At 40.1% G+C, this 69,964-nt stretch overlaps 1 protein-coding gene across 1 annotated transcript; it reads left to right on the forward strand.

Annotated features, from left to right (window-relative positions):
* Positions 1 to 29,268: 29,268 nt before the first annotated feature.
* On the forward strand, positions 29,269 to 60,452 carry ERCC4 (ERCC excision repair 4, endonuclease catalytic subunit). Its single transcript, XM_075132764.1, has 11 exons — positions 29,269 to 29,494; positions 32,572 to 32,752; positions 37,473 to 37,668; positions 39,007 to 39,214; positions 44,606 to 44,786; positions 45,159 to 45,287; positions 46,326 to 46,442; positions 49,252 to 49,840; positions 53,305 to 53,397; positions 54,326 to 54,438; positions 57,544 to 60,452. Exons 1-11 carry the CDS (start codon positions 29,321 to 29,323, stop codon positions 58,275 to 58,277), a joined length of 2,715 nt encoding a protein of 904 aa, XP_074988865.1. The 5' UTR covers positions 29,269 to 29,320; the 3' UTR covers positions 58,278 to 60,452.
* The last annotated feature ends 9,512 nt before the right edge of the window (positions 60,453 to 69,964 follow it).

Below are 69,964 nucleotides of genomic sequence, written 5' to 3' on the forward strand. Positions count from 1 at the left end.
CCTGTTCTTACTGAGACCAGAAAAACTGAATAGGCACGGGAATACTCACTCCCAGAAGTGACTGCTGTCGGTTAGGGCACAGGCAAACTGCTGTAACAGTGTAAGAAAGCTACTACTGTTGCTGTCTACACTATATGTATTATGTAGCTAAACCAGCAAGGCTCCTGAAGTTCCCTGTCTAGCTGGCATGTTTCATGAATATTAGCTTTGCATTTTTCTTGGGGGGGGGGGTAATGGAAGGTGAAATTAGTGACGTATCAATTCTCTTAGCCGCAAAATTCAGAACATTATTCAACCAAGAAACTGCAATTACCTTCAGCTATTAAGGTGTTAAGTAACCTATTATCGAAGTGATCCTACACTGCCAACGATATTCCTTTTCACTAATAGGTTACAACAAGCACTCTAATTAGAAAAGTCAATCATACAATACAATAATTTCACATTCAAAGCTTACAAATTAATATGAAAAGGTTTTTAATTGTCCTGTTAGTGCCTTTTCTTATAAAATTACTCTCTCATTGGAGAAAATTAAATTTGATAATATGCTTCAGGAAAAAAATACAATACGAAAAAAGCTTGTGTAAGACTGGTATGTTATACTAAACAGTAAGGGAGTAATGACTTTTAACAGTGAAGTTAAACACATCGGTTTTGTCACTTCTGGTTTTACTGCATTGTCCACAAAACCTAGAAACTTACTACTCCAATTAATTGTCACTGGTCTGTACTTCAAGTAAAGGTGTGTTTTTTTGGTGGTTAGTTGTTTGTTGTTTTGTTCAAGTACCAAATGTTTGCTCCTTGGAGCATGTTTTTGAGAGCAATAAGTAAGCTGGTCTACTCCAAAGAGAGTTGCATAAGCAAAATCACACCAATTCTTTTTCAATATAATATTTTAATGGATATTTGATAATCACAATATGAAGTATAACAATTCCTTACATCTCTACCTGATTCTCCTACCTGCTAAAATGCAAGCTCTTAAGATTTACATATCAACCTCATTTTTTTTCCCTCTGCAGGACGTTTTGAAAGCCAATGTATATTTTGTATGAAGTTGTTAGACTCTACTAGAGACTTGCCAAGCTCAGTCTGTGAGTATGAGTATTCATAAGTTCATAAATCTACAACTATTACTTTTAAATTTTACAACTGTTCTGCTGCTCAGGAAAACATGAAAGGACAGCTGTAAATAAGCATTTCATTCCATGTTCTATAACTTTATGAGCATAAATTTGAGCTGGAGTCTGCAGTCCAACTGCAATAAAAAATTATATAAGTAACATAATTGCAAGGTTACTTGTTTCTATTAAACCCTTAGAAAACTAATGTTAGTACGGTAAATAATTTATTTCTGTATTTGCAGTGCCATCTGGAAGATTTTAAGGTTTGTAACATTCTTCACCAATGGTCAGAAGATATTAAATCTTCCACTAAAATTTCAAAACACCATTTCTACATTATCTGCATGGTGTCTAAAACCTATATTGGTCCTCATTCTGCAAACTCTGACTGATGTACATAACAGCTTTTGTATATTTTTGTGCTGACACCCTTCCTATTGTATCAGCAAGCTTCAATTCTGTTAATTCTTAAGTTGTGAGCTCTCCTACTAAGCTCTCCTACTAAGTGAGCAGTTGGATAATTCTGAGAAGACATGGTCATTCCCCTTAGGAAATGTTTGTAGATTTGAACTGGTCAGCAGTTAGCATTTCTGTCTATTGATGTTATGAATAGTACTTCAGAAAGTATACATGTTTTTGACATTCTATTTTCAATGGTTTGATATGTTTCTAAAACAAAGAAAAACCTGGTTAAACTTCCACAGTTGTTATAGGTCAGAAAATAACTGTGATACTAAGATCCTTTACACAGGCACCAATAATATTTTTTATAGAATATTCACACAGTGGAGGAAAAATGAGTCAGAGTTAAGGTTGTTCAGGGTACTTTAACTATGAATGTTCATATTTTAAATGGCTAGACTTCAACATTATTAATTTTCTAGCATTCTAACTGTGGGTAGGAAATTAAAACTACAACTACTCCATTAACTTCTTCACAATTCCTGTCTAATGAATGCTTTTTGTCTGGGAATTTCCTTATTATTTAAAAAAGTGCTCAAGAGCTAGTAAATAACAGGAACCATGTGGGGATTCCAAGCCCTGCAATGGTCTGGAGGAAGTCTGTAGAGGCACCAAGAGAGCCTAATGATCAGAGGGAGCAGAAGTTTCATCTTCTTATAATAGAACTGAAGCCTAAAGTTAATTTGTGATGTCAAATAGGAGTAGTGCTTTATTAGACTGCTAGAATATCAGCAAGTGCTTCTGAGTACATTCACTTATTTCTATTGAAGTAGTCCCTGGTTGGGAAACAAAGGCACAAAAGGGCTAGATGCAGATAGGAGACTTAGGGTATATCTTCATTACCTGCCGGATCAGCAGGCAGTGATCGATTCAGCGGGGATCGATTTATCGTGTCTAGTCTAGATGCACTAACTTGACCGCCAAGCGCTCTCCCGTCAACTCCTGTACTCCAGCGCCACGAGAGGCACACGCAGAGTCGACGGGGGAGCGGAAGCAGTCGACTCACTGTGGGGGGGACACCACGGTAAGTCAATCTAAGTATGTCGACTTCAGCTACATTATTCACTTAGATTGTAACTTAGATCGATCCCCTTCCCCTGCCCAGTGTAGACCAGGGTTTAGACTCAGGATTGCAATGCCTAATGTTTAGGTGCCCTGCCGCCTAGTTGAATCCACATCCCTGAGTTAGGCATACAGGCTCCCTATACAATGCATGGAGCAAGTTAGGTGCCTAAGAATGGGATCCACAAAAGCCAGCGCACACAGAGGGGAGCCGTCTGAGCTAGCCAATAGCAAATGTTGAAGAGGGGGATGGGTTCTAAGCCCTGCCCCTCAAGAGGTCTTAGGCACCTAAATCCAGGACAGAAGGAGAAATGTATCTCCACTGTTCAGATTCACAGCCGTGATCCCATGAAGTTAGATACATAAACCCTTTTCTCACCAAAAAAACAAGGATGAAGAGGTGGTAGTGTGCTGCTGCTGTTGTTGGTACCCCATGGGTGCTGGAAAATTTTTATAGCGGGGGTGCTGATGATGGAAACCACGTATTTGGTGTTTGTTGTTACTACTTCAAGCCAGGGCGTGGAGTAGCACCCCCAGGATCCCTAGTTTCAGCACCACTGTGGTACCCTCCTTATAATCCTTAATCCAGTGATTATAGCACTCACCCAGGATGTGGGAGATGATGTACACTTGTTCCATGTTATGTAAAATGCCTATATAGTCATAAGAACAGGCAATTGAACGTGGGTCTCCCACATCCCAGTGAGTGCTGTAATCACCAGGCTTATAAAGTCATTCTCACTTTTTCTCTGTCCCTATATTTAATTACTCATACAAAATGGAACAGCTTCAACAGGAGAGATTGAAACATACCCCATAGCCAGCAGTTAGGGCACTCACCTGCAATGTGGGAGACCAAGTTCAAGTCCCTGCTCTGTATCAGGTAGAGAGGGAATGCCTAAATCCCTTTGTGGCTCTAGCCTAAAGTGATTTACCCAGGGTCACACAGCATATCCATGTCAGAGCTAAGATTAAATCCAGGTCTCCTGACACCCAGTTCAAGGACCCTATCCACACTGCTTCCCCGACTACTTAACTGATTTTTTTATCATAATGTTTTTTAACCAAGCAAAGGTCCTTGTCCCCACTTTACTATTTCCATGCCAAGTTTTGTGTTTGAGACTTCAGCTATTTTTTCTGTAGTCTTACCTAAAAAGCAAATTTCGATTTTTATTTATTGGAAAAGTAACTTTTTACTCTCCTTATTGAAAAATCATGTGAATGGTCTTTACTCAAACTTGGGAGGGAAAAATCACTTTTTGGGAAGATATCAACTATGGAAAGTGTCAGTCCCCAAGTTAAATGTTCTGGAAAGAGAGGAGGATATGAAAAAGGTTTGGCGGTGGAGGATCTATAATAAATCTCAAGACAAATGGCATATAGCTTTTGAATTTACAGATATATTTCCTTTATTTTACATTTGTATGTATAGTAAACCCTTCTAATTTTGTTGATCTTAAAATAAATGTCAATATTTAATAAAAAGCTTACTTTTATGGGGAACTTTCATAATTAAATTTTTAAAATTAATTGTAAACTATGCTGCTACTGTAGTCTTAACCTAATCACTGATGATCTTTATCCTCCTCTGTAATGATTTGTCATCTGAATAAATACTAACTCCCTAAGCAAAAACAGCTCATTATTTCTAGTGGAGGGAGCATACTTACTAGAGAGAGATTTAGCCATTGCTGTAATGATATGAAATGATTTTGATAGTATTAACTGCAGGACTTCAGAGTTGCTAGTTTGTTAAGATTCTTTCGCTAATGAGTTTAGGGGCTAATATGATGATGGTCAAAAGATAAATCTACTTAGAGATAGCTCACCAAAATAAGTGATTAAGATCTGAAGTAGACTAATGTAGTAAATACAGCCGGCCTTGTGGGCATTAATATTCAGAAATCGGGTTAGGAAAGATGAAAAGCCTGAAGAATGTACAGATGATATTCACTAACTGAGTACTGTATAAACCAACTTTCTCCAATTAAACTTTAAAGTGTGTGTGTATCTGCAGTGAAAATCCATGTTAGTGTAGTGTAATTGTTTTATCAGCATGAATTCAGAATGACTGTATTACTCATAAATAAGGCTGAAATTTTGTCATGGAGGTTGCGGAAGTCATGGATTCCGTGACTTTCCGCAACCTCCGTGACTTTCATAGCTGCAGTGGCCAGTGTGGCTGTCTGCAGGGTGCCCGAGCTGGCTGCTGCTCGGCCGTCTGGCCCTGGGGGAAGCACCCGAGCAGCAGTCCCCGGGGCCTCGGAGCGGGGTGGCTGGGGGAAGTCAGCCCCTGTGGCCAGTGCAGGGGCTAGCCATCAGCCCTGGGGCCCCCACACCAGCGGTGTCCTGGGCCCCCCAGAGTAGCAGCGCCTGGGCCCCAGTAGCTGCTAAGTTTTAGTCAGTGGTATTTATACAGTAAAAGTCATGGACAGGTCACGGGTCATCAATTTTTATTTATTGCCTGTGACCTGTTCATGACTTTTACTAAAAATACCCATGACTAAATCTTAGCCTTACTCATAAATGGCAAAACCACAAGTCATGTAGGTCATCCAAAACCAGTGTCAATAAAACCTTGATGCCACATCACACTATCATATACTTTCCATATGTCACCAGAAATACTATTTTACAAATGTTTTGGAAATGGAGCCATGTGATAATGTATCATGCATTTGACCTTCTCACTGTCTCTGCCTGTAAATCATCTACACCAGGACTACTTCTAAGCCTCTACCACTGATTAAATATCAGTCAGTAGGAGAATAAGCTGTCCTATATTAGGAAGTTACGGAACTCAATAAGCTCAATTTCAATATATATCCATATATATAACAGATAGCATTCATGGTGCCTTAACTGGAATTACATAGTGGCTAGCCTTTAAAATTGGAGGCAACATCTGCAGCTACATGAAACAGGAGGACAGCAAAGCTACCATGAACCACCAGCAGTAAAGGCTGCTTTGTCCTGCACAACTAAAGCTGTGTGATGGTTTTAATTTCAAATGGCTTTCTAAGAATGCTCAATTACTCGTAGTACAAAATTTGACACTTTTCTGCTTCTTAAATCCTAGTCGTCACACAAACATTTGATTAAATATTGTTTTTAATGGACATGCAAATAAAATTTAGATGAGATGTGGAAAATTATTTTGAATGTCATATTCAATGTAGCATGAGCTGTGCTGTACAAAAATAATATAATCTAAGGACCAATATGAGGTTTGTACATCTAATTTATTTAAAGGGACACTGAAGATCAGTGGACCGACAAGCTAGTAGCCTATTCCCTTCAATCTACAAGGGCATTTGTAAAGTCCTTCTAACGGTTTTGATTAAATCCTGTGTAGCAAAGGGGGACAAGAGGGCACAATATCCCCTTCTTGATCTAATTTGCAAACTGAGGACTCCCCTGGTATGAGGTAATCTCATACCTCCATCTGCCAATTTAAAGAGCAAGCTAGGTTGGGTTTAGTGTGTCCCAGTGATGCCCAGCAGGCATAAGGGTCTCATGGATGCCATTGCAGATGGTGCTACATAGCACAGCCATGAACCAAATCAACCCTCCAGTTGGCCACAAGATCAAGAAACTGCAAAGATGGTTTTGAACTACATTTGTCCCTATTCACCAGCTGAGTTGAGCAGAGCTGCACTTTTTCTTTCTACTGGCAATACTAAACCTAGCTTCAAACCATGCCATGGGCAGAGAGGGTTATTACTGGATCAAGAAGCTTACTTGAAAAAGTTAATAAGATCTTGGATTCTTAATCAGAATTACATTTCATTTGACTTAATACAAAATTGACTCATGAACATACAGATAATCAGAATAGGCAACAGGGAGACAAACTGCAATCAGTACAAGAGCAAATAAATTATCTCAGAGGAAGGATGAAGTCGAGGTCAAAGTACAGGCAAAGTTACATCAACCAGCAGAAAAAGAACAAAAAAGATCTTATACCGTACCTATTGGACCTGAAAGCAGAAAATTGTACTACAGCCATGAAGGAGAACTCATCACTTCAAGTACTCAATTCTGCTGGGAACAGTCCCGTTGTTATCAGTGAAACTACTCCCCTGAATAAAGGCTTACAGGATTGTAACCTTCAATTGCTAACCAACAGGAGCCACTTAAGTTTATGAGAAACAGGTGGAAGTGATTGGGAGAATTATGCTAAAGTGCTGAGTCCACTCACCTTTTTATGATTCATGGAAGTCAATGGGATTACTTGTGTCATAAATATAAAGGGAAGGGTAAACCCCTTTAAAATCCCTCCTGGCCAGAGAAAAAAATCCTCTCACCTGTAAAGGGTTAAGAAGCTAAAGGTAACCTCACTGGCACCTGACCAAAATGACCAATGAGGAGACAAGAAACTTTCAAAAGCTGGGAGGAGGGAGAGAAACAAAGGGTCTGTGTGTCTGTCTATATATGCTGCTTTGCCGGGGATAGACCAGGAATGGAGTCTTAGAACTTTTAGTAAGTAATCTAGCTAGGTATGCGTTAGATTATGATTTATTTAAATGGCTGAGAAAAGAATTGTGCTGAATAGAATAACTATTTCTGTCTGTGTATCTTTTTATAACTTAAGGTTTTGCCTAGAGGGGTTCTCTATGTTTTTGAATCTAATTATCCTGTAAGGTATCTACCATCCTGATGTTACAGGGGGGATTTCTTTACTTCTATTTACTTCTATCTCTATTAAAAGTCTTCTTGTAAGAAAACTGAATGCTTTTTCATTGTTCTCAGATCCAAGGGTTTGGGTCTGTGGTCACCTATGCAAATTGGTGAGGCTTTTTATCCAACATTCCCCAGGAAAGGGGGGGTGCAAGTGTTGGGAGGATTGTTCATTGTTCTTAAGATCCAAGGGTCTGGGTCTGTAGTCACCTAGGCAAATTGGTGAGGCTTTTTACCAAACCTTGTCCAGGAAGTGGGGTGCAAGGTTTTGGGAAGTATTTTGGGAGGAAAGACGTTTCCAAACAGCTCTTCCCCAGTAAGCAGTATTTGTTTGGTGGTGGTAGCGGCCAATCCAAGGACAAAGGGTGGAATATTTTGTACCTTGGGAAGTTTTGACCTAAGCTGGTAAAGATAAGCTTAGGAGGTTTTTCATGCAGGTCCCCACATCTGTACCCTAGCGTTCAGAGTGGGGAAGGAACCTTGACAACTTGCCTGACTGAAGACTACTTGTGTAAGGGAATGCAGGATTGGATATCTAAATAATGGTACCAAAGACTTGCTTACAGTGCATTCATAGAAGAAACATCTGTGTCATATTTGGCTGATTCGCCTGCATTTTACAAAGCACATTTTTATTCTTTGAATGTGTCCTATATTTTTAAGTCTTAAAATACTCAGTTTGCAAAACCCTATCAGATTATTCTGGCTCTTCCTGAGAATTTGGTTGTATCAGTTGTCAGGCACATTCAGGGCGAGATTTAGGGGCAGATGACCCAGGTGACTGCCTGGGATGCTGGGCTTTGGGGCCCTGGGTTCAAAGTGCTGTTTTTGTTGTTAGTGACAAAATGGAAAATAGAATGTTTGAAAGAACATGTTTCAGGTATTCTGTATGTGGATTCATTTTTCACTAACCTCCTAGAACATGCTGGACTTTCTAGCATCTCGTGGAACCTTCCAGACTTTCTGAGAACAACATTTTCCTCAAACATCCGAGAATGTTATCAGTCATCCCTTCATGGGTAGATAAGGGGCGGGACGTCACCAGTAACGTAGTGAGATATAAGAACGAACTGAAGTGAAGTGAGAGCCCAGCTGTGATACTGTCAGCCTTGTTTTACTGTGTAATTGCGAAAGTGTACTTGTGTTTTAGGACCTGAAGAGTGTAAGTAGTAATTAATAAAGGACATATGTAATGAGATGCCAAAGATACCTATCAAACCCTTATCTACATGAAAAGGAGAGAAACGATAAAGAAGAATCAGCCTTACATGATGAGAGAAACACAGTGAGAAAAACTGCATACCAGAAATCGATAAATCAGATCCTGGTTTATGGCTGGTGATCCTAAACTCTGCTGATATCTATTGATTTTGAACAGGCCAGGCAAAATCAAGGATATGACATTTCCAGTAAATGATCAGAAGCAACATGTCTTGTAGTCACACTGCAAAAGAGTGCTCAAAAATGGTGAGAAACTGAATTGGCGGTGGCTATTTTACTCAGATCAACTAATGAAATGTTCTGGTTTTGTTGCAAAATATTTGACAAGAATGCCAAATTGTTGCTTGCACTTTCCAGGTACAATTACTGACACAACTTAGCTGATGCTCTGAAGCAACATGAAAAGTCACCCAGCCATTTTACAGCCTATTCCAAATGGATGAAGCTCAAGTCCAGGCTCAAGCTGAACAAATGCATACATACAGAAAACCAGCTCATTTATTAATGTAAAAACCCAGCACTGGAGGAATTGAGCATCTGATCTCAATTACCCTCTTCCTTGAAAAGAATAATTTGTCTCTCCAGAGCTCATTGGATAAGTTATTCACTGAACACAACAGTAATTTCATTGGTTTGGTAGAGCTCCTTGGGAAACACGATGATATCATGTGTGAGCAGCTACGTCAAGTAGTTCATAAAGAAGCTATGGACTATTACTGCAGCAAAACAATTCAAAATAAATTGACTGACCTTATGGCAAGGAAGGTGTTTGATAACATATTGACACGATTTGTCAAAGAGGAGTATTATGCCGTAATAATAGACTGCACTCCCAACATTAGTCACAGTAAAAACATGTCATTTACAGTACTATTTGTTGATAATGATGGCTGTATCCAAGTAAAGGATCACTTTATCTGTTTCAACTTTATTGGTGGACAACTCTACTGGAAAAGCCTAACAGAACTGTTTATAAATATTTTGAATGAGAATAAAATAAAGCTTTAAGACTGCCATGGCCGAGGCTATGACAACGGTGCAAACATGAAGGGAAGAAACAGTGGCATCCAGGTAAGGATCCTTGTGCTGAATCCAACAGCTTTCTTCGTGCTTTGTGGCTGCCATTCCCTCAACCTGGTTGCGTCAGATGCAACATCATCTTCTTTAGATTCAGAATCTCTCTTGGGAGTACTGCAAAGGATATATGTCCTATTTTCAGCATCAACTATCAGGTAGAAGATCCTCTTGAATAATGTTACAAATCTGATCATGTAGCCACTAAGTGACTTGCTGGGAGAGCCGCACAGAAAGCATAAGGCCAGTGAAGTTCCAAGTGACGGAGGTTTACACCGCCCTGATGGAAATGGAGCAGTCGAGTAAAGTCGAGGCTAGAATCCGACAGGAGGTGCAAAGCGTAACAAACCAGATCACTAACTTCAAATTTCTGGTCTCAATTGTGGTTTGGCATGATATCCTGTTCCATGTAAACATTTGTAATGCCTTGCTTACAACTCAATTGATGGACATCACAACCATTACTACTTTGATGAGAAGCTGCCTTGATTTCATTGTGGCTTACAGAGACAACGGATTTGAAGATGCCATCACTGCTACCAAAGAAATGATGAAAAACTTAGGAGTTGAGCCTGTCTTCAAGGAAACTCATATTCATTGGAAGAAGAGACCGTTTGGTTACAAGTGCAGAGACGAGGTGATGGGAAACTCAGAAGAAAAATGCAAAAGGGAGTTTTTTTGCTTACTCATTGACATTGCTCGAGTGTCCATTGAAGAAAGGTTTGGACAAATGAAGCAAACTGGGAAGGGGGGTGTCAAGGTTCCTTCCCCACTCTGAACTCTAGGGTACAGATGCGGGGACCTGCATGAAAACCTCCTAAGCTTACTTTTACCAGCTTAGGTTAAAACTTCCCCAAGGTACAAAATTATTTTACCCTTGGATTTCCACTGCCACCACCAAACTTTATCTGGGTTTACTGGGAAACGTAGTTTGGACACGTCTTTCCCCCAAAATCCTCCCAACCCTTGCACCCCACTTCCTGGGGAAGGTTTGGTAAAAATCCTCACCAATTTGCATAGGTGACCACAGACCCAAACCCTTGGATCTTAGAACAATGAAAAAGCATTCAGTTTTCTTACAAGAAGACTTTTAATAGAAGTAAAGGAATCACCTCTGTAAAATCAGAATGGTAGATACCTTACAGGGTAATTAGATTCAAAACATAGAGAATCCCTCTAGGCAAAACCTTAAGTTACAAAAAAGACACACAGACAGGAATAGTCATTCTATTCAGCACAGCTCTTTTCTCAGCCATTTAAAGAAATCATAATCTAACACATACCTAGCTAGATTACTTACTAAAAGTTCTAAGACTCCATTCCTGTTCTGTCCCCGGCAAAAGCAGCATACAGACAGACACAGACACTTTGTTTTTCTCCCTCCTTCCAGCTTTTGAAAGTATCTTGTCTCCTCATTGGTCATTTTGGTCAGGTGCCAGCGAGGTTACCTTTAGCTTCTTAACCCTTTACACGTAAGAGGATTTTTCCTCTGGCCAGGAGGGATTTTAAAGGGGTTTACCCTTCCCTTTAAATTTATGACAAGGGGGGTTGTATGATCTTAGTAAGCTGCCGTCGGACAGGAAAACACTCTTGAACAATTGTACGGACCTTCACCAGACGCTGACACATGGGGAATGTTCAGACATCAATAATAAAGACCTCTATGTCAAATTGGACAACAACCATCATATGTTGCCACACAGGAAGCACTCTTCACTCCAAGTTCTCCAGTTCATTCATGATACACAGCTGAAGGACACTTGTCCAAACGTGTGGATAGTTTTGAGGATTCTGCTCACACTGCTGGTCACAGATGTGAGTGGTGAGTGCAGCTTTTTGAAGCTCAGGCTCATTACAACATATCTTTGATCGACAATGACCAATGAGAGACTGACATCATTTGCTATTTTATTGCTTGAAAATGCCATTAGCCAGTCTTTGGATCTCTCTGACACTGTGCTTCAGTTTGCGAGAGCAAAGGCAAGAAAAGTGACCTTTTGAAATAAAGACCTTAGGGTTAACATTCTAAGGTTGTCACCTACTGCAACACTACTGGTCCAACCAGTGTTGGTGCAACGTTCAATTTCTTCGTGTCAGTACTTTTCAGTTATTCTTAAAATTAAAAAGTTTCTATAAGCTTAGAAGAAATTATTGTTTTATTTGATTATATTAGGCATGAATAAATACAGATTTACAGATCCTAGTGTGCAAATTTATCATCTTATATGACAGGAATAAATCATGCATGCAAATCGTGCATCAAAGTCATGAAACGGGCAACAAATCTAATAAAAAATAAGGTATTCAAAAGTTTAACAAATGGGGAGGCAGGTGCAGAAGACGCTCCTCACCTGGGGAGCCATTTGGTCTATGGCTGGCCCATGACACATTGGAGATATTTATATACCTCACGGCAGCACTGAAACTCTCATTGAGTTCAAAAGAAATGTCTACTCATTTAAAAAGAACACAAAATAAGCTCTGCAACACTTGTCTGACTAAAGTATTATTTTTTCTTATTGAAGGCCTTCCTCAGCTCTTTGCAAATCAGTAACAAAAGGTTAATTGCATAATATATAAGAACTGTTATCAGTTTTCAGGAAAAAACTGTTGTCATTACACAGACGTGTAGGTAATTGACTTTTATTCTCAGCTTCTTGCTTACATCTTTTCTCTCCTCTCGTAATGATTAATAACTTGTCAAAAGTCAAAAACAATTAGTCGTCAAAAGCACATATCTTCAAGAGAAGATTAGTGTTATAGATTAACATTTGTCTTTGATTCCCCCAGTAATTACTGATCCAGATAATAAGCCTATCTTCAACTGACTCATATCACATTACTATGCAGGTGATCTCATTTTCATAGAATGTTAAAGTCATGAAGTAAATACTGCTATTTATTCATTTTTTAAGGTATCACTGTTTGAGTAAGTGGATTCGTGCCTTGGTACATTGGTTATGGACAACACTGCCTGTCTCACTTATGACATCAGTTTGAAGCCAGTCTAGTGTCTTACAAAACACCATGCAGACAGACCTTCATGGGGCTTCTTAGGGCATCAGGGCCTAGAAAGGCCACCATTAAGACACTATGTCAATGGAGTTCTGTGTTCTTAGCCCAGTGGTCAAATTTTCCCATAAGAAAACAATTGCCACATTTTTTTTATTCATAGGCAACAACATTGGCCATCTCAGCACAGAAGCCAAAAACCTAATGGATGTGTAAATGTAAGATGTGAGGCACATTGTCAGGACATTCTGAGCAGTCTCTGTACCTCATACTTATTATGTAGTTAAAACGAGTAGTTCAGCACACATGGCTATCAATCTAGCACCTTTCACAGGCATGAAACTCAAATTAAACAAACATAATTTCATTATTTAAACCAGGAGTGGGCAAACTTTTTGGCCCGAGGGCCACACTGGGGTTGCGAAACTGTATGGAGGGCCGGATAGGGAAGGCTGTGCCTCCACAAACAGCCTGCCCCCCCACTTCCTGCCCCCTGACTGCCCCCCTTAGAACCTCCGACCTATCCAACCCCCCCCCCCGCTCCTTGTCCCCTGACCACCCCCTCCTGGGACCCCCCTCCCACGCCCTGACAGGCCCCCTGGGCCGCCCTGACAGGCCTCCCTCGCCTATTAAAAAACCCCCCGCTCCCTATCCCCTGACCCCATCCACACCCCCGTCCCGACAGGCCCCTTGGGACTCCCACGCTTTTCCAACCCCCCCCGTTCCCCATCTCCTGACTGCCCCCCAGAACTTCTGCCCCTGGATCCCTGTTCCCTGATGGCCCCCTGCCCCTTATGCAACCCGCCCCGCCCCCCTACCATGCCGCTCAGAACAGCAGGAGCTCGCAGCCATGCTGGCAGGCAGGAGCAGCGGGCCAGAGCACTGGCGGCGCAATGAGGCTGTGGGGGAGTGGGGACAGTAGGGGAGGAGCCGGGGGCTACCCTCCCCAGCTGAGAGCTTAGCAGCTGGGCAGGACAGTCCCGCAGGCTGGATGTGGCCCGCGGGCCGTAGTTTGACCACCTCTGATTTAAAGAGTGCAGTCTTTTAAAAAACATGAGAAAAAGGTATGTACTAGGATGGATAAGAATATAAGACCAGTACATGAAAAGAAAAAACTACCTTTTAAATGTAATTGCTGACTTAGCCTTGCTTTGATTTTTCTTATTTATGGATACAGCATAAAGTCGGAATTAGTTAACATGCTCCTTATTTCTCAATTAGCAAATAATGCACATTAAAAATTAGGACTGTCGATGAATCACAGTTAACTCACATGATTAACTCAAAAAAATTAATCGCGAATAAAAAATTAATCATGATTAATCGCAGTTTTAATTGCACTGTTAAACAATAGAATACCAATTGAAATTTATTAAACATTTTGATGTTTTTCTACATTTTCATATATATTGTATTTTGTGTGGTAACTGAAATTAAAGTGTATATTATTTTTATTACAAATATTTGCACTGTAAAAATGATAAAAGAAATAGTATTTTTCAATTCACCTCATACAAGTATTGCAATCTCTTTGCCATGAAAGTACAACTTACAAATGTAGATTTTTTTTGTTACATAACTGCACTCAAAAACAAAAGAATGTAAAACTTCAGAGCCTACAAGTCCACTCAGTCCTACTTCTTGTTCAGCCAATCACTAAGACAAACAAGTTTGTTTACATTTACAAGAGATATTGCTGCCCTCTTCTTATTTACAAAGTCACATAAAGTGAGAACAGGCATTTACATGGCACTTTTGTAGCCAGCATTGCAAGGTATTTATGTGCCAAATATGCCCTTCATGCTTCGGCCACCGTTCCAGAGGACATACTTCAATACTAATTATGCTCGTTAAAAAAAATGCGTTAATTAAATTTGTGGCTGAACTCCTTGGGGGGAGAAATGTATGTTCCCTGCTCTGTTTTACCCACATTCTGCCATGTATTTCATGTTATAGCAATCTTGGATGATGTTGTTCATTGTAAGAACACTTTCACTGCAGATTTGACAAAATGCAAAGAAAGTGAGATTTCTAAAGATCGCTACAGCACTCAACCCAAGCTTTAAGAATCTGAAGTGCCTTCCAAAATCTGAGAGGGACAAAGTGTGGAGCAAACTTTCAGAAGTCTTAAAACAGCAACACTCCGATGCAGACACTACAGAACACGAACCACCAAAAAAGAAAATCAATCTTCTCCTGGTGGCATCTGACTCAGATAATGAAAATGAACATGCGTTGGTCTGCACTGCTTTGGACTGTTATCAAGCAGAATCTGTCATCAGCATAGACGCATGTCCCCTGGAATGGTGGTTGAAGCATGAAAGGACATATGAATCTTTAGCGCATCTGGCACATAAATATCTTGCGACGCCGGCTACAACAGTGCCATGAGAACACCTGTTCTCACTTTCAGGTGACATTGTAAACAAGAAGCAGGCAGCATTGTCTCCTGAAAATGTAAACAAACTGGTTTGAGCGATTGGCTGAACAAGAAGTAGGACTGAGTGGACTTGCAGTCTCTAAAATTTTACATTGTTTTATTTTTAATGCAGGTTTTTTGTACATAATTCTACATTTGTAAGTTCAACTTTCATGATAAAGAGACTGAACTACAGTACTTGTATTAGGTGAATTGAAAAATACTATTTCTTTTGTTTTTTTACAGTGCAAATACTTGTAATCAAAAATAAATATAAAGTGAACATTGTACACTTTGTATCCTGTGTTGTAATTGAAATAAATATATTTGAAAATGTAGAAAACATCCAGAAATATTTAAACTATTATTATTTAACAGTGTGATTCTAATTTTTAATCATGTGATTAATCACGACTAATTTTTAATCGCTTGACAGCCCTATTAAAAATGTAAATAATCTAAATGGGTGCATTGGCACAAACATCAAACAACATATACTAAATTTTCTAAAAGGTACCAATTTGGGCTCATATAGAAAAATAAACTGAGTTACAGGCATTACATAGTCTTTTCTACAAGGACAAATTAGTTGCCTAATACAAAATAGGTCCTTGCTGTCAAGGGAAAAATGGGATTTTAATATTTGACTCCTGATCCAAACCTCACAGAAGTCAATGGAAAGACTCCCTTTAACTTAACTGGGCTCTGAATCAGGCCTTTGGAGATGTGATTGCAAACATCACTTCTATGTTGAAGACCCTAGGGAAAAATGCAAAATGGGAATGTCATGGAGATAAATGTGCTAATAGTGGTATCTAAGTACATTAGACTGGGGATGGGGGAGTATGAATTGGGGGAGTTCTTATAATGTCTGGGAAATTTTGAAACTAAAGTGGAAATACGACTAACTTTTTCATTTTAAAGCTCCTAAATAACTTTATTTGTACTAGAAACATGGTAGCTAGTCAGATATCATCTAATTTCTAGAAATCTATTAATTTAATGCTAATAAGAAATATAAAACCTGATACTCACAAGAATAAGGCTTTACAGTATCACATTTAACTTCAGGGATATCGCTCCCCATGGGAAGATTCACAAGCTTAGGCACCTCTGTTATGTAGCTAAAACTACATAAACACTAGAAGTACTGAAATTCTGTTCAGCTATTATTGTTTACATCTATAGTATATGTGCAAATATGAATTAATACAGCAGTATGGTATTTTTCTTGGTACTTGTCTTGTATTTCTCTACCTGACAAAATACTTTTGCCACTCTGTAGTTGGAATGCAACAAAACAACAATTAGTTTTTGCAAATAAGGTTTATATGGAATGAACCTAATGTAGCTATTAATGAAAATGTTTACTGGTTGCATAAAGTGAGCTTTACTTTAGAGGCTTCAGTGTTTGATATATAGAATTTGCTGAAAAATACAGAATTATATAAATCTGTATTCCCTTGGCCAATATTTTCCTTGTCTTTGAATCCTTATTTACACATCACAGCTAATATAATGCTCTTGCCACTTCATCTGTTCTGTTTCTTACTACTTCTTTTTCTTACAATTAAGCAGTATAGTAATAGTTTAAAAACAAGTAAAATATAAAGTTTTTAATATAATTCATTTCATTTTAAATAATTACACAAAAACAGAACACCACAAAATATTTTAGCCCTAGATATTACTCTAACAAATCTAGTAAATGACAGCCCTCTAGTGGCTAAATGCATGTATGATCATACAACTATAATGTACTAACAAACCATACTCTAGTAAAAAGAAAAGGAGTACTTGTGGCACCTTGGAGACTAACAAATGTATCTGAGCATAAGCTTTCGTGAGCTACAGCTCACTTCATCGGATGCATTCAGTGGAAAATACAGTGGGAAGATTTCTATACAAACAGAACATGAAACAATGGGTGTTACCATACACACTGTAAGGAGATTGATCATTTAAGGTGAGCTATTACCAGCATGAGAGCGGGGGGGAAGAAAACCTTTTGTAGTGATAATCAAGGTGGGCCATTTCCAGCAGTTGACAAGAACGTCTGAGGAACAGTGGGGGTGTGTGTGGGGGGGGAATAAACATGGGGAAATAGTTTTACTTTGTGTAATGACCCATCCAGTCCCAGTCTTTCTTCAAGCCTAAGTTAATTGTATCCAGTTTGCAAATTAATTCCAATTCAGCAGTCTCTCATTGGAGTCTGTTTTTGAAGGTTTTTTTGTTGAAGAATTGCAACTTTTAGGTCTGTAATCGAGTGACCAAAGAGATTGAAGTGTTCTCCGACTGGTTTTTGAATGTTATAATTCCTGACGTCTGATTTGTGTCCATTTATTCTTTTACATAGAGACTGTCCGGTTGGCAGAGGGGCATTGCTGGCACATGATGGCATATATCACATTGGTAGATGTGCAGGTGAACGAGCCTCTAATAGTGTGGCTGATGTGATTAGGCCCTATGATGGTGTCCCCTGAATAGATATGTGGACACAGTTGGCAACGGGCTTTGTTGCAAGGATAGGTTCCTGGGTTAGTGGTTCTGTTGTGTGGTGTGTGGTTGCTGGTGAGTATTTGCTTCAGGTTGGGGGGCTATCTTGAAGCAAGGACTGGCCTGTCTCCCTAGATCTGTGAGAGTGATGGGTCATCCTTCAGGGTAGGTTGTAGATCCTTGTTGATGCGTTGGAGAAGTTTTAGTTGGGGGCTGAAGGTGATGGCTAGTGGCGTTCTGTTATTTTCTTTGTTGGGCCTGTCCTGTAGTAGGTGACTTCTGGGTACTCTTCTGGCTCTGTCAATCTGTTTCTTCACTTCAGCAGGTGGGTACTGTAGTTGTAAGAATGCTTGATAGAGATCTTGTAGGTGTTTGTCTCTGTCCAACGGGTTGGAGCAAATGCGGTTGTATCATAGAACTTGGCTGTAGACAATGGATCATGTGGTGTGGTCTGGATGAAAGCTGGAGGCATGTAGGTAGGCATAGCCGTCAGTAGGTTTCCGGTATAGGGTGGTGTTTATGTGACCATTGCTTATTAGCACCGTTGTATCCAGGAAGTGGATCTCTTGTGTGGACTGGTCCAGGCTGAGGTTGATGGTGGGATGGAAATTGTTGAAATCATGGTGGAATTCCTCAAGGGCTTCTTTTCCATGGGCCAGATGATGAAGACGTCATCAAGTTAGCGCAAGTAGAGTAGGAGCATTAGGGGACAAGAGCTGAGGAAGCGTTGTTCTAAGTCAGCCATAAAAACGTTGGGAAATGGCTGAATAAGTCCTAAATTATAGTGGGCAATATTCCCACATTTCTCCACCATATTATGTTATACTGAAAAATATATCATTAGTGGCCTGCTGAGTAGACTAAATATAAAGTTCCTACACACTTAGCATAAATACTTTCAGTGGCAGAATAAACTCACTTCTTCACATTTGGAAAGATGTCTCTTTCATGTACTTGTACATGCATGTTAAGGCAGTATTTAAAACCTGTACTGTTGTCCTGTATGGTTGTGGGTGGTACCCGAATGAATTGGGCAGCTATAAAAAAATCTATAATTAGTGTTTGTAATGATGATGGGCACAGTTTGGGAATGATTTCATGAGAAATTGGTAAGGAATTTGTGTATATTTAAGTAATGACTCTGAAACAAAGTGGTTTCAAAGTAATCTTCTGATCTGAAGACTTTTCTCAGTTTAGATTATCCAAACCGAAGGATTCAGCAGATGCTCTGAAAACGTAACTCGAAGCAAACATTTCTAACATGATCCAACTCAAGATAGAAATGTGATATAAAAATTTCTTGAAGTTAACTTGGAGTCAGCAAACACTAAAAGGGTATGACTTAGTGCATTCTCTTCTGGCTTTTCTGGATAAAATTAATTGGCAAGGTAGAATTACCAACAAGCCTTCCCCGCATTTTATTTGGCCTCCTCACCATAAAAAGAGATAAAAACATATTGGAAGAATGGCTTGAAGTTTACTTTTTTATTATTTGCTGTATATATTATGTGTCACCTATCAAACACTCTGGGTTTTGCACAGATGCATGCAATTATCCTCCTATAATGGTGGTTTTCTTAACTTCTCAGCATATCTTTAAAAAAGGGAAGACACTTGCTTCTGAAATTTTTGCCTTTCCCCCTCAAGACTGACACACACAACATTAACACCATCTTCTACCCAATAAATCACCCCCAACCAATCAAAATAAAAAAAAATTACTCTGAAATAAATCAGACTAGACAAAATTAATAATCTAATCAAAAATAATAAAATATTGCATTAAATCATCAATTAGGTCAAATAATAAACAATAAAATAATCATCTAAATACCAATATCAAAACCAAAGCCCTACCCAAGCACAGTTTTTACACTGAAAAGGGAAAAGTGCCAGAAGGTCCATGGAGTCCACGAAGAATTTAGCTATCACTATTGATTTTATGTGGAAGGCACACAAATATTAGTGATCGGCAGCATAAAATCCTAAAATAGTATATTTTGTTTTTTGGTTAGAGGATATTAGCAAGTACGAATATAGAAATTATAATAGAGTACAGATGGATTTTAGGGATCTACATACACATGTAGTCACCCTACCACAGTCTTTCCCTGGGTAGAACCAGACCAGAATCAGTGCCCTACCAGGACATTGAATATGTATTCCCTTCCCCATAGGTCATCAAATATGTTTTTCTTGCTCCAGATGAGCCTAGAAAAGGCGTTTTGTGACCAAAGCCCTCTCTTTGTCCAGCTACACATAGGAAAGCCCTGATGTGTGTCAATAGGCTTTTCTGTTACATGGAACATCCTGTCTGGAACAGAAAAATGCGATCTATTGACTGTCAAATATTCTGTATAGTCATATCTTTGACAGGAAAAGCCAAATCAGGGTCTAAAAATAAGTTATGGTGAGTTCTGGTTATATAGAGGTTTTTCTAAATTCATCTGGAGTCCTGGCAAAAATATTGGGATGGGAAATCTGATTAGAGTACCTCCTGACAGTTAAAATAGTATGACATTGCAGTGTAGACAGAACAACAACACAATTCAGTCATGTTCCCAGCCCTAGTGGGCAAGGCTGCAGCAAGATCTCCACTCCCCCTTCACAAGCCTGTACAGAGATTAACATTCAGAATCCAATTCTGTAGACTTGCAGAGTAATTTCCCTAACATCCTCTCAATATCATCGTTACTAAAATCTATAGGACTTCTCCATAAGAGGATGTTTGGCCTTATTAATAAAAGTATTTTGGGGGGAGGGATAGCTCAGTGGTTTGAGCATTGGCCTGCTAAACCCAGGGTTGTGAGTTCAATCCTTGAGGGGGCCATCTAGGGATCTGGGGCAAAAATTGGGGATTGGCCCTGCTTTGAGCAGGGGGTTGGACTAGATGACCTCCTGAGGTCCCTCCCAACCCTGATATTCTATGATTCTAAGCCAGGTGTTTCAGCGATTGGGGAGGAGCAGAGGATTGGGCCAGAAGGGAAAGGGGAAGAAGAGCTGTCAAGCTTTCTGATCCCTCCTCCCCACTGCTGGAGAGCTCTGTCTCCTTCCTGCAGCCATGATTTGCTGCTTACACCCCAAGAGGCAGAGAAGTGGGGAAAGCAACCAATCAGAGGGAGATTTCCCCCAGGCAGGGCTGAAATATGTGCCCTACACTGCAGCACTAGTTGTATTTCAACAACACTGAACTTTGAGACTAGTAAAGCAGGATGGGTTGATTTAAATCATGGTTTAAATCATCAATTTTAATATTGTTTTGCTTTTGTACTTTTTAGTTATTTTCCTAAGGAAAGGATACATTCTCATTTGTTGGTAACTATTAGTTGATTTGCAAATAAATATACCCTTTACACTAAATTTAGTACTACTTTTTGCTGACCAGCTGGATACACTATATCTATGCACATTTATTTAAGCAGTTATGTGGCTCAATTTACATTTATTCAGATTCTTAATTTTTGATTTTTTATTGTGGTAGAAAATGGTGAATGATTCATTTCTTATTTACTAGAAGATGATTTTTTTTTTACCTGTGATTTGTGTCAAGCTCTGTTTGGATGGAAATTCAAATTCAACTTTTTTTTAAAATAAAACTACCTTCAATGTACTTGAGACATAACAAAAAGAGAGTTTATCAAAACATGTTTTGTATTTAAAACTAATTGAATTATTAAACAAAGAAAGTATTAGCCTTAGTTAGTGAATTGAACCATTTGTTTCTGGTCACCATATCCTTCAAGATTTCAACAAGTAGAAATCACCCTCTCAAGCCTAATTTTAATTCATAGATTGGAAGAGGACAAGTTTTCCTGCTTTTTCAACTCCCAGTTGGTTTCTTAACTTAGTCATTGAACTGAACTAGTTGAATAAACGGAACTTAAGAAAATATTTCTCTGTACCTGCAGAGAAAGCATGGGCTCTCAAAAGCTCATTTAACACTTTAACAAACTCTGGTTCCAGGTATTTAGCCAGTGATGTCACCAGCATACTGGTTTGATTTTTTTAAAAAACTCTAGCAGGAAACATACTTAATACTTAATTTTAATTAAGTATTAAATACTTAATACTATTAATACTATTTTTGTATTTAACAAATTATTTTAATAGATTATACAAAGTTTAGGCCTTAACATACGTTAAACAATTTCAAATTTAATTTTAAATAGGTGTATTTTTAAAATATAAACCTGTATTTGATTTAAGTTTAAAAAATATGATTTAAATAAAAAACAAATTGTTTTTAATTATCCATCGTTATCCAGCCTGTAGTAAAGAGACAATATAGCAAGAATAAAGAGACAATAATTCAAAACTCCTTATTATGTAGAGACTGAGAATATATTATTTTCAAGTTTCACTTGCTCTTCTTAGAGGGCCCAGGCTCATATTCAAAATGTTGATTTGGTAATATAAGTAGGTGGTGCTCCCAAAATGCTCTGAAATAAGGACATCCATAAACTGACTCCCCCTTTCTTAGTCTCTGAATCATAAAATATAAACCTCAGCCTAAACTTTTTCCCAAATGTGGATGTTCCTAGGGTTTCCTTTTTCTTTGTCTTTGTCATGAGATTCCTGTGCCTCAGAGACACATTCCAAATCCTCTTATGCTCCTAGAGTAGAGCAAGTTGGACACCAATTATCTGGCCTTAGAATATCTCAGAAAAATTAGCTCTGCGTCCATAAACACAGTTTATACACCTGACACAAGGATTACGCTGTACAAGAGTCCTGCATCTGCAAGGTCCAGCATCAGGCACACGGACAGAGACAGCTCTGTGATTTGCAGTTTTAGGTTTTGCAGCTTTAAATCTAAATCAGTTTAGAAGCTGAGGTGCAATACATAAACTTTCTGGTGTCTTACCATGTGCATTAATAAAACTTTGAATACACTCAGGAAAGTTAATGACGCTCAAAGGTAATTCATGAAATCGGTATCACTTGCAACAAAAATGTAGTCATTCACTGTGTAGCTTCCACTCTTCATAAGAAAGAATGCCCTGTTCTGTGAAGCTTTGCCCTGAGCAAATAAGCAGACCTACCACTATCACTCATACTGGCTTAATTTATGGTAAATTTTAAGAATCTCACGCAGGGCTGTCATTAGGATTTATGGGGCCTTATGCAGTATTATTAAACTGGTGCCCCTATGCTCCATAGAATGTCATAGAATATCAGGGTTGGAAGGGACCTCAGGAGGTCACCTAGTCCAACCCCCTGCTTGAAGCAGGATCAATCCCCAACTAAATCATCCCAGCCAGGACTTTCTCAAGCCTGACCTTAAAAACTTCTAAGGAAGGAGATTCCTTAGAATCCACTTCCCTAGGTAACGCATTCCAGTGTTTTACCACCCTCCTAGTGAAAAAGTTTTTCCTAATATCCAGTCTAAACCTCCCCCACTGCAACTTGAGACCATTACTCCTTGTTCTGTCATCTGCTACCACTGAGAACAGTCTAGATCCATCCTCTTTGGAACCCCCTTTCAGGTAGTTGAAAGCAGCAATCAAATCCCCCCTCATCTTCTCTTCCGCAGACTAAACAATCCCAGTTCCCCCAGTCCCCTAATCATTTTTGTTGCCCTCCACTGGACTCTTTCCAAATTTTTCCACATCCTTCTTGTAGTGTGGGGCCCAAAACTGGACACAGTACTCCAGATGAGGCCTCACCAATGTCGAATAGAGGGGAACGATCACATCCCTCGAGCTGCTGGCAATGCCCCTACTTATACATCCCAAAATGCCATTGGCCTTCTTGCAACAAGGGCACACTGTTGACTCAGATCCAGCCTCTCATCCACTGTAACCCCTAGGTCCTTTTCTGCAGAACTGCTGCCTAGCCATTCGGTCCCTAGTCTGTAGCGGTGCATGGGATTCTTCCGTCCTAAGTGCAGGACTCTGCACATGTCCTTGCTGAACTTCATCAGATTTTTTTTGGCCCAATCCTCTAATTTGTCTAAGTTCCTCTGTATCCTATCCCTACCCTCCAGCATATCTACCTCTCCTCCCAGTTTAGTGTCATCTGCAAACTTGCTGAGTGTGCAATCCACACCATCCTCCAGATCATTTAGGAAGATATTGAACAAAACCGGCCCGAGGACTGACCCTTGGGGCACTCCACTTGATACCGGCTGCCAATTAGACATGGAGCCACTGATCACTACCCGTTGAGCCCGACAATCTAGCCAGCTTTCTCTCCACCTTATCGTCCATTCATCCAGCCCATACTTCTTTCACTTGCTGGCAAGAATACTGTGGGGGACCGTGTCAAAAGCTTTGCTAAAGTCAAGGAACAACACGTCCACTGCTTTCCCCTCATCCTTTATCTCGTCATAGAAGGCAACTAGATTAGTCAGGCATGACTTGCCCTTGGTGAATCCATGCTGACTGTTCCTAATCACTTTCCTCTCCTCTAAGTGCTTCAGAATTGATTCCTTGAGGACCTGCTCCTTGATTTTTCCAGGGATTGGGGTGAGGCTGACTGGCCTGTAGTTCCCAGGATACTCCTTCTTCCCTCTTTTAAAGATGGGCACTCCATTAGCTTTTTTCCAGTCGTCCAGGACCTCCCCCGGTCACCATGAGTTTTCAAAGATAATGGCCAATGGCTCTGCAATCACATCCGCCAACTTCTTTAGCACTCTCGGATGCAGCGCATCCGGCCCCATGGACTTGTGCTCATCTAGCTTTTCTAAATAGTCCCGAACCACTTCTTTCTCCACAGAGGGCTGGTCACCTCCTCCCCATGCTGTGCTGCCCAGTGCAGTAGTCTGGGAGCTAACCTTGTTCATGAAGACAGAGGCAAAAAAAGCATGAGTACATTAGCTTTCTCCACATCCTCTGTCACTAGGTTGCCTCCCTCATTCAGCAAGGGGCCCACACTTTCCTTGACTTTCTTCTTGTTGCTAACATACCTGAAGAAACCCTTCTTGTTACTCTTAACATCTCTTGCTAACTGCACCTCCAGGTGTGATTTGGCCTTCCTGATTTCACTCCTGCATGCCCGAGCAATATTTTTATACTCTTCCCTGGTCATTTGTCCAATCTTCCACTTCTTGTAAGCTTCTTTTTTGTGTTTAAGATCAGCAAGGATTTCACTGTTAAGCCAAGCTGGTCGCCTGCCATATTTACTATTCTTTCTACACATTGGGATGGTTTGTCCCTGTAACCTCAATAAGGATTCTTTAAAATAAAGCCAGCTCTCCTGGACTTCTTTCCCCCTCATGTTATTCTCCCAGGGGATCCTGCCCATCAGTTCCCTGAGATTGTGAAAATCTGCTTTTCTGAAGTCCAGGGTCCGTATTCTGCTGCTCTCCTTTCTTCCCTGTGTCAAGATCCTGAACTCGACCATCTCATGGTCACTCCCTCCCAGGTTCCCATCCACTTTTGCTTCCCCTACTAATTCTTCCCGGTTTGTGAGCAGCAGGTCAAGAAGAGCTCTGCCCCTAGTTGGTTCCTCCAGCACTTGCACCAGGAAATTGTCCCCTACCCTTTCCAAAAACTTCCTGGATTGTCTGTGCACCGCTGTATTGCTCTACCAGCAGGGTAATTGAAGTCTCCCATGAGAACCAGGGCCTGCAATCTAGTAACTTCCATGAGTTGCCGGAAGAAAGCCTCGTCCACCTCATCCCCCGGATCCGGTGGTCTATAGCAGACTCCCACCACAACATCACCCTTGTTGCTCACACTTCTAAACTTAATCCAGAGACACTCAGGTTTTTCTGCAGTTTCATACCGGGGCTCTGAGCAGTCATACTGCTCTCTTACATACAATGCAACTCCCCCACCTTTTCTGTCCTGCCTGTCCTTCCTGAACAGTTTATATCCATCCATGACAGTACTCCAGTCATGTGAGTTATCCCACCAAGTCTCTGTTATTCCAATCACATCATAATTCCTTGACTGTGCCAGGACTTCCAGTTCTCCCTGCTTGTTTCCCAGGCTTCTTGCATTTGTGTAGAGGCACTTGAGATAACTTGCTGTTTGTCCTGCTTTCTTAGTATGAGGCAGGAGCCCTCCCCTTTTGCGTACTCCTGCTTGTGCTTCCTCCCGGTATCCCACGTCCCCACTTACCTCAGGGCTTTGGTCTCCTTCTCTCCGTGAACCTAGTTTAAAGCCCTCCTCACTAGGTTAGCCAGCCTGCTTGCGAAGATGCTCTTCCCTCTCTTCGTTAGATGGAGCCCATCTCTGCCTAGCACTCCTCCTTCTCGGAACACCATCCCATGATCAAAGAACCCAAAGCCTTCTCTCTGACACCACCTGCATAGCCATTCGTTGACTTCCATGATTCGACGGTCTCTACCCAGGCCTTTTCCTTCTATGGGGAGGATGGACGAAAACACCACTTGCGCCTCCAACACCTTTATCCTTTTTCCCAGAGCCACATAGTCTGCAGTGATCCGCTCAAGGTCATTCGTGGCAGTATCATTGGTGCCCACGTGGAGAAGCAGGAAGGGGTGTCGAGGGGGCACAGCCACTACCCCCGCCCGCGGACCCCCAGAACTCCCCCATTGCTGATATACACCGAGCTTTGTACACAGCAGATACTGTGGCAGTAGCTCAAGGCGGGCATCCCGCTGTCACATGGGGGCTGCATCTTGTCAGAGCCCACAGCCCTCCTGGTTCTCCACAAGTATTTTGACAGGAAGTACCAAGCAGAAATAACAATAACAATAATACAAGTGTGTGTGTGACAGAGTGTGTGAGAGAGACAGAGAGAGCCTGTGTGTGTGTGTGTGTGTGTGTGTGACAGTGTGTTGGGGGACTGTGACTCATGAGAGGCGGAGTATATGTGGGTGTGAGAGCCAGTCTGTGTGTGAGAGAGACTGTGTGTGTTAGGGAAGTGTGAGAGATAGTGAGCGCACTGTCACTTTAAGTCCCCTGCGCCGCTCAGCCCGGCTCCCCCTTCCTCCCCCCCCCAACTCAGGTGGAAGTTTGGCTCCTCCTGTCCTGGCCCCAGCTCAGCCCCCGTTGGAGACCAAGCAGCGCAGGCAGGCAGGGTCCAGGAAGGGACTACACTCCGGGCAGCGGTGGGCCAGGCTGCAGCACCGCCATTGACCATCCACACCACTCTGGGCTCCCTGGGACTGGGGCAGCAGAGCTGGAGACCGGAGCCCTCAGCTGGCCTGCTGAGGAGCGAGTGAGGCAGGGTTGGGGTCGAGGAGAAGCCTGCCAGACCAGCGCAGGGGAGGGGCTGGTGAAGAGAGGATTCCAGCTGTGGGCAGTGAGGGGAATGGTGCCCCAAATTTTTGGGTACCCTACGCAGCCGCGTATGCTGCATATATCCAAGGACAGCTGCTAATGAAGACATTTGTAATGTATTTCAATGAGACATTTAAAATCTGACTCATTTTAAACTGACATTTCTCTGAACTCTTGTAGAACTCTCCAAATATTTGCTCCCTTACAATACCAGCCATTCTATTCTTTTCTTAACCAAGAAAGGTATGCAGCTACCCTTTCCTTCAGCAACAGCAGATGATTATTAGTTTAAAATTCATTCACTCGTCCATATGTCACAGACATAATCATTGTCTGAAGATCTGTACTATGGACCTACCAATCTTGCACAGTTGAAGGGAAATATCTGTGTTTTAGATTAATTATTTTGCAGTTCCCTGCCTCTTGTGGTAAATGATTTGGCAATGTAAATTAACAAAAGACTGATTTTTTTAAAATAATTTTAAAAATGTCTTAATTTAAATGATCATGTACTGCAGCATAGGCCTGGTAACAAAAAATACCAATATTGGTGTAATGAAGAGTAAGTACATCTGTATTAATATGTAAATTACAAAAGTGGAGTATGGTAGGGAACTAATCTGAGAAAATCAAGTGTAACCCACCCACCTTCTGGGTGTGGTGTTCTGTCCCATTCTATCTGAGATCACTTAGAGATTAATGAGTCTCTTCTACAGCTTTAGTTAAGGGCTATATGGTTTTTAGCTTATGCAGTAGAGGCTCATGCATTTAGCTTCAGACATCCCAGGTTCGATCCTGCCCGCTGACGACTGGGGTCTGTCAGTGTTACACAAGCAGTTTTGGTTTTTTTAATTAAAAAAAAAATCCCACTTACCACAGAGCTAGTAATATGGAACAGTTTGGAATACACAATTCTTGAGAGGATTTGCCAGATCACAGCAGACAACTGCTCCAGCAGGTCTGATAAATGAATGCTGCCTGAAGGAAGGAGAAAGAGCTAAACTTGCGGCAAATTTGGGGGATTACTTCCCACTTCAAATATGGAAGATTTGGGGCATCTCCTATGCTTTCATATAAATGTAGGATAATGTGATTCGATTGTCCATCCGCCCAAAGGAGCCTCAGTGATGATCCTGTGCTAAGTCACAATTCTTTTTCCATACTCCCAGAGGGAGACTTGGGCAAGTCTGGAGAAGATGCCTGCACAACTGAGGGAGATTTGGGGAAGGTCTAGAAAATTTCACTTATATTTCAGGAGATTGGAGGCAAGGTTGTAGCTTCCCCTTGCCCTTCACCATGTTAAGTTTTGTGGCAACTCTAAGAAGCCTCCTTCCCACCTCACTCACCCCTAAAGGCAGTTCCGGGGGGGGGAGGGAGGGGAGCCTTCTCTTACTCTTGAAGGACAGTCTGAGCAGTTGCTTCCTCCCCAGATCAGAGACTAAGAGGCCAGGGCTGGATTAAGGCACAAGTACTGTTGGTTCAGGGTCCTATATACTGGGGTCACATGATAAAAACAGACTCTCAGCTTTCATGAAAAATATATTTCTATCCCACACCCATGTAAAGAAAAACTTGAAAACATGACCCAAGATGCCTGGCTGAGTCTGCAGACAGCCTGAAATAATAGCTTCAAGGGCTGCCATTTTAACTCTTCAACTTGCTGCCACCCTGGGGGGGGGGGGGGGGGGCGCGGCACCTGGGGCATACCTAGGTCTCTAGATTGCCTTAATTCCTCTCTGGCTGTAGGCAGATCTGTTTACTCTTTTCTCTCTCTTCCCAGGAGGGAAGCTGTGAGGCGCCTCCTACCTGTAATTATTCAAAAACCTAAACCCAGGTTTTCATCTTTAAAACAATCATGCCCTTGGGACCTGTCTCCTGCAGGTCAGGTTTCAGAGTAACAGCCGTGTTAGTCTGTATTCGCAAAAAGAAAAGGAGTACTTGTGGCACCTTAGAGACTAACCAATTTATTTGAGCATGAGCTTTCGTGAGCTACAGCTCACTTCATCGGATGCATACTGTGGAAACTGCAGCAGACTTTATATATACACAGAGAATATGAAACAATACCTCCTCCCACCCCACTGTCCTGCTGGTAATAGCTTATCTATGCACATCAGGGATCGCAACGCTGCAAAAAGAGGACTGAGGGGTCTCAGCTCCCCCACCCCACGAGGGAGGCTTGAGGGAGTGAGTCACTTTCCTCTCCTCTACGGCCTGGGGATGGGGGTGCACCCCCTCTTTCTGCTCGCACATGAACACGGCTGGCGCTTTGCGGCGTTACCTCCTGCCCCTACTAAGAAGCAGGCTGGGGTGGGAGTTACACCCTTGGGGCCCGGGACACTCCCCACGGTGCGGGAGAGCTGGGCCGCTCCTCTCTTCCCGCGAGCGGCTCCTTCCCCTTTGGCGTTTGTGTCCTGCAGGAGGCGCTAGCGCTCGCGCAGCGGCTCGGCGCCCGTAGCTAGCGTGAGGAACCGTCGCCTGGCGTTTGGTTGAAGGCGGCGGTTTCACTGCTACTAATGCGCATGCTCTGCTCTCCTGGGTGCGCAACGGCTGCTGGTCTGTCAGCCCGGCCGGTTATGGCGGCGCTGCTGGAGCACGAGAATCAGATTTTCCTGGATCTCTTCCACCGAGACGGGCTGGTGATCTGCGCCCGCGGCCTGGGCATCGACCGCATCCTGCTGCGCTTCCTCCGCCTCTATTGCGAGCCGGCCAGTCTGGTGCTGGTGCTCAACACCAGCCCGGCCGAGGAGGTGAGGGGCTGCTCTCCGGGGCGTGGGGAGAGTCGATGCCTACGCGCCTTCTTCAGGCGGGAGGACACTCCCTCAGGTCTCTCCTTGGGGGTCAGTTCCCCGACCTGCCCCCAGCCACCTCTCACGGGGGTGGGAATCTTTCCTCCCTTCCCTTCAGGGGGAGTGGGATATGATCGTCCTGACACACACATATGCACTCCTGTCCCCAAAATCCCCTCGGTGCCAGTGGGTTGCAATTTAAATCCCTTCCTCACATACAGACCTACCCGCTTTAAAGAATTGGGGTGCGATTTCTCCCCCCCAAACCTACCCACTGTTCCCTCATATTCAGAGTTCATTCTTCTTCCTCAGAAGTTTCAAGTGGGGGCCACTTTCCAGACTGGGTATATCAATCATCTTGGTACCTTTAGAACTAGTTGTGATGGAGAGTTGCCTTGAGGAGCTGGTACTGAACCAATGCCTCAGCAGCATGGTAGGAGATATGGTGCTGCTGAAGTTGCCAATGCACTTAAGTCTTGATCAGCGGTTATTAAAGATTGTGTTTCATTGATGGAGATGTATGTTGAATGGAATTGGGCAAATACTGTACCCAAGTACTAGTGAACAGTCAGTCAAATAAAAACTTTGTTTGCTTTACTATTAGCAACCTGACCTAACTACCTGTAAACCTTTGTATAAGCAAATACTTGGTGGTGGAAGGAGAGTGTTGAACGTATATATCTGCATGTTTCTGTGCACTGTGTTGAAAGCCCTTAGTAAATTTGGGAGCGATCCAGTCAAGTAACAGAAACAATACTGAGGGCAAGTCTACATGACAGCACTATATCAGCACAGCTACAGTTCGTCTGGTGAAGACGTGCTATGCCAACAGGAGAGCGAGTGTGTAGGTCCTAATCCAGCAAGGCCAGGTTTACACTATAAAGTTAGGTCGACAGCTACGTTATCCAGGGATATGAAAAATCCATACCCCCTCAACAAAGTAGTTAAACTGACCTAGCCTCTGGTGTGCATAGCCCTAGGTCTACTGAAGAATTCTTTTGTTGACCTGACTACCCTCTCGGGGAGGTGGTTTAACTGTAGTGATGGGAGAACTCCTCCTGTAGCTGCCGTGAGCAACACTGATTAGTGCTACAGCAGCAGTATTTCTAGTGATGGCATAGTTTCAGGCACATGCTTAACTTTAAGTGTAAGTATTGTCCTACTGAAGTCAATGTTTGCAGGATCAGATCAGGGTCCAAGTAACTGGTCACACAGCATGAAACACAGAATAATTAGCAAGCTGTCCATATGCTAAAATATGTTTGCATAAACTGTTTTTTGGACATTGGAAATTTGTGAATAACTAATGAGCAGAAAGAGTATAAAATTGTTGAATAAATTAATAAAATTGCCAATCTCTAATACTTAGTTTAATTAAGGAACAGTTTGCCTTCTCTGACCTCTTCCCTTTTTTATGTGTAGAACATTTTTTTTTTCTGTCACTTTATCTTTTTACTTCATTGAAACAAGGCAAAGGTGTGTGTGGGGAGAGGGAGGAAATCTGGCACTTTTCAAGAGTAGATATGTTAATCCTGGGAAACTGGGCAAATTCTAAATTGCATTCTACCTATGGAGATTTCCCCTTCAGTTTAGTTGAATAAATATTCTTCTTACCATCCTTTTATGTTGTGTAATGATGCTGATTGTTAATAATTAATTACTACATTTCACCACATGGTTGGATTTCAGTGTAAAATAAAGTGACCCTTTTGTTTAGTCCAGTGGTTTTCAACCTGTGGTCCACGAACCTCTGCTGGTCTGCAGACTATGTCTAAGATTTTCAAAGGCATCCACACCTCCAGTCAAAATTTTTAGGGGTCTGCAAATGAAAAAATATTGAAAACCACTGGTTTAGGCTATGTCTACACTACGGACCTTACAGCGGGATAGCTGTACCGCTGTAAGGTCTCCTATGTAGTCGTGCTTTGCCCTCAGGAGAGAGCACTCCTGCCAGCATAATTAAACCACCCCAACGAGTGGCGTTAGCTGTGTCCAGAGGAGAGCCTCTTCTGCTGACATAGTGCTGTCCACACCATTCTTTTGTCAGTGAAACTTATGTTGGTTAGGGGTGTGATTTTTTTCACACCCCGACCAACAAAAATGGTAATATAGACAAAGCCTCAATCTGTGTGTCTATTTTTAAGAATTTTGAGATCCTTTAGGATGAAGGGCGTCAGACAAATGTAATATAATACATAACCACAGAATAATATGAATATGATCTTATTTATATAGGGCTTTTCATCCTAAGGACCCTAAAACACTTTTAAAACAGATACATAGACTACACAAACAGGTCACTTTATTCTCTGCTGAAATGCAGCTATGTGGTGAAATATATTTTTTGTATTGTAATAGTAGCCCTACTCATGGATCAGGACCCCATTGTGCTAATCACTGTACAAACAGAACAGAGACAGTCCTTCACTCTTTTAATTATTTAAGTTACTTTTAAAAATAAGACTTAGGACAGGGATCGGCAACCTTTGGCATATGGCCTGCCAGGGTAAGCCCCCTGGATGGGCAGGCCGGTTTGTTTACCTGCTGTGTCCACAGTTTTGGCCACTCACAGCTCCCACTGGCCGGGGTTTGCCGTTCCAGGCCAATGGGGGCTGTGGGAAGCGGCGGCCAGCGCAGACCTCAGCCCACACCGCTTCCCGCAGCCCCCAATGGCCTGGAGTGGCGAACTGCAGCCAGTGGGATCTGCGATTGGCTGAGCCTGCAGACGCGACAGGTAAGCAAACCAGCCCAGCCAGCCAGGGGGCTTACCTTGGCGGGCCGCATGCCAAAGATTGCCAATCCTTGACTTAGGGTCTTAAGTCCCTTGGATGCTTTTGAAAATGTTACCCATAATACTTGACCAGAAAAATATATGTTGCCTCTAGATATATAGGTAATCGTGGCTCATGATTACTACTTTGTAGATTTTTGATGGCAGCCCCCGAAAAATCAATAAGAATATAGAAATCTATAATTTTTTGCATCTGTTTAATCAAAGCAATTACCCTGGTGAAATACTGTGTCTGTGTTTGGTTTAGGAGTATTTTATTGATCAGCTGAGGTCAGATGGAGTTGTCCATCTTCCTCGGCGTGTTACCAATGAAATTACAAGCAACTGTAGATATGAAGTTTACACACAAGGTGGTGTCCTCTTCGCAACAAGTCGAATTCTTGTGGTGGATTTCTTGACAGATAGAATTCCTTCAAATCTTATAACTGGTAAGAGTTTAGTGAAAGTAAGCTAAAAAATTTCTATTTATATTCCTTTTACTTCACCTATACACACAGGGATTAGTTCTGCAACCTTTACTTATGGGTAGTCCAATTGATGTGTGTAAGGGCTGAAGAATTAGGCCTTTGTGAAAGTTGCAGTAACAATGCCTGTGTTAAAGGTGATGTGAAAAGCTTGTGGCGTTTTATTCTGCTTTATATATAAATTAAAGACTTGAAAGTTGTTGTGTGTTTTTTCTACTTGTTTTATTAATATTAGAATTTTAGATCTTGTCTAGCCTAGAAGACACACTAGTGATTGGAGAGCTAGTACAATAATTACACAAGACCCCCAAAATTGAAAATTGGAAGGGAAAGGAATTTTTAGCCAGACAATAAAATTCTGGATTTTGTTAACGCTTAAACATAATTGATTAATGAACACTTTGGAGAAAGTTAATCTCTGTTACAGATATTCCATCCCTTCAATAAACATGTGAGAGTTCCCACTATGTTAGAACCTTTAAGAGGTTTTACAGCAAACCGGAGTAGATGAATCTTGACATTCTTGATATTTCTAGTTTGAAGAAAGAATAAAGATGGGAGTTGGGAGGTTCTTTAGGCCTTCTATAAAACAGAAATAGCAAAAAAGGCACAAACCAATTTTTAAATGCTTTGCGGGTCATTTATAACTTGGTCTTTTATTTTGATGCTATTACCACAAGATGTCAGTGTCACCGTAGCTATTATAGTTTCATATCTTGCTGTACACATTGTTTGGAATATTAGAAATGGTATTGGATATAATGGAAAGGATGGAATAATTCTAGAAAAATATGTTTGTGAAGTTCTCATTCCTTTTTAAATGTATCTGATATCTCTAGACATGCAAACAATGTATCCATTTCTTTTATGAAAAAAAAAATCTTGCATTTTACAATCTAAGCATAGATTATAAAGCCAGAAGGGACAGTTGAGATCTAGTCTGAAGTCCTGCATAACACAAGCCAGAGGACTTACCTGAATTTAATTCCTGTTTCAAGTCCCATAGCTATGGCTGAACTAGAGAAAGTCTTTTAGAGAAAACATCCAATTGGGATTTTAAAACTTCCAGTGAAAGAGAATCCAGCAAAACCCTTGGTAATATGTTCTAATGATTAATTACTCTCTCTGTTAAAAAAATTGCTCTTCATTTCTAGTCTGGACTTGTCCAGCTTTAACCTCCAGCTACTGAATTTTGTTATATACCTTTGTCTGCTAGACTGAAGAAACCTCTGTGATAGATATTATGAACACACGAGATACTCAAAGACTGTTGTATCAACTGTATACATCAGGGGTTCTCAAACTTCATTGCACCACAACCCTCCCTTCTGACAATAAAGTTACTACATGACCCCAGGGGGGTTGGCACCCGAAAGGGGAAAGGGGGCTGCAACCTGAGCCCCATTGCCCCGGGTAGGGGTAAAGCTTGGGCTTCAGCTTCAGCTCTGGGTCCCAGCAAGTCTAATGCTGGCCCTGGCAACCCCATTAAAATGGGGTCACAACCCAGTTGGGGTCTTGACCAACAGTTTGAGAACCGCTGGTATACATAATATGTATTTTGAAGAGTTTGGATTATATTCTGGTCTCATGGGGGAGTTACAGGAGTTTTCTGCAAGAACTAAAATCACTGGTAACTTGTGGTGAGGGAGGGGTAATAAATGTAAATCCCTAGGCACATTAAGAAGTCTGGAGGAGTCTCTCGCACCCTACCCCGAGGGAAATTGCATATTCTAGTTTGACCTGATTGAAGAAGCCTGGCAAACAAAGACGTGAGAAATGTATAATGTGACCACCCTGACATGGAGACAGGGTTCACTCTTACCCAATCCAAGAACTGGCATGGTGCTGTGATGACAAGAAACAGGCCCTGTGGAAAGGGCCTTAAAGACTTAAACCTGCCATGGTCTTCATATGGAAAATAGATGACTGCCAGCTAAGCTAAGGGCTGCATGTAAATAGTTTATTGTTTTTAAGATCTATTTTTCTCTGTAATGCTTTTGTTCTGAATAAATAATACTTTGCTTTACAAAAGCTGCCTGTCACTGGTTAAACCCGTCATTGCCCCTGAGAGAGAGAAGAGTTGCAAGTGCTGAACTAAACTCAGACCTGCTGGAATAATTGTAATGAAATGAAGGAGGAATTGTAGCCTAAATACCCAATCTAGAAGGAGAGAGTCACAACAGTTTGCTCCAAGAAAGGTGACAGCTCGAGGTCTGAGTCTTAAGCAGGTGCCTTTAAGGAGAGGGTCAGAGGTGCAGTTTCTTCAGGAACAATGACGCCCTCTATTTTCAAATTTCTGTTCCCCATGGAGGTATTGCTAGACTGTGATCAAGTCACCTCTTGTCCTTCTCTTTGATAAGCTAAACAGATTGAACTCCTTGCATCTTTTACTAGAAGGCATGTTTTACAATCCTTTAATCGTTCTTGTGGCTCTTCTCTGACCCCTCTCCAGTTTATCAACATCCTTGAATTGTGGGCACCAGAACTGGACACAGAGTTCTGGCAGTGGTTGCACCAGTGCCAAATACAGAGGTAAAATAACCTCCCTACTCATTATTCCCTTGTATACCGATCCAAGGATTGCATTAGCCCTTTTTGGCCACAGCAGCACACTTGGGGGCTCGTGTTCAGCTGATTATCCCCATGCCCCCAAGTCTCTTTCAGAGTCACTGTTCCCCAGGGTAGAGTCCCCTCCTGTTGTAAAAGTATGGCTTATATTCTTAATTGCTAGAGAACAAGAGATTTTATTACGAATTCACACATTAGTAATGGATGGTATATAATCAGCATTGCTTGAACAATGAAACAGATAAGTATTTTTAAGCAGTTTATAGGAATGTAGTTGTCTTTAAATCATAGTAGCATATATTAAATTCATTAGAAACTGGCCAATTGATATCAAATTAATTGTAAGTGCACATCCTGTGGGAGCATTTCTAGTGGGGTCCTACGGGTTCTTGGCCCAGTGCTATTCAGTATCTTTATTAATGAGCTGAAAGAAAATATAAAATCATTACTGATAAAGTTTGCAAATAACACAAATTGGTGGAGTGGTAAATAATGAGCACAAGTCAGATCTGCAGGGTGATCTGGATCACAGTGTAAGATGTTGTTCAAATGAGCCCATGCATTTTAATATAGCTAAATGCAAAGTCACATATTCAGGAACCAAGAATGTAGGTCACACTTATAAGATTGGGGGCACTCTATTTTGAAATGCAGTGACTCAAAAAGAATTCAGGATCATGGTGGATAACCAACTGAACATAAGCTTCCAATGCGACATGGTAATAGAAGAGAGTAAATGTGATCCTTGCATATTTAAGCAGAGGAATATGGAATAAAAGTAGGTGAGTGGTGTAATCACTGTTATGTACAACATTAGTGAGACTGTTACTAAAATACTGTCAGTTCTGGGGCCCACACTTTGCAAAGGAAGTTGAAAAATTGGAAGGAGTTCAGAAAAGTACTAGAAGAATTATTAGAAGTGTGAAAACTTAATGTAATCGTACAAAGGCATAACATGATCAATGGCTGGAAGCTGAAGCTAGTCAAACTCAGACTAGAAATAAAGATGCAATTTTTTTAACAGGAAGGTGATTAATCATTAGAACAACTTACCTAGGGATATGATGGATTCACTGGAGTTTGAAGTCCTTAAACCAAGATTTAGATGTCTTTCTAAAAGAGATGCTGTAGCTTAACCAGCCTGTCTTCGCTAGGAAAAAATACTTTTTAATGTGTGTTAAATAATGGGTTTAAATTCTAGTGCAGACAAGGCAAACTGTAGTTTCAACTAGTTTTATCTGGGTGAGGTAATCCCTAGGCTCATCCGCATGGTTTACCTCAACCACCTAATACATGTTAAAAGTACAACTTGCCTTGTCTACCCTAGCATTTTAACAATTGTTAGAAATACACCTTTTTTGGTTTCAGAGTAGCAGCCGTGTTAGTCTGTATTCACAAAAAGAAAAGGAGTACTTGTGGCACCTGAGAGACTAACAAATTTATTTGAGCATAAGCTTTCGTGAGCTACAGCTCACTTCACGTAGACATTGCCTTGGTAAAATTCTATGGCCTATATTTTGCAGGAAACAGACTAGAATCATAGTGATTCCTTCTGCCATTAAAAATCTATGAAAATCATAAAAAATATGCTAAAGAAATGTCTTGAGGGGTTCTTTCATTATGAACAAAATGTCATCAGGTGTTTCAGTTCTGTAGGTTACAACCTTTTTGTAGATAAATTAATAATGTGATCTTTAAAATCCCTACACTGCAGTGTGATAATACTGTGTTAACTTCTAATTTTACCAACATTTTAAATTCTTAGGATAACTTCTAGAATTTTCTAATGCAACTAAGAATCCAAATTAAGCCCTATTGTTTTCCTTTTTTGTCTCCTTTCCATTTAAGTAGAAGTATTTTTTGTCTAAAGATGCCTCATTAACACAGCTATAGTGTTCAGGAGGAGGGGGGTGTTCTGTGGGGCTTGAGAACTGTTTCGACTGGTCCTACATGATTCCATATTTGCAGCAATATGACAGAAGATTTAAATTCCTATTGCTGTTTAATTGGCAAAACATTAAAAGAATAAAGCATTCTTGTGGAAAAAATAGACCCAATATTTTAACTTTTTTTTTTCTCCCCATTTGTGTAACTTGAAAACCTCTTATTCTGCCAGGTATTTTGGTATACAAAGCACACAGAATCATTGAATCTTGTCAGGAAGCATTTATCTTGCGACTCTTTCGCCAGAAGAACAAGAAAGGGTTCATCAAAGCCTTTACAGACAATGCCATTGCCTTTGATACTGGCTTTTGTCATGTGGAAAGAGTGATGAGAAATCTCTTTGTACGGAAACTTTATCTGTGGCCAAGGTAAGATGCCTTGCTACTTCACAATGTATTTTTATTAATTGAGTCTTATTTTTTGGATTGTGGTGGTTTTTCATAGGTTTATGTCTTCAACATCGCGGTTTAAATCAAAAGCTAAGATCTTCTTTTAAATGTGTATATAAAGTCTGAAGAATATCTGCATTTGACTGATGGAAACTAAGGCACAGAGTTTGATTTGCCTTAGGTCTCATAGTGAGTTAGAGCAAAGCCCGGAACAGGATTGAAATCTCTTGTCTTACTCCAGTTGAGACAATGAACATCGAAAATGCAGGGAAAATTTTTTCCATTGGATAGGAAAGTCATCTTTTGTACCCCACTTACTGTTTCTTTAGCCCACTCACCTTTTCCTTCTTTGTTCTGTCACATGCCACTGTACGCAGTATCTTCAGAAGCTTTTGTTTTAGTTGTAGAAGGGAGCAAAAGTGGGCTTAATTGGAGTAGGAAAGGGTGAACAGTGGATGTGCACAATGCTCTCTTGCTTCTAAATCATGAAATCCCCTGTACAAGTTGGGGATTCTGTGGGTCAGGAAGATGAGCACTTAAGTTTAGAGGGAGCAGACAAGACGAGCTACTGCTCCTCATGTCGTACTCCATTATCAACATTAATTCCCATGTATGTAATGGGCTATAGAATAGCCGAGAGGAGCATTATAAAGGGGTCCTGATACTTGTATGGAGGGCTGGGGGGTCTACAGGATTTATTGGTGGATTCTTGGGCTACACCGGATTTAGATACCTTATTCTGCCTGTTATATGGAATTTTTCCTTTCCACTGGACTGCAGGATTTGGCCCATCCATGGTTATTCTGTGGAATACAATACAACCACGTTTATCTGACTCACCCTTAACCAGCTCTCCGTATTTCCCAACCAACCAGGACTCCAGGGTCATAAGTGGGTGATCGCTCCTGTAGCCCATAGATGGTGCTGCAGCATTGCATTTTCCCATTCTCCAGTTTATCTGGAGTTTTGATTATCTGATCTGGCCCCAGTCCCAATTAGATCGGATAAATGGGGTTCTAGTATATAATATTGTAATTCTCCATCTCCTTATGTGTATGAGCTTTGTTATTCTATGGATAATTGACAAGGACTAATACAGGTGTGATCAAAGCATAAATAGTTTCTTGAGGCTGATCGTACACACTGGCAACTACCCTCATTTCTATAGAACACAGTGCACTTTTCAGTTAGCTTAGTGGTTTAACTTACACTGATTCTAAACCTCATTTTATGTGAATGTATTAAATAATTGTGGCACTAAGGCTGTAAGGGTTCTGTACTGCTCATATAAATCTTCATAAGCTATTTTCTCCCTAGGTTTCATATAGCGGTGAATTCATTTTTAGAGAAACACAAACCTGAAGTGGTGGAAATACATGTATCCATGACCCCTGCCATGCTCACTATCCAGACCTCTATACTGGACATCCTGAATGTGTGTCTGAGAGAACTCAAACGCTATAACCCAGCTCTTGAAGTAGAAGACTTATCATTAGAAAATGCTATTGGAAAACCTTTTGACAAGGTAAATTTTGTTTTTGTTTGCTATGATGTAACTGTGAAGAATGCAGGTCATTTTACTAGTTAGCATTCTGTACAATAATGTACTGTTATAATTCCAAAAAATAAGTAGAAGCAATTTGAAACCTCACCTTCAGCATGCTCATTGCCATTGTAAACTGAGAATTGTAGTAATCTGTCGTGTTGATTGTGTGTAGTTGCCACTGTAAAATTAGATAGTAATCTCTTTGGGGCAGGGACCGTCTTTTTGGTCTATGTTTGTACAGCACTTAGCACAGTGGGGTCCTGCTCCATAACTATGGCTATGGTAATACAAATAATAATAATAATGGGGCAATTTTTAACATTGTAAAGGCTAAATTATTTCTATGTAGCTTAGCTACTTAGTCTTCTTTATTATGTTTAATTCCTTATTTTTTGTAGTTAGCTATATCGAATGGGAAAATAAGATTTATAATTACCATCTGTTACTGTGTACTAATGTATGCCATGTTGTAGTTGTGTTGGTCCCAGGATATTAGAGAGACAAGGTGGAAGAGCTCAAAAGCTTGTCTTTCTTACCAACAGAATTTGGTTCAATAAAATATATGACCTTACTCACTGTGTCATAATAGCATTTTAAAGATTTAAGATGGCTGTACAGTTTCTGCTCAGAATATGTCCTTAATATTAAAGAGATAATGTATACAGTATTTCTTTCTTGACAGCATGCTCATGTTCTTTTTAGTAGGATCTCTTCCTATGCATGGAAAGCAGCATATACCATGGTGTATTTGTTTTGTATCGAGTTGCTGTATGTCATTAACCATGTTTTATATTGCCATTCGTAGTAAAGCTGCAACTTGGTTGATGTACTTTTGCAGAGTACAACCACATACTTCAACATTCACTTTGTGACACAGTTTACTTACATTCATTATCTCTGTTTTTATGTTAACATTAGGCTTTCTGGCTTTTTGTAGAAAATGTTTTTGTTTTATAAAAATACCAAAATTGCCCATCTCTAGGGTGCTCGTCTGTTATGAGAATAAGATGATATTATGGTGCTTTCTTCTTTCACTGAATAAAGTGTACTGAATACTAAGGCCACAGGGCAGCTCAAGTGAAATTAAATAGGTATGTTTGTCTCTTTCCTTCTCCCAGCAGCTGTGGTTTATTTCAAGGAAAAATCTACACTTAATGCAGTTGAGGAGGCAGATATCTGTTAATTGTTCAGTTATGTTTTATATAAAAGCGCATATATTTCACTACATTTCCAAGATACTGGTTTACTTACTGTAAATATTATAACTATTAAATACGTTTTTATTTGGGTACTTTTGGCAAAGTAACTATAATGTGTTTGTTATAACGTGTTTGTTCTGTACACTTGTAATGGTACCTGTACCTGCACACTGTGGGCCTGATACAATGCCTATAAAATCATAGAATTGTAGGAGTGGAAGGGACCTTGAGAGATCTTCTAGTCCAGTCCCGGGCACTCAAGACAGGATTAAGTATTATCTAGCCCATCCCTGACAGCTCTCTGTCTAACTTGCTCTTAAAAATCTCCAATGATGGAGGTTTCAGAACCTCTCTCAGCAGTTTATTCCAGTGCTTAACCACACTGACAATTAGGAAGTTTTTCCTAATGTCCAACCTGAATTGCTGTTGCTGCAATATAAGCCCATTGCTTCTTGTCCTATCCTCAGAGGTTAAAGAGAGCAATTTTTCTCCCTCCTCTTCCTTGTAACAACCTTTTATGTACTTGAAAACTGTTCTCATGTTCCGCCCTCAGTCTTCTCTTCCCCAGACTAAACAAACCCAATCTTTTCAATCTTCCCTTATAAGTTATGTTTTCTAGATCTCAGTCATTTTTGTTGCTCTTCTCTAGACTGTCTCAAATTTGTCCACATCTTTCCTGAAATGTGGCACCCAGAACTGGACACAATACTCCCAAGTAAGGCCTAATCAGCATGGAGTAGAGCAGAAGAATTACTTCTTGTGTCTTGCTTACAACACTCCTGCTGATACAGCCCAGAATGATGTTTGCTTTTTTTTGCAACACTGTTAGTGTTGACTTATATTTAGCTTGTGATCCACTATGACCCGCAGATCCCTTTCCAGAGTACTACTTCCTAGGCAGTCATTTCCCATTTTGTATGTGTGCAACTGATTTTCCCTTCCTAAGTGGAGTACTTTGCATTTGTCCTTATTGAATTCCATCCTATTTACTTCAGACCATTTCTCCAGTTTGTCCAGATCATTTTGAATTGTAATCCTACCCTCCAAAGCACTTCCAACCCCTCCCAGCTTGCTGTCATCTGCAAATTTTATAGGTGTACCCTTTATGCCATTATCTAAATCATTGATGAAGATATTGAACAGAACTGGACCCAGAACTGATCTCTACAGGACCCCACTGGATATGTCCTTCCAGCTTGATTGTGAACCACTGATAACTACTCTCTAGGAATGGTTTTCCAACCAGTTGTGCACCCATTTTATACTAGCTTTATCTTGGTTGTATTTCCCTAATTTGTTTATGAGAAAAGGTCATGCAAGACTTTATCAAAAGCCTTACTAAAGACAAGATATATGACAGCTACCTCTTCCCCTCTATCCACAAAGCTTGTTACCCTGTCAAAGAAGCTGTTAATTTGGTTTGACATGATTTGTTCTTGACAAATCCATGCTGACTGTTACTTATCATCTTACTATCTTCTAGGTGTCTGCAGATTGCTGCTTAAATATTAGCTCCTTTATCTTTCCGGGTCCTGAAGTTAAGCTGACTGGTCTGTAATTCCCTGGGTTGTCCTTATTCCCCTTTTTATACATTGGCACTATATTTGCCTTTTTCAGTCCTCTGGAAACTCACCCATCTTCCATGACTTTTCAAAGATAATCACTAATGGCTCAGATTTCCTCAGTCAGCCGCTTAGTATTCTAGGATATATTTCATCAGGCCATGGTGACTTGAAAACATCTAACTTGTCTAAGTAATTTTCCACTTGTTCTTTCCCTATTTTAGCCTCTGATTGTACCTCATTTTCACTGGCATTCATTAAGTTAGATGCTCAATTGCTACTAAATTTTTTGGTGAAAACAGAAACAAAAAAGTCATTTAGCACTTCTGCCCTTTCTACATTTTCCGTTGTTGTTCCTCCCATCTCCTCCCCTTGAATAATGGGCCTACCTTGTCCTTGGTCTTCCTCTTGCTTCTAATGTATTTATAGAATTTTTTCTTGTTACCCTTTATATCTCTAGCTAGTTTAATCTCAATGAAAGTCAGTAGAAACATTCAGTGGACATTGATTCAGGCCCTAAATCTCTTACAAAGAAAAGGGGCTGATGTGTAGCGCTCTGTGGTTTTTTGCAGATCATAGAATACCAGGGTTGGAAGGGACATAAGGGACCTCAGGAGGTCATCTAGTCCATCCCCCTGCTCAAAGCAGGACCAATCCCCAACTAAATCATCCCAGCCAGGGCTTTGTCAAGCCTGACCTTAAAAACTTCAGAGGAAGGAGATTCCACCACCTCCTAGGTAACGCATTCCAGTGCTTCACCACCCTCCTAGTGAAAAAGTTTTTCCTAATATCCAACCTAAACCTCCCCCACTGCAACTTGAGACCATTGCTTCTCGTTCTGTCATCTGTTACCACTGAGAACAGTCTAGATCCATCCTCTTTGGAACCCCCTTTCAGGTAGTTGAAAGCAGCTATCAAATCCCCCCTCATTCTTCTCTTCCGCAGACTAAACAATCCCAGTTCCCTCAGCCTCTCCTCCTAATCATTTTTGTTGCTCTCCGCTGGACGTTTTCCAATTTTTTCACATCCTCCTTGTAGCGTCGGGCCCAAAACTGGACACAGTACTCCAGATGAGGCCTCACCAATGTCGACTAGAGGGGAACGATCACGTCCCTCGATCTGCTGGCTATGCCCCTACTTATACATCCCAAAATGCCATTGTCCTTCTTGGCAACAAGGGCACACTGTTGACTCAGATCCAGCTTCTTGTCCACTGTAACCCCTAGGTCCTTTTCTTCAGAACTGCTGCCTAGCCATTCGGTCCCTATCTGTAGCGGTGCATGGGATTCTTCCGTCCTAAGTGCAGGACTCTGCACATGTCCTTGTTGAACCTCATCAGATTTCTTTTGGCCCAGTCCTCTAATTTGTCTAGGTCCCTCTGTATCCTATCCCTACCCTCCAGTGTATCTACCTCTCCTCCCAGTTTAGTGTCCTCTGCAAACTTGCTGAGGGTGCAATCCACGCCATCCTCCAGATCATTTATGAAGATATAGAACAAAACTGACCCCAGGACCGACCCTTGGGGCACTCCACTTGATACCGGCTGCCAACTAGACATGGAGCCATTGATCACTACCCGTTGAGCCCGACAATCTAACCAGCTTTCTATCCACCTTATCGTCCATTCATCCAGCCCATACTTCTTTAACTTGCTGGCAAGAATACTGTGGGAGACCGTGTCAAAAGCTTTGCGAAAGTCAAGGAACAACACGTCCACTGCTTTCCCCTCATCCACAGAGCCAGTTATCTCGTCACAGAAGGCAATTAGATAAGTCAGGAATGACTTGCCCTTGGTGAATCCATGCTGACTGTTCCTGATCACTTTCCTCTCCTCTGAGTGCTTCAGAATTGATTCCTTGAGGACCTGCTCCATGATTTTTCCAGAGACTGAGGTGAGGCTGACTGGCCTGTAGTTCCCCGGATCCTCCTTCTTCCCTTTTTTAAAGATGGGCACTACATTAGCCTTTTTCCAGTCGTCCGGGACCTCCCCCGCTCGCCATGTGAAATAACACAAAATAAAACAAAGATTAAAACAAAATAAAATGAAAAATTTACCCCGCAGTGGCAGCTCCTGTCCTGTAGGGCTGAGCACAGCTCCCGGCTCCAGGCATTGCGACCTTGTGTGCTTGTCCACAGCACCACTTGGGTTTGGCCTGGCCACCCTTCTATCATCATGACAAAAGGGCAGTCATGCCAAATTTGAGTGAGTGGTGCTGCTATCCCGTTTTTCAGGTAGCAACACCTGGAGCAGGATGCCAGTCCGATCCCCACAATAGAGGTACCACTGTTCCAGGGTGAGGGGGGGATAGGCTTGCTCTACAACCACCCCCTCAAGGGTCTCTACACCACAGAGGCAGGAATCAACACGCATATCCCCAGGGTCTCCCCTCCCTCCTGGGGCAAGAACCAAACACACTCCAGGGCCTCCCACACCCCTGGGGGGCTGAACCATACACCCTCCCCATGGCCTCAAGCTGTGGGGGAGGAGGGGAGGGAAGAATGAACAAGAAATTCCTGAAAAATAAAACAAAATAATTTTTTAAAAAGTTTCATGAGGCTCTACTGATGCATTGTGTTTGCAACACTTAACTTTCCAATTATATTTCTAGACAATTCGTCACTATTTAGATCCTCTTTGGCACCAACTTGGAGCTAAGACCAAATCTTTGGTTCAGGATTTGAAGATATTACGTACTTTGCTACAGTATCTAACTCAGTATGATTGTGTCACCTTTCTTAACCTTGTGGAGTCATTGAGAGCAACTGAAAAAGCATTTGGTCAGAATTCAGGTATGAGGTGAATAACATTCTAGAAGTGAATACATGAGTGAAACCTTGATTTTTTATTTTTTATTTTTTTGAATAATCAAAAACCCGTACTAGCCATACTAAGGTTTCTAATTAAGCTTATGTACTTAGCCATAAGGATGGAGGTTTTATTGACAGTTAATGCTTTCACCCTCCCACTTAACTGCTGTTACTTAATGTATAAAATATCAGAAACTTGCATTTGTGTATCTTGCAAAGCAGTAATTATATAACAAGCATGTAGGACAACTGTTTCAGATGGAAGATTTGGGGCTTTCTTTTTTTTGAGGGGGTTGAAGTGGGCATGTTGCAAATACCTAATTGACTATTAATATTGTCTTCCTCCACCTTTAGGATGGCTATTTCTTGACTCTAGTACTTCAATGTTTGTAAATGCTCGAGCGAGAGTTTATCGCATTTCAGATGACAAAATAAGTAAGAAAAGCAAAGTATCTGAAAAAATGGATATTAAAGAGGGAAAAGGTATTGTGAGCATTTCTAACGCTGACTTCTTTGTGGACCAAAAACTCAGATTCAGTGAATTTGTCTTTATTCTGAAGTATGTTTACTAAAAGATCCCTTCAAAAAATCTTCAGCCAAGTTACTTCATCTCTAAATGTCAGATTCCCATCTGTAAAAGGGGGATAGTGGTGCTTTAGCCTCTTTTTAAAGTATTTTGTGATGTACTACTGCAAAGCCTTATATGGGTGTTAGGTACCATTAGTGGTTTGTAAGGAGTTCTAGGGGCAAAGCACACGCCGACTACCTAGAAGTGTGAATTTACTCCATGCAGGACTATCTGCTGTTGCTAATTATAAATCCAAAATATAAATCAAAAGTTCTTAGTCTGGTACACTTAAAAAGATGGGCTCATAACTTTAGAAAGAAGGCATGAATTCACTGGTTTGTTAGTTCAGTTTACAAAACTATGCTGTTTCTAATGTTCTGTACATTTGTATTACAGTATCTCCTAGATACCCCAACTGAGATCAGGACCCTGTTGTGCTAGGTGCTGTCTAACACATTGAGATATAGTCCTAGCTCCAGAGAGCTTACAATAGACAAGACAAAGAATAGGAGGGGAAGCAAAGGTACAGAGAGGTAAAGTGACTTGCCCAGGTTGCACAGCAGGTCACCGGTGGAGGTCCTGTAGAATTGTTCTTGAGCCACTAGAGTGTTTAGTTTAATATTAGTCTGATGTTATTTTCATTTTATATAAGTGTGTGTATAGTCACAGTTATAAAAACAATCTTATAATTAAGAGTTTTTAAATTAAACAAGTAAAATATGAATGTTTATCTTTGCTTCAAAATACCATTTGTCCCTATCTATAAATAGGTTTATGTGATAGCTATTGCCTTCCTCCCTTCCCCAGCATAACAAGTTGCAAATGTGGGCTGTTGTTGAATTTGCCAAGAGCCATTACATTATCAGCATCTAACCCATTATTTTGAAGCTCTTAGGAGTATGTTGACTGTGAAAGCTGCTATATTAAATTAATTCTCCTTTATTGTATTTCAGAACTGAAAAGGGAATTGGTCTTAGAAAGCAACCCAAAGTGGGAGGCCTTAAGAGAAGTATTGAAAGAGATTGAATCTGAGAACGAGAACAAGAACAGTGAGGATCTTGGTGGGCCAGGTGAGAGAGTACTAAATGTTTCTCATTTGGTTAATCTTTCTTTTAAGAGAACAGAACTGAAATCATGTTTCTGAAATATATCATACCAAAGTACTAGATGTGTAATATTTATGAATTTGAGAGAGAAGTTCTGTGTAAAATAAAAAGGCCTGAGCTTTTGAAAGCACTGTAAATTTATGAGCTTGAAATGTGCTTTTGAACACATTAACACATGAAAGTCCATAACTTAAAATCAGTGTTGCAACCAACATTTTGTGTTGACTATTCCTTTATGATTGGCTCGTGGGTATTCTAGCTCTCTCCCACTCTGTCTCCTGGTGCCATGGTTGCCACCATCTTATCTTTTCACTGTCCATTTTCTTATTCTTGTTTCCTTTCTGATATGCCTCTTTTCCCCATGCCCCACTAGCCCTGATGGCTTCCCCCGATCTTTCCTTTCTTCTGCCTTGTTTGACCTGGTAGGGATGCTCTCTGCTCCCTGTGAGGCCCTTTTCCACTCCTTTTTGCCACACAGTACTTTAAGGAGCAACCCTATGTAGTATCACCTGGAGGAGTCTGAGAATGCACACAGGGACTCTAACTTGTGGAAATACCTACAAGTTGGGAGCATGCCTGCCTTAAAAAAATATCTCTTAAGCCAACCAAACATAGATATGGTAGTCAAGTGGATAAAACAGTACAGACTATTAATATTTTTACCACGACTGTCTTCTCCTCCCATCACCACCACCTTCACTCATCTCTTATGGTTTCTGATTAGAGACATCTGTGAAGTGAAACGGATTAGGAGCCTATATTCCTAGTCAACTAGATTCTAGAGGTAGCACCATTGCAGATGTGTCTACTGAAGGAGTGTTTTGCCAGGATAGGAATGCTGATATACTATACCAGTAAATTGGTCGTAGTGTGGATACTGCTATACCAGCAAAGGAGTGGTTTGTAATGATATAGTATAAACGCCTGCCCAAGTGGAAAAAAGCTATCCTGGTAAAAGCACAGTTTTGCTGGTATAATTGCCTCTATGCTATGACATAGCTGTGCTGGCGAAAGTCGGGTTAGGGCTCACACCTCTTTGAGCCCCTGAATGACACAGTTATATTAGTAGAAGTCTGTCATATAGACATAACCCAAGTGATTTAGCAGCACAAGGTCCATTGAGTTTTAATGGAACATGTGCTTTTATAAATCCCACCCATAATCTACCTAGATTAAGATATTTCCTGGATAGGCTGACTCTTTGCTTAGACCCCTCTAATAGTTTGTATATAGTGAAATATCAATGAAGGGATGAAATAGGTGTGTAGTCTCTGCAAAGTTAATTAAGTCTCTTGAATACAAGCATATCTATATTTCAAAGAGGGTACAGCTAATAAAAACTGGTCCTGACACAGGTTCCTGAGGTGAAATCATTCCTCTCCTCTTTATTGCTAAGTGTGAAGTAGAGGATATAGGATTAAGCCATACATGGAAAATAACTTTTCCCAAACAAAGCACTTAATTAACCTGTATTTAGGGATTAATGACTCTAACTTCATCCCAAAAATCCTTGAGAATAGCTTTCTCAATAAAAAAAATAAAAAGAGACAAACATTATCCTGGAAATTCAACATTAATTTTCCACTTTATCCTAAAAAAATCCAGATCCAAACATTCAAGTGATGCCAGTACTCAGTTAAGGACACCCAAGCACCCTTAACTCTGCCCCCATAGTACCACCATGAAAACAACTAGAAACTTTTAAATAACTGTATTTGTCTATTGTTACATGGTCATGTCAATTACCATGACAATTAGTATACCTTATTTGTAAGCCTGTGGTGGTTGTACATACTCCAGCCTTCTGAAGAGGAAGTTCTACAGAACTTTTAAACACTAGACAAGTAGAGCTCCCCTTCAATAAATAAGCCACAGGAGCTACACAAGAGTGTGACCCACTTGCACTTCCTAGGAGTATAGCTACCTTTCTAGGTTTGGGAGGACACCATGATCTTGAAGTGGGTTTAAAATCTGGTGGAGTTGAGGTACAACTCATTCCATCTTGTGAAGCTTGGACCAGTGTGAGAGTGCGACACCTTACTTGGCACCCCTCTACACTCCAAGTGCTGTAGGTGCTGGATTGTGGGGATGGCAATAGTTGCTTCTGACTAGCTCCTTTACTGTCTCGCCTCTTTGTCAGGGTATTCTTCCCCTAAACTGTACCAGATTCTATTGGGAGACAATGAGGGGGCACAAATGCTCTTTTCTCCCCTCTTAGGGTAGCATCAGCTGCCCCCCCCCCTCTTTTGAGGTCGGAGTCCACCTGAACCAGCTTGTGAGGAAGCTTCAGTCTGCAAAAAGAGAGTCAGTCAAAGACTTCAAACAGCAATAGCATTATGCGCTTTTGTATGTTCTGGGCTCATTAATGCAGATGGAAACGGTTGAAAATTAGAACAGGTTCAGTTAATGTGTTGTTTTTCATTTCATTCCGTGGTGCAAAAAAAAAGTTACAATATATGCTACATCTGTCTCATTTCAATTGGTCAGAAGAAAAATATTTCTGATTCTGACAGTTTAGGAGTAAAGAACCATGAACTTTCATTGACTTTCTGTGCTTTGATTTTTGTTCAGTTCAGAACAAAAAATCATGTAATTTAGACTGTCCCCAAAATTCCAGAGCAACTACTAGTAAAAAGTGTAAAGACATTTGGCAAGTGTACTCCTGAGATCATTTTAAAACAATTTATATCTCTGCCCAAGAGGATTCTTGTAATTGGATATAAAAAAGTCCAGTGTAACAAGTTATAAACATAATATTATTTCTTGACTGCAGGGCAAGTGCTTATTTGTGCCAGTGATGACCGAACTTGTGCACAACTGAGAGAGTATATTATTGCTGGAGCAGAGGCACTTTTAATGAGGCTCTATAACAAAAGTTTTGGGAAGGATGAAAGAGCTGGAGAAGCATGGATTAAGGATAGAAAAGCTGTCAAGTCCAAAGGAAATGCCAGATCGGCCAAAGGACCTCAAACCAAAAAAGCCAAAGTACATGTCTCCTCAAAACAAAACAAAATCATGAAGAAACAAGACTTGACTCTAACCCAAATGATGGGAAAAACAGAGGAGGAAAACATAGGAGAGGAGATGGAGGGCTATAAGGAATCAAGCAGCAGTGAAGAAATCAATATAGAAGAAACCAAACCTGAAGATTTCCATCTAAACTTAGCATCAGATGCTTATTATGGTATCTTCAAAACCCCGCTAACTATTCTTCATCCTTTGCAGGGTTGTAGTGACCCCTATGCTCTCACTCGGGTATTGCATGAAGTGGAACCAAGATATGTAGTGCTATATGATGCAGAACTAACTTTTGTTCGGCAGCTGGAAATCTACAAGGCAAGCAGGCCTGGGAATCCCTTGAGGCAAGTTGACTTGGTAATAACAGAATGCAGTTGCTCTAATTTTAGCTCTTTAAAAAATCAAAACCAAAAACAAAATGTTCATTGTTGAGGTATTTTGGAAGTTAACCCAGAAAATCAATTAATGGCTTTATTTAGTTTTCCTCTATCTGATTCCTAATCTGTCTCTTTTTCAGTTTAAAAATACAAAAACATGTAGACTGTAATTTACCCTTCTTTAAAAAAAAATATATAATTTTATTTCTCCAGTGGATGTTAAACCCCCTTAACAATTTATCAATACATCAGTAATCAATTACATATATTGTACCCTGCTTTAGAGACTTCCCATTTAGTCTTGTGGTTATTCTTCTTGGGTGGTGTAGGGGAGGTTTAATACTAGGTATGTATAAAACATTTCATGTTGGCTGTACATCCAAAGGGAGTTTGCTAAATTCTCTCTCAACAAAATTCCTCTGTTTTCATACTCGTATGCTCCTTCTGAAGAGTTTATTCTTTACTCTCATCCTGAAGCCTAACCCTGCTGTTGGGCAGATTATTCAGAAACATATTGTTAGGACAGGTACAGGAAACACGATTAGGAAATTAGGATCATTCTGCTTCAAGTTTTCTAATGCTAATGACACTTCAAATATGTCATCAAGAAAACAACACTTGGATATATCTTGAACATGGCAGGGAGTGAGGAAGAGAGATGATGGAAATAGCTCCATGTAAATTGTACACTCTGGATAAATTGATAAAATACAAAAACTTGCATTTATTATAGCATAGAGGATACAAACTTAAATGCAATATCAAGAAATGCAAAAGTTAAAATTGAACACAGTGCTAACTCTCTGCCCTCTTGAGCCTAGTGCAATAGTCTTGACTTGCATGACTGCTTGACTTCTCACATGCAAGATTAGGCTATGATTTACTGAAAGTTAATCTGCAATAAAGTAGGGTTTCAGAGTAACAGCCATGTTATTCTGTATTCGCAAAAAGAAAAGGAGTACTTGTGGCACCTTGGAGACTAACCAATTTATTTGAGCATAAGCTTTCGTGAGCTACAGCTCACTTCGTCGGATGCATATCGTGGAAAGTGTAGAAGATTTTTTTATACACACAAAGCATGAAAAAGTACCTCCTGCCACCCCACTCTCCTGCTGGTAATAGCTTATCTAAAGTGATCACTCTCCTTACAATGTGTATGATAATCAAGGTGGGCCATTTCCAGCACAAATCCAGGGTTTAACAAGAACGTCGGGGGGGGGAGGAAAAACCAAGGGGAAATAGGTTACCTTGCATAATGACTTAGCCACTCCCAGTCTCTATTCAAGCCTAAATTAATTGTATCCAATTTGCAAGTGAATTCCAATTCAACAGTCTCTCGCTGGAGTCTGGATTTGAAGTTTTTTGTTGTAATATCGCAGATATGAAAGTTGCGATATTACAACAAAAAAACTTCAAATCCAGACTCCAGCGAGAGACTGTTGAATTGGAATTCATTTGCAAATTGGATACAATTAACTTAGGCTTGAATAGAGACTGGGAGTGGCTAAGTCATTATGCAAGGTAACCTATTTCCCCTTGATTTTTCCTACCTCCCCCCCCCCCCCCCCCCCCCGACGTTCTTGTTAAACCCTGGATTTGTGCTGGAAGTGGCCCACCTTGATTATCATACACATTGTAAGGAGAGTGGTCACTTTAGATAAGCTATTACCAGCAGGAGAGTGGGGTGGGGGAAGGTATTTTTTCATGCTTTGTGTGTATAAAAAGGTCTTCTACATTTTCCACAGTATGCATCCGATGAAGTGAGCTGTAGCTCACGAAAGCTTATGCTCAAATAAATTGGTTAGTCTCTAAGGTGCCACAAGTACTCCTTTTCTTTTTGCGAATAAAGTAGGGTGTGAATTTAAATAGGATTTACTGTTTCTGATTAACTCCATAGCACGCTTATTCTAGAATGAGATGGCTTATTCAGAATTATCTTAATCCACTTCCAAATTAATCAGGAATAGTTAATCAGAAATAGCTATTCCTGAACTCCCCATGTAGACAAGCCCTTAGATTCACAGGTATTCTTCTATGTATGGCAATGCATGAGAATCACTTAAATCATTAAATATACATTACATACTAGAGATGAAGTACAGTAGCATAGTCACTAGCATTATGTACTGGTATGTATAAGGGATTACAATTAAATTACAACATTAATTACTATAAATACATTGCTATCAATGTGGTGTCATTAATGTAATTTAGGATAAATATTCTGTGTAATTGATTATAATTATATACTTAGCTGGAAAAACACACTTATCAGCTATATAAAAATTCAAATTTCACCTGGTATTTGTAAAGTTAGCAGTATAGCTTGTAATTTTCAAATCAGTATACAAATATAAACATGTCTACACCTTGCAATTGAAAAAACAGTTTTATAGAGAAAGTAATGTATATCTAATACTGAGTTAAGGTCCAACTGGGGAAGGTGAGGTTAAAAGAGTACCTAAACTTGCAGAAATCACAAGATATTTTAAATGTGTAGCTGCTGAGCCATTAGTTGATGTATCTGATTTTTAATTATCCAATTTATTGCACCTGTTTGTGGAATTGCATGCAATCAAATAATGCAACCCCAATCTTTCAGGAGAGGGCAGGAAAGCCAGGTGCAGTAAATAGCACATGAGTGCAGGAACCAATAGCTTTTCCCACACATTGTTGGAAGAGCTACAGAAGAATATCAACTGACATAGTTGTCTGAAATTTTGATACAGCAAAAATTGAACACTGCTCTGATGAAGACATTTGTTAATAGTTTTATTAATATTTCAAACTAATTACAGGTATTCCAGTAGAATCCGTATGAGTTGTTTGTGTGCATGTTTATAGAACAGTAACTTAACTTGTCCACACATGTATGTTTATGAAAAATACATGATGGCTGTGGTGAATGTGACACTTACTGCAAAAGGGGACCCGATAATTCCCTTTACAGAGAAGTTAAAATCTCAGTTGTTGTTTTTCTCATAACATTTCTTCTTTCATAGTGCTTTCTTTAAAGTATTCCCACCGGTTCGTTTATTTTATAAACATTATTCTGAGAAGACTGCATGTAACTGCAAGAAAGACGTGACCTCTCAGTTTTTATTTCCTCCTTTTTGTAAAAGGACTAGCTTGTCTTGTAAACCAGCTCTGGTCAGGGAACTGTTTCATCCACTCCAGTTGCATTCCAGAATTTTTTTTTAACGCTTATCCTTCTTTTGGCGAAAGGGGAGTCGTTTGGATAGAAGAACTCTAACAGATGAATTTTGATCAGTTTAACTTTAGTAGAAGTGTAAATAATGGAGTCTATTTTTAGTCAAATATTTATTTTTCAAACACTTAAAACTGCTTATCTCAAATACTGGTGTTCATGTTGGTTTCAGGATAAAATTGTGTGTTTTGTGACCTGAAGTACATTGTTTCCTGACCTACAGGGTTTATTTCCTTATATATGGAGGTTCAACAGAAGAACAGCGCTATCTTACTGTGCTGAGAAAAGAAAAAGAAGCTTTTGAAAAACTCATTCGGTAACTTAAAGCGGGCTTGCTAGCTTTCTAGTACATCAGCTCTTTCATGTTTCTTTGTTTTTTTATGTCCACTTCTTAAATATAGGGTTTTTTTCTTATTTATGTAAAATGTCTGTGTAACCTTCCAATTTTACTAGTTTTTCAACATTAATCAGAGATCAGAAGGATAGCCGTGTTAGTCTGGATCTGTAAAAGTGGCAAAGAGTCCTATGGCACCTTCATCGGTTGCATCTGACAAAGTGGGTATTCACCCACGAAAGCTTATGCTCCAATACGTCTGTTAGTCTATAAGGTGCCACCGGACTCTTTGCCATTAATCAGAGAGTCTTCCACAGTCCTCTTCTGAAACATGTGCTTGCCCAAAAAGTCAGAAATTTGACAGGCTCAAGCAGCCTTTTGGATGATATTCACAGCTGTGTACCAATATTGTATGGGAAACTATCTATCTTAAATTTTGTTCCTGGTTTCCAGAATAGTAAGTTTTGCAAGATACCGAGCAAACTTGTGCAGGTCTTCATGGCTTTATATAGTAGTTTCATGGGAAGGAGAGAGCATTAAATTATTTTGGGATGGTGTAGCACTACCACAGAGTTCAATGTTTGTGCTGATACTTAGGGCTATATCATGTTTAGTCCCTTATTCCAGGAGGAATCCCACACAAATCAGATGAGGCTCCTCACAGAGTAAAGTATTAATCATGCTGAATATGGATAGCAGAATCTGGTCCTTAATGACCTGGAAGATAAAATAAATTGTCATTCTGATCAGATTTGCAGGCAATCCTAAACTGTGTGAGTTCTCTGTTGCTGTTTTGCCGGATAGAAAATGTTTTGTAGTATTTGTCATATTTTTATCCTTGAAAAGCCAGCTACGAAATATAATGCAAGTAATTCCAAATGCTTCTATTCCTCTGTTAATAATTCTTTAGAGAGAAGGCCAGCATGGTTATCCCTGAGGAAAGAGAAGGCAGAGATGAAACAAACTTGGATCTAGTAAGAGATTCTACTTCTGCAACTGTTTCTACTGACACACGCAAAGCAGGTGAGTTTTAGCAATTCCTGGAGCTACTTGTAGGTCTTTGGGTTATATAATGAGAGGTGTTTGACAGAAATATCTAGCATACTGTTATTTCAGAAATCTGTCTTGCACGCTCTTAATGGTCTAGCAGTAACATGTTGGCATCTGAGTGCAGATCTCTGTCCTCAGAATCTAGGAAGTGCTGCGGAATCAGTGCACCCTGCCCTTTAGAGCTGAAAATGGAGCACCTTGGATCACTGTAGAAATGTCATGTAGTAAATCTAACCATCTTTGCTGCTGAGTATTGTAGAGTCACATCCTACTCTCCTGGATTAGAGGGAAGATGTCATGACTTGCAGTGTGTTGGTTTAATGTTTCAAATTGATTGATAAGTGTTCAATCCTTCACCTGTTAAAGTAATAGCTAAAACTCCAATTGATTTCAATGGGCAAAAGAACTTGTCCCTTCTCTCTCATTATGAGATTTTAAGACAGAAAGAGAATGGGAGTGACAGCAATATCTTTCCACAAGAGCAAGATGCATTTGTTTTATGAAAGTCAAGGCACTGGGGAGAGTGAACACAAAGAGGTGTAGGCGTGGACTCCTCAGGGCAAGGCTACATGTGCTGCAGTAAGAGGCTGGCTTTTTTTTTTTTTTTTTAAGCAGTAGGAAGGCGGTTAGGGTACTAATCAAAGGCTCAGATTTATAAAAGACATGCAGGAGTTAACTATCTAAAAGATCAGTTAATAAGGATAAAAAAGGAACAAGTTAGAATACGATTAAAGTGTCACCAAATTCTTACTTATAGTCATCTTGTGTTGTATCGTTTCTCCGAACACCTGTGTGAATGTGTTATCTGCTTAGACCACATGCATTTCAGGGCAAGAATCTATCTTATTCTGTGTCTATAAAGTGCTTAGCACACCTTTGGGTGCCATTTAAAAGGATTTTTGTACGGAGCCTGACATAATGCTCCAAGATATCTGTCAGAGCATTTAAAAATACATAGGGCAAAAATCATCTCTGTTGGCAGTGGGTGCGATTCCCATTATTTTCATTGGGAGTTGAACTCACTTGCTCTGGAACTAAATTTGGTCCAGTTTGTGTGCAGAGCCAGGTCTGTGGCTTAAATGTCCTGCACTGGCTTATTAAAAAAATCTCTTTTTTGACTGAAAGTTTAGTTGCGTGGGCCAGTAATGTTTGGAAGTGCTGCAGAAGCGGTGCTATAAGCTTTGGAAGATGGCAGGAAGCACTGCTGTGCAGCTCACACCACCAACTCCTCTGGCTGATAAAGTAGCTGTATTAACTGACTCTGTAAGGAGGCCTGTTTATTTCATCTCAGAGTGAATGATGCCTGCTGTGTGAAGACTTATGAAGGGGGAGGGTTTAAAGTGATGCTGCCCTTTTAAAGCAGAAAAGTTGGGCTGTCAGGGCCTTCTGTTCCTTTGATAGATGTGCAGAATTCCCATTGATTTATAGAGTGGGTAGATTTCATTTGCAAACTAAACACAGAATATACTACTTAGAATTTAGAAAGATAAAAATATATTGGAAAACTAATATGATTATCCAACAACTTGGTAGAAAGGACTCTGCTTATGGTAAACAGAATTCAGCCAATACCTAAAAAATGTGCAAACTGACAGCTCTGTTGATGGAAGATTAAGGTTTAGTTTTCATCCTCAAAAGCAAATGTATTCATTAATTTTGGGTGTTCCACAAATAGTTTCTTCAAAGGAGAGAAGAAGCCAGTGAAGGGATTCAAATAAAGGGGAAATATTGTCAGAGTGGTTGCAAAAGGAAGGAGATTTTTGCTGCAGTGTTTTGGATACAAAGCAGAGAAGAGACACATAATACATCCTCAATATGTGTCTCTTAGCTTTCTATCCAAAACATTGCAGAAAAAAAATCAATTTTTTTTTGCTGCCACGCTGAACTGTTTGTCCTTATTTCAATCTCTTTATTGTTTTTTTTCTCTCCTTTCCTTAGAAATTCAAATTCCTTGTTCTCATCTTTGCCCCTGCCATCATCTTTACACCTCGGCCCCTGCCTACATCTTGGCTCTCATTTCCTTCAGCATTCCTCTCTTGCCATGTGTTCTACCTAATCTGTTCTCCATTATGCTCCATTTGTCTCCTCCCACTTTCAGTTTAATACTGACCACCCTCCACCCACACCTGAAACTTTTGTTTGTGTGACAAACAACATTGGTTGTATCTTTTAAATCCCTCCTTAAAACTTGCTGCTTTCACTTAGCTTTCCATCACTTATAACTTTCCCAGCCCCATCTATACCAGCTCTTAAGCCAAACTTGTTTATATTCAAGGGTGGGATCTGTCCTCCTGCAAATATGTAGAGGCCCAGATACATCAATAATAAGGTAAACTATCCCATTTGGGTAGCGGACGGTTGGGAGTAAATATGAGCAGCTTCATACTAAATTGTCAATGTTCCTTGCTTTTTAGAGTTTAAGGTAAGCATAATTTTCTTTGATTACAACTTTTTTTGCCTACATTTGCTCAATGTGTTTAAATAGATTTTTGTCTATAGATTGATTAAAATTCTCATTATCAGCCAGTTGAATCATAATTACTCAATAGCCATTTACTGTAGTTTAAATTCCTCTCACAAGGCTCACAGATCTTGTAAGGCCTTCTTAGTAAATTATGTTCTATGCTCAATACAGCTGTATTTTAAAACTTTGTCTTGTAGGTGCATGCTAGTTTGTTTTTTAGTTAGTGATAGGCTGATTCAATGGTATAGTAAATCCCATACTAAACTTGGGATCTCTGGGGTGAAGGGGTGGTATCCATCCATTATGAAAGCAATGAAAATATCCTTAAGGTGTTTTTTCAGTTTGAGGTTTAAAAAAACCCCCAACACTCTGATGTGATGTTAGTGCCCTAATATTCAAACTATACTACCTATTGGGTTGTAGGATTTTTCTAATTTGTTAATTAAATGACATACACTGAACATTGAGATTTTATAAAAGTATTTGCAGAATTTTAAATGTGTGGTCTTATGCAAAATACAGCAGTAAATATATATCTATAGATATAGATGTAAAATACCTGAATCAGAGGTCACCTTATGAAAGAGATTCACTATAAATTGTTTATTCATTAGGTGGACAGGAACAGAAGAGCGTTCAACAAACTATAATAGTGGATATGCGAGAATTTCGCAGTGAGCTTCCATCTCTGATTCATCGTCGTGGCATTGACATTGAACCTGTTACTTTGGAAGTTGGAGATTACATTCTCACCCCTGATATCTGCATCGAGCGGAAGAGTATCAGTGATTTGATCGGTTCCTTAAATAATGGGAGGCTCTATTCCCAATGCATTTCTATGTCTCGTTATTATAAGCGACCAATTCTTCTGATTGAATTCGACCCTAGCAAATCTTTCTCTCTCACTTCACGAGGCTCTCTACATCAAGAGATTTCCAGTAACGATATTACTTCTAAACTCACCCTTCTTACTCTTCATTTCCCAAGGTTACGTATCCTGTGGTGTCCGTCTCCCCATGTCACTGCTGAGTTGTTTGAGGAGTTGAAACAGAACAGGCCACAGCCTGATGCAGCAATAGCAATGGCCATTACAGCAGATTCTGAAATTGTTCCTGAGTCAGACAAGTATAACCCTGGACCACAGGATTTCTTATTAAAAATACCAGGTGTAAATGCCAAAAATTGCCGTATCTTAATGAACCACATTAAGAGCATTTCAGAGCTGGTAACTCTCTCACAGGACAAACTCTCAGAAATTCTGGGCAACGCTGTCAATGCTAAGCAGCTTTATGACTTCATTCACATATCCTATGCAGAGGCCATTTCTCAAGGGAAAACCAGAAGATGATTAATTAGGCCATACTGATGTCCCTTAAAAAGCACTTTGGTAAAGTTTATTAGATATTAATTTTTCTCTTGGTATAGATAGTTGTGTCCTGTTAATGCCATTCCACCATATTTCAACATTCCCGAGGTCTTTATTGCTGAAAACAAGTTTTATGTACAAAAGACAAGTTGTCTTTAAACAGCATTAATTAGTGCATCATTTTATTCTTCCTAGTGTGTTTGCCAACTCTGGAGTAGTTCAGCTTTAAATGGTGTCCTAGGACCTACCAAAATCACGTGCTAAAGGATGAAGAAGAATCTCTTAAAATAAGAGAAACTGGCTATAGACATGTACACTGTCTTATATAAGTGAAGATGTGTTAAATTTCAGATTGGTGGAATACGGGTGCCATTTTGCATAGTATGTTGCTTTTTCCCTTGATATGCATAAACTATCCTTTCTGTCAACATGATATGAATTCCCTAAATTACAGCTCTCCCATTGACAGTTGGGCAGCTGTTAAAATGGTCATAATTCTGTGCCTCTGTTTAAAGAAAAATACTGTGGATGACTCATTAACTTGACAGTCCTCCTTCCTAACAGAAGTTTCTGTTTTGGTCAGAAATATGACTGCATAAAAGTGGCACCCTCTTGGGTTTGTTGGTCTTTCTGTTGTATGAATGGATTTTTTTTGTAGCATATAAAATTATTGTTCAGAAGTGAAGTTTTCTTGAAAAGTGAACAATTTTTAAAACCTGCCATCTATTAAATGTCTTAATACTTTGCACTTGAGTGCCTTGAATGGATAGATTCAAGATTCATAGATTCAGTGCTGCTGCTACTTTTCACCTGAGAGCTGACTTTTAGCATTTTTAGGTAACACATAATAGGAGTAGAAATCTAATTTCTCTGCAGTAATTTCTGTGTCACTTGTTATAAAAGAGGTACTTTCTGTGCTGAACTTTGAAATGATAGTTGCATATCAGAGCCTGCTTTTGCCCCTGGGGATAAATGCAGCTTCCAGTCACTAAGCACTAATACTTGACATTTACAAAATCTTGAGTATGTACCAGTTAAGAGTAATACATATTTTAGCAATTCACTGATTTGAAACCTGTATGTACTACAGTACAGAAAAATGTATACATTTGCTGTATGTGAGTTTGACATTTTTGGCTTCATGATTTTTACTGTGCACAGTCTTTTAGTGTTTACTGTACATACATAAGTATTTAAATTACCTGTGAATTTGTCATTAAGTGCTTCATTCAGGGACTCACTAAGTGTACTAGTTATTGCAGGCCTTCAAATGGAAAATTTTATTCTGCAAAAACAAAATTCAGCATTAAATATGTTTTGGTTCTAGGTGAAATAGACCAAAAACGAAAACTTTGCAGTTACAGCTATAATGCTGTGCTTTTGTCACCCCATTTGACTAGTTATTACAGGGGTCACCAGGATTTTTGAAAGTGTGGAATGTGATCCTCTGTTTCCTTGCTTTTCTCAGTTTTTTAGAACCCTAACAGTCTAACTCTTTTCCCCTTTGTATAAAAAGATATTGCTTCATGGCTAAATGTAAAGCTCTTAAGCCAGGAATCATAAGTAGGTGCTGTTAAGAATTATAAATCACACAAGTGATTGTAAGAAGAGAAGAAAAATCATGTCTATTAATCTTATAACGATTATGGCTGTCATGAATGTTTATCCTGCAGACTCCTTCAGAAAACTAACAGTGGAACAAAACCAGGATGCACATCTGTATGTTGTGTGTTTGGATCACTAAGGAGTACAGGAACTCATTTTAGTTGTACTGCCTGTCAGCTGGATCAACTCCCTCATACGTTTCTCAGAATTGCACATGGTGAAAGTGAAGGGCATGAAAATGTGACTTTGACAGTGATACAATAAAGGTGCTATCAGTAAAGCAGGTATAATATTTGCTAAATATTTAAGTTGCTTTTTGTTTCTATAGAGTAAATTTAGCATTACTTTGTACTGGACTTCTGTGTTTTTTAAGGAAAAATAGCATTTAGTATTGATACAGCTTTATTATTTGTAACATAATTATGCCCGAAGACCCCATTTAGGACCCAGTTGTGTTAAGGTCTAGACATATCTTTAAGACATGTTTCCTGCTCTGAAGATTTTATTCTGTAATTTCCCCACAAATTAATTAAATGTGTTCATTTAAAGGAATTAATTTGGTGCAGTTGTTCTTACCAGTGCCTTTTCTTTTTTTCTATTTATGTTGTGCGTTTACAATGGTCAAACTTGCCTTTAGTTTGGGGATCTCTGACGTCTAATTCTCCACATTTTTGAAGATCATGTACATCTAGAAGTGGTGACAATGTATTACACGTTTCTAAAAGAATATGACAGTTGGAGATGAGCTAATAACTGGCTGTTTTAATCTTATTTCCACAGTCTGATTTAGGATTTGTCTCTAGAACTGGTTTACTGGTAAGCTATCCTAACAGATCTTTCTAGTGAAGACATAGCTTATACCAGTGAGTTCTTTTACCATTGTCCTGGACATACAGGAAAAAAGACAAGATGCAAGGGATGTGGTTTAATTACACTGCAGCTTTATTAATTTAACTCATCTGGCAACTACTGGCAATCACTCATACAGTCCTTTTCATGATTCCTTAATCATTTCCTGCTATCAGCCCCCCACCCCGGCCTCCACAGCTGGTTCCCAGCCCATTGGTGGGACACCACCACACTCCCCTCATATGTGGGTAAAGGGGGGTTCTCTCCTCACTCTGCCAGATTAGAAGCCTTAACCCTGTTCACCAGCTTCTTTGAGGGATTTCTTCTCCATAGTCCACTTCCCTATCCAGTTTATCAGGGAACCAGAAACCCTAAGGAATAAGTACGTAGTCAGTATAGGTGTTAGAGGGGCTCAGGCTGAGAGATAAGGCTTATATAACCTCCCCCAGCTATGCAGAGGCCAATGGCTTAGCACTCCCGTGCCCCCAGGTGATACTTTCTACCCACTTCCGAGCCATCACCTCCTAGTCCATAAAGGAGGGGGGAGTTCTTAAAGGAGCCCACTACCCTTTCTCCTGTCCAGACAAAGCCCCCGCCTTGAGGTTGAGGGGGTTGCAGTATAACTTACTCTATTTCCCCCAAATGAAATAAGCTATACTGGCAAAATAACTTTTTTTCCTGGTATAGATGTGTCTACACAAGGTCTTGTGCTGGTTAGTGGTGTCCAGAGCTCTACAAATCCATGGATATCCACTTTATAGCCATAGATATCCACTGGCCATTTTTGTAGATCAGATGCAGATACAAATTTTGTATCTAGAGCCCTGCAAATCTGTGGATATCCATGGATATCTGCATCTGCGGATCATTCTTGCGGATAGGATGCGGATACAAATTTTGTGTCCGTGCAGGGCTCTAGAGCAGTGGTTCTCAAAGCTGGTCTGCCTCTTGTTCAGGGAAAGCCCCTGGCGTGCTGGACCAGTTTGTTTACCTGCTGCGTCTGCAGGTTCGTCCGATAGTAGCTCCCACTGGCCGCGGTTCACCACTCCAGGCCAATGAGGACTGCAGGAAGGGCGGCCAGCACGTCCCTGGGCCCCCACCATTTCCTGCAGCCCCCATTGGCCTGGAGCAGCGAACCGTGGCCAGTGGGAGCCGCGATCGGTGGAACCTGCGGACATGGCAGGTAAACAAACTGGCCCGGCCTGCCAGGGGCTTTTCCTGAGCAAGCGGCAGACCAGCTTTGAGAACCACTTCTCTAGAGGTGTCCTTTTTGCCTGCCCGCTCCCCAATTTCTAGCTGACATAGCTATATTGGCAAAACTTTTAAGTACAAACCAGACCTTGGTCGGAAGCTTAATATTATTTGCTTAATATTTTGCCTTTAGTTACCAATATGCAGTCAGCTTCTAGTAAGAGTGACATTGTCAAAGAGCAAAAGAATAGGAAGTTCAGATATTAAGGGGTTCCCCTTTGTCTGATTCAAGATCTTGTCTTAAACAGAATAATAGTATAAACAAAAACAAGGTAGATCTTTTTAGAGGAGTTTGTCTCGCCAAACTACTTCAGTCATGCAGGATTCCAATTCTTTGACTGTAGGGTGGGCCATAAAGCAAATATCTGTTAAAAAAATAGGGCTATTGAAAGAATACATTCTCCACGTGTTAAACAAAAACATAGTGTAAGCAAAAGTAATAGAGGACTGTTAGAGAATTTGCCTGTATGCCGATATTCTTTGCCAGGGGATGTTGTGAAGGCCAAAACTATGACAGGGTTAAAAAAAAAAAAAAACTAGATAAGTTCCTGGAAGTTAGGTCCATCGATGGCTATTATGGCTATGCATGCCAGGGTGGGCACAGATGCAACACTATTCTGAGTGTCCCTAGCCTCTGTTTGCCAGAAGCTGGGAGTGGATGACGGGATGGATGACTTGATATTGCCTGTTCTGTCCATTCCCTCTGAAGCTCCTGGCATGGGCCACTGTCGGAAGACAGGATACTGGGCTAGATGGACCATTGGTCTGACCCAGTATGACCATTCATATGTTCCAGTGACAGTCTTCAGAGTTCTTTTTTTTTTCAGTTAAGTGTAAAATCCTTAATAGCAAAGTTTATAAAGAAAATTCTGACCCTTTCATAATGATTCTGTTAAGTGCTGTTATAAAAAGCTGGATGCATGATATTCTCCCATAGACTGAGCCTAAATTAATTTTAATTGATTAATATGGCTTCTACAATATTCAACTTTAGAAAATTTTGCAAGGTCCTGAGGCCATGATGTCTTCTAGAACTCTGTAGTGTAAAATAAAAGGTAATTATGCAGCCCCATTTATACTCTTCAGTCACTGTGGTCATAATTTGGATGACTGCCAACATGATCTCAAATTGAATTAAATCACTTTCTCTTTGATATAAAGTCCAGATGTTAAATAGCTGTGAGCTGTCTGTTTCACAATGAAAATCTAATTTGTCTAGGTATGGAACATATTTTCATAATTAGCAATTGTACAACACTTTTTATCCTTGTATCTCAAATTATTTTAGAAACATCTATTACTGACGCTACACATCTTAGATAACGCACCCATTACCCTCCCACACAGTTAGTTAATGAAAAAGACAGGAATAAAACACAGAGGACATTCACTGTCCTTGGCAATAGCCTTTCTAATTTCTAATATTTTACTTCTGTTTCCTTTTTGGTTTCAAATTTCAATGACAGGGAGCCTTTCTCTTCAACTATGAGAGGAGGAAAAAGTTAAACCTGAATCATCTCTCAGCTTTTCATCTGTTATAACTAATAAATATGGCAGCTTGACATAGTGTTAAAGGTAAGTCTTGTAAGGCTAGTAGCATAGAATAATTAGGTAACTCCTGTAAGCAGTAATAATATTTTGTCAAGATCAAATTTGAAAATTTATAAATTATAAAGTCTCACATGCTTTACAAAGTGAAAGAAAACAGACTGGTAAAATCCCCAAATATTGGAAGAAGATCCCAAGTTATCGTTTCTGGCCTCTAAATTTTCCTTTGAGGTTTTTAAGATCATGCTTGACAATGGGATGTGATGATTTAGTTGGGGATTGGTCCTGCTTTGAGCAGGTGGTTGGTTAGATGATCTCCTGAGGTCCCGTCCAACCCTGATATTCTATGAAATAAGGGTATGTCTACACTGCAATTACCCACCCGTGGGTGGGTCATATCAGATGATTGGGCTGTGGGGCTGTAAAATTGCAGTGTTGACATTCGGGCTCGAGCTGGAGCCCGGGCTCTGGGCCTGAATGTATACACTGTAGTTTTACATTCTTGCAGCCCAATGTCTGTGAGTCAGCTGACATGGCCCAGCTGTGGGCATTTAACTGTAGTGTAGACATACCCCAAGACCAAAGAGGGAGGGAATGAGTTAGGGAGCTCAGCCACTCCATGAAATTTCACCCAGAAACCTACTGAGACTACCTGTGGCTCCAGGAGCAATCTAATTGACTGATAAGTCTGCTGTGAGTTTAGACCTAGTTATCCTCTTACTGGCTTCAGTGGGAACAGAAGTGGACCTCTTAATTTGTTCATTTCCTAGTGTACGGGGCTCTTACAAGGAAAAAGGAAAGGACTGTGGTAAGGGATGATTAAAAACACACTGTCTTTGCTTGTGGGCTAGTGTTTGCATAAGGTAATGGAAGTTTAATGTGTTTTCACTAATTTACTGCAGCTAACTTGATTGATACGTATGAAAGAAGCTCAGCGAAGCTGGTGCTAAATAAATAGAGAGGAACTCTTCTGAAATGAAGCTGCTTAGCATTATTATCTCCTTTCTTTTTTATTTGCTATATTAATACCATCTAATAGTGGTGTCTGCAAAAGATATGTTCTTCTAAGTTAATTACATTTAAAGTAGAATGGCAAATAGAGAGAGAGCTGTATAAATTGACAGCTGTGATATGGTAAGTTTGAATGAGGAAATATTCACATGCATTTTAAAGCTTCAGCACTGAATTTTGTTTTGGTTACAAAATATTAGGAGTGCAGCTCTGAGTCCTTGATATAAGTTGGCTCTAATGAGCAGACTAGCCATCTTCATTTCAGTTTTGATCTGCATTTTACAAGCTTCTCTGCAATAAATTTATAAGGTAAAAAATGTGCTCAGCAATGTTGTCTTGGAAACCGAGAGCAAATGTTCAGCAGTTTAGCCAGCCAATCCTCAACCAAGAGCTTTCTTCTTTCGTTGTACTGATCTTACAGTAACCAGGACTACTGCGCTGCTATGGTGATTTGTTATTGTCTAAACAGAAAATGGTGCTGCAATGTATCAAAATAGGCAGTATATTTTAATGTTAATTTTACTGTGAGTCAAACATGGCAAAAGGTACCCCTTCAACACCCAGCACGACTAATTTAGCAGCTTTTTTTATTATCTAAAATTGTGTTTAAAAGGACACTGGTATTTAGGTTGCAAATTTGACCTATATTCATTTGGCAATGGTCCCATCTGTAAGAGTTTCCCATCTGGATTTGCAAGTTTAAGTTTCCCTTTTAGGGTCCTCTCACTGAATGTCATCATTTTGCTCAGCCTTTGAAGCATACCACCTACTATCCTTCTAGTCAAGGAGAAATAGACCCCTCCCTAACTCATTCCTGCTGCTCTTTACATTGCAAGTGGGACTGTTACCCAACAATGCAACCTCTTCTCCCAGAACTAAATATACACAAGTGAGGAATGAGAATTTGAAACAGGGAATTAGGTGGAAGTGTGGTGTCTGGAGGTGGGAAGCGGGGGCGGTAGGGAGAGGGAAGAGATCTGCAACTGGTCCTTGCTTGAAAATTTTTTTTTTAAAAGATGTTTTTTGTTGTCGCTCACTATAAACAAATAGGTCTCTGAAAAAGTATAGTAGTAAGCCACGGTATCTTCATAGTGCATGAATGGTTATATTTAGCAAGGATTAGTTCCAAAACCAGTGAAGCAAGGTTTGGAAATCAAAAGGTAGTCTTTTTAGATGAGATCTCTACATGAAATCAAATTTTACACCTCAGTCTTTAGAGTAAGATTTTCAAAAGCACTCGATGGGAGCAGAGTTTAGGCCAGTGCTGTGAGAGATTTTGAAAATCCTACCGTAACACCAAAAGCATCTCGTGTAAATGTTCTGTAAAACTAGTTTTTAAAAGGTACAGTTCCTCAAGGTCTAAAATTTTCCATCAATAACTACATTTTAATTACTTTTCTGCTTCCATAAGCCCCAATTCAGAAAAGCACTTAAGCACATACTTCAGTCCTGTAGAACTTGACTAGCAAGAATAAAAAGTGAATTTCATTTTGTATCTTTAATTGTATGATTCTGATTCATGCTTTCTTAGTGACATACTGATGCATCTTCCTGTCAAGGAACGGAAATCGTATCATATGTGTCTTTTGTAACATACATGGATTCAAATTTCAAATGCATGCTACAAGCTGTACTAATTATCTGCATACTGTATTTGCATATTGAAGAAATAGGCAAATGATGACTAAATTTGAAAATACTGTAATGTTTGTGCAAGCACTTTTGTGCATCAACCTTTGGCCCCAAAAAGCAAATTTTTTTAAATAAATTATTCTAATTTGTTTGTTCAGCTCTACTTTTCCCATTCAGTCCTTTTGCTTCTCCCACAGGGGACATGTATGTTCTGTCAGCTCTTTTCTACAGAATGTCCACTTAGATTAATAGAATATTACAAGGGTCTATAGTAACAGGATGCAGCAGCTGCACTGGCGGCCTGCTGTGTGTCACACCCTGGAACATCTTTTAGCACTGAATTAAGTAATATTTTACTGTTTCTCTAATACTACTTATATCTGATGACCTCTGCTTATGGTCTTCCTAAACTTTGTTATTCTTTCTTACATTTTTACTTTTGTGTGCCAGAATCCCAATTTTTCTGTTCAGTCCTGACCCAAGGCCTGTTTCCTTGTCCCATTGTCTCCCCTCACTAATGCTGCTTCTGCATTGCTGTGATCTCTAGAAAACTGTTTCACCGTGTAATGAAGGAGTGAAATGTTTAAAGTGGAATGGCAGCCACTGAGCTCAGTACTTAACTATAGAGGTTCCATTGGAAGGCCTTGAAAGGATCTTTTGTAAGGAATCATGGAGATGGTGTGCTGTCCCAAATTCTCCCTCTTCTATATGCACATTATTCCACTGTAAGCAGTATGATAAATCCATACATAAAGCAGCCAATTAGCCATCATAGAACAGTTTTTAGAAATGCAACAGTCAAACTGGCTGATCTTGCGAAGTACAAACTGCTTCCTACAAAGCATTTACAGACGGGGTTCAGCTCCTCACAGGATTAGCCTCAGTAGGGCTGTCTCCAGTATTTAACATTTTGAGGCATGGATCAAAAATGTATTATGCTTCATTTTCACTTAGTTCATAGTCCTGAGGCTAATCACAGTGGGGAAATTGACACGTAGAGAACACAGAACAGCAGGTTGGCAGTTCTTGCAAGCTGTACTTCTGATTTTTTCATTTTGAAAATAGACTGAAACCAAACTGACCTTAGATATAATGGAATTACAATCAACTGTATAACGTATTCAGAGCCCTAGAAATAATCAAACCTTCAAAGCATTCTTCTACATATAACAAAGTTCTGGGGATCTATTTCACATTTAATGCACTGCAGTAATATGATAGCGTGAAACCAGTTTTCAAAGTCAGCAGTAAGAATTATTCCTTTATAAATTTACGTAAAAAAATATTTCACCACACTGACTAGGCTGGTATGTGGTGGTACAGCATAACAGCATTACTTTAGTTATACTGCCACCTTGTTCTCCAAAATCTAAGTTTGCTTTTTGTGTTTTAAATTAGTCTCTAGCTGTTTTTGTTGCCAAGATACACTTTGTTCATCTTTTTTTAGGGTAAGTGACGTAATGAGAGCTGCTTGCATTTGCAGAACTTGAAACAATACCTATGAGAGGTCTGACCTACTCCATTCATTTACTGAAATGAATACTAACTCAGTTTCTTTATAATATTTTAAGTGTCAGTATCATTAACTATTTCACTGCTCATCAAAGCATGCAAGATAGAAGAGAGAGGATCATATTATGAACAATTTATTACACAATAGCTCATTTTGGCACAATGTGTGAATAGGTTTGGGGAAATGCCTACAGAGGCCAGTAGGGCATCTGAGCCATGGGGAACCCATGCATAAGACCAAGCCCTGTAGGGTTTTATATAACAAAATCAGTAGCCTGAGTTTTAGAATCAAATTGGAAATAATGTATTATGTTCCAGGTGGCAAACACTGATAAATAAGCAAGTAACCATGTTCTGTACTAGCTGGAGTTTTCAAGTAGTCTTCAAGTTTAGCTCCATGTAAAGCTGTGACTGGAGACCCAGGGGAGCCAACTGAGATTACTCAATTAGGGTGAACTGCAAAGAATGGGGCAAACAATCCCCAAAGCTGGTGGATATTCCGATACTTAGATTTACCAAGCCAGCACAAAACAGCTCCTGTAATACCTCACTAGTTACCCAGAAGCCAACTACACAGTTCCCTTAAAGTAACCTTCCCTTAGGCCTCCACCCAGACACCCACGTCAAATATGATGAAGATTACTGAAAAACTTATTCCTCATATAAAAAAGTTCTACCAATCTCAAAGGATTGGACACATTACCTCCCAGGTTAATTAATATTTCAGATCTTACCCAAATACACGCTTACAGCCAATTCTTATTAACTAAAATAAAATTTATTAAAAAAGAAAGAGAGAGTATTGGCTAAAAGATCAGTATACATACAAACATGAGTACCATTCTTGAGATCAAATTCGTAGCAGAGATGGTGAGCTTTGTAGTTCCAAAGAGTTCTTTCAGAAATAGTCCATAGGCTATAGTCCAATATTCATATTCAGGGTGATTCCAGATTAGGATTGGAGATCTCAATTTTGGTCTTAAATTTCCCCTGCATGAAGCATCAAAAGGATCAGCCCTTTTTTATAAGTTTCAGGCCTTCTTTGACAGCTTGGAGTCCTTTGGCGAACAATAGGCACTCGGGATTTTGAAGTAGACCTATTTCCTAAGCATCCCCAGTAATTAGCTATACAGATTAACATAAGGCAATTGCCTGTTTTTCCACCATTCGCAGATGATCTGCTATACATTTCAAAGAGCGATGAATACAGTGATGTTACTATGTTTACAGTTCATCTAAATGTTAATATGTCCTTTAGATCTCTGAATCAATAGCTATAGTGCCAGACAAAAACTGTCTGTTTACATGGCTAACATTCTACAAGATATAAGTACACACATACGAATAGTATCACCACCAATTCTCTAATAATACAGGTTTGCATTTCAAAGTTCTAGCCTATCTAGCATGGAATGGCCCTAATTACCATTCACATACTTTTCTAATATGTCTCTAAAGGTTGGCTCTGGGTCATTTATCCTTTCTGGCCATGCATAACATTTTGTATAAGATTTGTTGCAATTATATAACAGTTGTAGTAACAGTGGTTTGCATTGTCATATTTTAATCAGATAACATCACAAAAGCATATGCTATTTGATTCAAGGTGAGTATAGTTCTTCTTTGAGTGCTGTCCCTGTGGGTGTTCCACATTAGGTGCTCATGCACCCCGGCGCTCATAATCTGAGATTTTTGGTGGCAGTCAGTGGTTGGGTTCCACATGTGCAGTCCCCGTCTGGTGCCGCTTTAGGCAGTTAACTGGTGCTGTGCGAGCAACCCCCGCCTCTGTTCCTTCTCTACTGCAGAGTCTGAACAATAAACTCTGTTGTAGAGGGGAGGAGGGAGAGTAGTGGAGCACCCACAGGGACACGCATCTCGAAGAACCTCAGTTACTGCACAAGGTGAGTAGTGCTTCTTCTTCAAGTGCTGTCCCTGTGGGTGCTCCACTTTAGGTGACTTCAGAGCAGTGCCCTCCGGTAGAAGGAGGGGACTTCAGAGTTGAAGTCATAAGAGCGTTCGCTGATGGAGATGAACATTCTGGGTGATTTATGAAATGGTCTCTTTCTGTCTATATAAAAAGCTAATGCCCTCCGTATGTCGAGAGTATGGAGTGTGGATTGTCTTCTGTCCTCATGGTGTTTTGGATAGAACATCGGTAGGTAAATGGGTTGGTTAAGATGGAAGACTGAGATGACTTTAGGTATAAACTTGGGGTGCAGTCTCAGGGATACTTTATCTTTAAAGAAGATAGTATATGGGGC

Source organism: Caretta caretta, chromosome 10 (assembly GCF_965140235.1).
Source record: "Caretta caretta isolate rCarCar2 chromosome 10, rCarCar1.hap1, whole genome shotgun sequence".
Lineage (NCBI taxonomy): Eukaryota > Metazoa > Chordata > Testudines > Cheloniidae > Caretta > Caretta caretta.

Bases quoted from the DNA above. Each gene is read 5' to 3' on its own strand.
- ERCC4 (XM_075132764.1), top strand. From the start codon at position 29,321: ATGGCGGCGCTGCTGGAGCACGAGAATCAGATTTTCCTGGATCTCTTC. The intron at 37,669-39,006 runs GTAAGATGCCTT...TTTTCTCCCTAG, and splicing joins AAACTTTATCTGTGGCCAAG to GTTTCATATAGCGGTGAATT. The intron at 46,443-49,251 runs GTGAGAGAGTAC...TCTTGACTGCAG, and splicing joins TGAGGATCTTGGTGGGCCAG to GGCAAGTGCTTATTTGTGCC.